The sequence below is a fragment of the Chiroxiphia lanceolata genome, chromosome 1, assembly GCF_009829145.1.
Source record: "Chiroxiphia lanceolata isolate bChiLan1 chromosome 1, bChiLan1.pri, whole genome shotgun sequence".
In the NCBI taxonomy this organism is placed as follows: Eukaryota; Metazoa; Chordata; class Aves; order Passeriformes; family Pipridae; genus Chiroxiphia; species Chiroxiphia lanceolata.
The window spans coordinates 140,155,245-140,227,333 of NC_045637.1; the positions used below are offsets into that span (position 1 = coordinate 140,155,245).

The 72,089-nt window shown below is 42.0% G+C and overlaps 1 long non-coding RNA gene across 1 annotated transcript; it reads left to right on the top strand.

The window, feature by feature from the left end:
• Positions 1–41,402: 41,402 nt before the first annotated feature.
• LOC116780743 lies at positions 41,403–49,035 on the top strand. Its single transcript, XR_004354606.1, has 3 exons — positions 41,403–41,511; positions 46,237–46,281; positions 48,940–49,035. It is a non-coding gene; the product is annotated as an uncharacterized LOC116780743 (long non-coding RNA).
• Positions 49,036–72,089: the final 23,054 nt, after the last annotated feature.

A 72,089-nucleotide genomic window follows, 5' to 3' on the forward strand; every position in this document is an offset into this window, starting at 1 on the left:
ATGTCCTATGAATTGAAATGTAGTTCAGTTTGAAAGGAAATTATATCTCCCTGGAGACTAGTAAATGGTTTGGGAAAAAGTGTTCCACTGTTCTCCTCTTTGTTGCAACAATCCATGCTGGAAAATATCTTTTTATTACATTTGGTTGACTTTAAAGACATACTGGTTCAAATAAATTGATGGGAGAATAAACAAAGAAGGAGTTCTTGTGAATGTTGCTAAATTAAAATCAATGAACTGAAGGCACTCAAGGCAAAAAAGTCTTCATCTACTCAACTTTTCCTTGGGCATTTTGCTGGCTAGTTTTACAGCCATAGGCAAGTGAACAGCTTTCTTTTCCTACAGGCTAGTTGTTGTTGCTTTGTATTGTTGCCACCCATAATATTTTACTAGCTTCTGTTTTATTTCTTTCTAATCCACTGTCATATTTGTTCTCATCACTCTAAGAAATCTTCCCAAGAGCAGGCAGACCATCAATAATATCTGGTTTATCTCTGTATTTTCCCTAGGTTTCGTGTCTTCAGCATGATAGTTTATGAGTGTTTTTCCACCTTCATTAGCCAGACCACTTTATGAAGATCGCTGAACAACATTATCCCCACTTACCAGCTGGAAACAATGATGCATAGAGAGAAGAGTGGCTTCCTGAGGCAACTCAGGAACAATGAGTTCAAGAATGAGTCACTGTTGAGGTATCCAGATGGTCTGGTCTCCTAATGCCCAGCCCATGTCTGACCTGCTATGGCGCGGCTCCTGCGTCTGTGGGATAAGCGAGACAAGAAACTCATGGAGGCACTGGTTTGTTTCTTTGGGTCTCCTGGACAGTGGTTTTACAGAAAAATACTTGCTCTCAGACTTACAAAAATAAAAAAAATGTTTATTAAAGTGTTTCCTAAAAACACTTATTGAATATTATCAACAAAACTTTTGATGTGAGAACTAAAGGCAGTTCAGCTGCAGTTCAGCAGAGATTGCCCAGCTGGTTTTGGCTGAGAGAGCCTGGTTCTAGCAGCCGTCTGGATATAACAGTGCCTTGCCAAGACATGGGGCATTGGACCAGCTCAGCTATTTCTAAATTATATTGATGCCATTTCTGAAGATGAGCAAGTCTGACATCCAAACTCACAGGGTATGACAAGGCATTTCTTGCCGAACAGTATTCACAATGGGTTAGTTGTTGTGTGTTCTGGGAGATACAGACTGTGTAGAGACTTCACACTTTATTCCTAATTACAGGGGAATCCCCAAAGAGCTGAGATGTGGATGGGTTTTATACTTTCCCAAAAGCTAAAGGAATCTACATTTTCCTCTCCCTCAACTTAGATGAATGAGCTTGTCAATAGCCTTTAATTAAGGTTAATCTCAGGCCTAAGAAGTTTCTTGTGGTTTCTCTCCAGCAGAAGAACCAGTCTATACTTGCCCTGTTGTAATCTTCTAGAAGCATCTGCAGCTTGCCATGGTCAGAAGCCTGAAATTGGGGTAAGATGGATGTCTGACCTGTTCTGGTAATACAGTTGAATTTTTTGTAAATTCTGTGCTCATGCACATAGAAGGACAGAACCAGAGAATAAGTACAGTTCTCTGGTACACCTTTGGTAGACTATGTCATGTAGTAATGCCCCAAACGTGTTAAAATCAGTAAATCCCATTTGAAATACAGAGTAGTGAATAGCCTGGATTTATCTCATTTGTTTAGGCTATGATGAAGAAATGGAAGCGCAGCATCTTTTGATGTGAATTTCGTTCCTAAAATTAAAATTTCCTGGTTTTCTCTGTTGTTGGTGCCTTTGATCTCTTGAATTGTTAAAAGCTGTCTCATTTTAGGGTGATACAGTCTACCTGAAATACTTAATTGTTATTCTTGAAAATATTAATATCAGGAATTATCTAAACCATTGTGGGTGCCCTGTCAAGACTCCCTCTGCACAGTCTGCAGAGGGAGTAAAATGAGGGCAGGAATTCTTCTTACAAAGAGTTTGGACAGAGAAATTTCCAGTTTCTTATGAACGTGAAAAGCATGTTCAGTATTTGTTGATAAAACACCTAAGAAGCAAGCTTGTTTTTGGAGGGTATTGCTGCTGCTTGTGTAAGAAAATGCCACAGTTCTCTGTTAGGGAAAATATGGCAGTGTGTTGGACTGCAAGCCTGAGTGTCCAATGTGCCTACCACTGGGTTGCTAATGACAGTCCTCTTTCACAACCTCTGTAGCAGCACTGTTCTGCATGTATGAATAAATAATAAAAGTTATGACTCCAGGATGGAGATTTTATATGACAGCGTACAACTGGTTTAAAGTTCATTCCAGCTACTGTCACACACAGTCAGCTCCTGGCTCCCTTTTCTCAGGCTGATGGTTTTGGTTTGCAGTAGGCATCCATTTTATCAGCGGTGATTTGTGAGCCCTTGTAAGCACCCCTGACATACAGCAGAACCTTAAGAGAAAAAGCTTTTTGTTTTCTTCTCCTTATCTTCACTGAGCATCTATTTGGTTGCTGCTTGATAAGATGAAATTGAATTAATGAATTTCATTGCCTTGTATGCAGGAACAAAATACACAATTGTGAAGTAACTTGTAAAAATTACATAATGTTATATGCAATTCCAATCCATGTGAAATGATTTCTGCAAGAGTCAAACGCTGTCTTTCAAGATTGTATTTTAATGCAATCCAAGGTCTTTGCCCTGAGAAGGTCTAACTGGTAAAATCCCAGAAGGGCTCCACTCTGTCTGTTGCTTATTCTCACAAGACTATCATGAGGGCCATTCAGAGAGATGCCTTTTCTCTTTCAAATTACTGTATCGTGAATAAGCAGTGGAATCCTACTATCACATCCCTGAAATCCAGCTAGTATCATCTTTCTTTTTCTTTTTCATCTGTAATCTGAAAAGATACCAGTTATAAAAGAAGATCTCTGGGGGACACAGACATGCTGATTTTGCGTTCCGTTCCTTGTTTACCCTAAGTATAAAGAAAGTCAGTTGTTTTATTTGTTTGTTTGGTTGGTTTTTTGTTTGGGTTTTTTTGTTTGTTTGTTTGGGGGTTTTGTGTTTGTTTTTTTTTCTTTTTTTCTAATACTTTGTCAAAACTGCCTGCATGGTTTTATTGGAGGATTTTTTGATGTGACAGAGGAGAAGCTTTTACTGACATCCTTCTGACTTTCCTTTTCAGGACATTAGATAAATATCATCTAGAGCAGAATTAGACTGTGCTTGTGGGCCTGGTAGAGTTAAGGTTCTCCCAGGAAACTTGAGTCTGAGAACAAAAATATCACAAAAGCCAAAGCGTGAATTCTGTTTCCTTTTTACTTGAACATGATGAGTGGCAAATATAAAACCATAAATCCTTGTTATCACAAAACCTCCTGAAATAACAGGTGGAAGACAGGTAGCTCGTGTCATCTGAGCATGCCCTCCCCAGCCCACAGCGGGGGAAATGGCAAGAGAGGAGGATGGATGAGCAGAAGGACTGCATCAGAGCAGGGCAAAGCCTGCAGTGCTTGGGGATCTCACATTGCAGTTACACATGAGATTTCTCTGCGAACAAAACTGTTTAATATAAGCCTACCTTTCTTCCTACCTGCATTGTTTCATCCACTGTGCCATTATTCTGCTTGTAGGGCTTTCTCATCTCAACCAGATGACAGAGGCAAAAATGAACCCTGTAAGCCCACAACTTTTACTTGAAAAGTTTCTTAAATTCACATTATGACATGGTTTAACAAACAGATGCACTGGTGTAGGCAAAAAGATGCTGAAATATAGCACATGGACAGAAACAACAGGCTGGGGGCAATAGCTTCTTAAGCTCAACCAAATTCTTCCTGTTAGGGAGAATGCTCCCCTAACTGCAGCCTGGGGCCATGCTCTGCCAACCAGACAGTGTGGGAAATGCTTTTGCAACCAATGCCTCTTTTATTCTTTAAAGTGTTGTTGTTCCCAGCCCCTTCTGTAATAACAACAAAAACTGAAGTGCAGACACAGTCAGTAAAACACTCACAAAGAGTGTTTCAAAAAGTTCTGAAAAACTATTATTTTCATGAGTCCTATAAGCAGCTCTTTGCTTCCAGGGACTTGGTAGGAGAGCTCTGAAATGGAGGAAGGGCCTCTGGTGGGAGTACAGTGCGCTCCACCTCACACTGAAATATTTTCAGTTTCTATGTTAGCTACTTGAAGTGATATCAGATGTAAGAGATTCCCTTCCCATTCACCATGATGCAAGCTCATGGGGTAAGGAAGAGCTCTTCCCATGCTGTGATCGCACCAGAGTCTTGGCCGAGGCTTTCCAAAGCTCTGCTGCAGCCTCGTGCAACTCCTTCTCCCATAGAAAATGTGAAGAGTGGTAGAGCCACTGTCTTGCTTACCTTTCCTTATATCTGTGACATGGAAGGAAGAGGAGCAGGGAATGAGGTCAGTCAGGCAACGTTCCTGCTAGAATCCCTGCTCTTTCGGGTAGGGCATACTTTGACAGGCAATTAAGTGCCTGCACATCTCCACTGAAAGGGACACATTTCAGGTTTCCCATTTTAACCTGACCTTTGCTGACTTTGGGACATGAAAAAATCCAAACTGCCCTTGACACTATTGAATCCAACAGCTCACTAGTTTCAAAAGTTTGCTTTTCTAAAGTAATCTTTTCTCAAGCTACAAGACCTTGGGCACATGGACCTTGTCTGCTTTTGCATTTGTAAATTTCTTAATATATGAGGAGCTGATGCTCTGCCACAAACATAACAGATACAATAGTGAAAAATAAAGCCCAAAGCTTGTCATCCTGATACGGATAAATTGCAGCCCTGGGCACTGCCTCAATGCAAGCTGCAAAATGTTATCCAGCCACTTGAGTATGAAGTACTTCCCCTCCAGCCTGCTAATATATCTCAGCAGCTTCCTGAGAATAAGATTATAAACTGTATATATTGAGTAATCACACGTGTGTGCTGTTCCAGGATAACCCTAATCCTTCCTGAAGATACTTGGAGTATTTTTCCTCCTCATTTCTCTCCTTTTATTATGCTTACTGACAAGCTTGCAGCAGTTCTTGAGTGACATGATTAAGTAAAAATCAGATGCCTCAAAAATTTAGAGACTGCAAAAAAAGAGCTAATCAGAACTGTTCAGTCCTCACATAGTATTACTCTAAGAAGGATTATTTAGGTGCTTTATTGTGCTTTTGCATATCTTTCTTATTTTAGTCTGTTTTGTAAATTTTAATAACAATTTCCTAGATTTGAATACCCTATCTGGGACTAACAATGGTATTTCTGTAGTATTTTGCCCTTAAGCTATGATACAATCTCAGACTTAAGATGAGGTTAGTATAGCTTTTAAGATTGGAGAGCCTTCCAGACTATCCACACTGGATGCAGGAGGGGCTCCAAACTGTGGTGTTGACAGTTCCAATATATGGAAATCACTTATGGGAAAAGCCCATGCGGGCAGTATCTGCTGGGCAGTTAGAACAATTATTCTGCCATAGACCATAAAGTTGCATCATAGATATATTGTAGCATGTAATAAAAAAAAATACAAATGCAGTAGAGAGAAAACTGGTAGCTGTGATTCAGTTTTTGTATTACTGCTGACATGGGAGAAATTAGGTTGTGATTCTGGGTGTTTAGAATGGTTAAAGCAGTCTAAGAAGATAAATCAAAGAGGACTTGAGGGACTGTGAGTGCAATGGATCAAAACAAAGCAATTCCCTTCTTTCCCCAACTCCGTCTCTACCCTCTTTGAGCCTGTTGTAAGTTGCCCCTAGCAATTATTTTTAAAAAGGATAGTCATGCTTAGTAGGACAGTCTTTTTCTAAACTAATGCCAGTGCATTGGTAATAGCAGCAAGGAAACAGACAAAACACTGAAAAATCTGTTCTTTGTTTTCTGTGGGAAGAAATTAAGATCTGATGGCAGGGATTTTTTTTAAGCAGCAGCAACTAAATTTTTTCAGAGCCATGTATATTCCAGCTCTGTGTGTAGTTGTATTCTGTGACAGACTAAATCATCTGCATTGGAAGCAAGGGGAATTGGATTATATTCTTTAAGGATTTTGTCATGTATGGTTTGAAATGGATGAATAAAAGCCACTTCTTCATTGTAATAAAGGCACCAGAAGTGTAACTGTGGGATGATGACTAGGTGTGACTCAGTTCTGAACTGTCACAGTGCTGCAAATCACTTACACGCATGCTGAACTTAAAGCAACTATTGCTCTTCACGCAAGGCCTGCAAACTCTGTTCACCTACAGACACTGCTGTAAAGAACTATGATGACCTGCAGCCTAGAAGGAGGCAAAGATCTGCCTTGGCTTGCAGGAAGATGGATGAGCTCGTGGTTGAGTGCATACTGGGGTTCCCAGCAGATGTGGCTGAATGGGCTCTAAAGCTGCTGCCACTTTCCCAGCGGGAGAAACTATTGCTGGTTTCAAGAGTTTTGAAGCAGATTTTTATAGGAATTTGAGCTTTACCCTTTCCTCTAGAGGAAGCAAGCATCTTTAACATTCTCTAAGAAAAAAAGAGGGAATGAGCAATGAGATATCTGGGATTTCCCTACAGCTCCCTTCTGCAGTGCCATGCTGTGCTGAGGTGATATGGGAGGGAAGGGCACTCAGAGCCAATTTGCAGTGTTCAAGATGCACTGTTGTGATTCACCCCTATAGGGTTCATTCTTTAACAAGATATGTTGTAGTAGATATATTATATACCTGCTCTGACATGTTCCTGCAGAAAATATTCTAGTCACCAGCAACTGACCCCATTTGAATTAAAAGACTTATTTACTAGGAAATCAGATGAAAGGTAGCTTTATGCAAGCCAGCTAGAGTTGTGAAAGGAAGCCACATTCTAGATGAAAGGGAACACTTAGTCCAAAGTGAAATATGTACTATGTTTGGTCACATCCCTGGCATGATGGAGGATGGCTTCCTACCCACAAATGATGATATTGTCTTCAGATAATTGCTCACTTATCATATAAATCACTGAATTTCTCATTAGAAAATGGGTATATTCTTCTTGAGGACGCTGTGGTGCCAGTCCACGATGTGTGGGTGGGGACAGAGCCCTGTCATGATGCCAGCAAACCCAGTCAGCTCTGCTGGGACACCGGGCTTAGTTCTTCCCAACAGTTTTCTTTTGTTTGCTTTCACAGTCATTTCAGGCAGCACTGAAAATGTCCAGTAATCCCAGTATCTCTTGCATGTTCCTGCTGCGACACTGGGAGCTGTGGGTTTTGGTGCTACCAGCTCTCCCTCTGCAGCACACGAGGAGAAACCAACGGTCTTGTTGGAAACTCCTCAAGTTTGTTTGGATAAATGTTTGTACCTCCATGTCTCGCATTCATGTGTGTGCACAGGTCAAAATGGGAGGTCTGATGCTCTTACAGAGTCCTGCAGCTGTGTCTGAAAAGTACAAACGCACACTTCTGGACATTTGGGAAAGCTCTGCTGTTGAACCTCGTAGACGTGCAAGCACAATGGACACCTCTAACACACTGCAGTCCCAAGTGGTGTCACTCAATCTGCATGATCAGAACTTCAGGAAGTTCCCCACAAGGATGAGAACTGGGACCTCAGGGTCATTTTTATTATCTGCCAGCAAACAAAACACTTCTACATCCAGAGAGAAGGCTGCAAGTGTATTTCTGTTGTGTATGGCTAATTTCCAAAACAAAATTAAAGATCAACAAGAACTCCATACCTTGAAACTTCCCCTGAAGTGGATGCAGGAATATGTAACAGAGAGTGGCTGAGGAGATGGCCTATAAGGGAAGCAGTCTGCTGAGCACAGCCAGGCACTCGATACTAATGTTTCACCCACATGCCCAAAGAAGTATTCCAGTGAAAAGGTACAGAAATATATATATAAGGATCAGAAACACCCAGCACTTAATGGGAAAATGATTTTATAAAGACCTGGTAGGTCAGGCTGGTACTGCATTTGTGTCTCTAAAATACCCTCACTCAGAAGGTCTCTATGGCTAGGGTTGGCTTTTATCTCTTTAGAAAGGAGTAATACTTTCACAGAAGAATGTTCTTGCAAGAAATAGTGAGTAGTCCTAATGAATGAATAAATTCCTGGATTTTGCTTTGGTTTTAGATAATTCAAAAGCACACATGTAAAATTAATCCACTCACTGACTAACTGTCAATACATCCAGTTGCATTTGGGGTGACCAGTAGTTTTATTTTTAAATAAATAACTAAATAAATGTAGATTGCTGGTTTCTTATTTTGCCATGACTCCTCAAGAAAGAATTGGAGAACTACTGTTGATGGTTGGCTACTTCTCCAGAGAGATTTCAACACATCTTAACACATTTTTCATGCCAAGTGCCAAGTATATATGAGACTTGCCGTAGTAAGCATCTTACCAGATTCATTGTCATGGGAGGCTTTACAGTTATTGTTATGACCTTTTACTCTAAGCACTGATTGGGAATCTAGAACAAATTATTACATGGTGAAGCTCACGTGCAGTAATTTGATCACAGAGAAAACATAATGAAGAATTTACTTGTATTAGACTAGTGTCACTGATTAAAATGGAGTTAGTCCTGATTTACACCAGCCTGAACTGAATTAAGTCAATAATGTTCATCTCCATTCAAGGGAATACTGTGAAAACATGACTAATCAGTACAACTAATAGAGGGAAGGTAATTTCTGTCTTATTGGTTCAGACTTTGTCTATCATGAATGGTATGGTAATTCGTCTTTGTGCTGCAAATGAGCTGTCAGCCTTTGTAGCCCCTGCAGTAACTTTCAACTCTGATTATATTCAAGATCAGCTGTTCATTTTGACATTTAGCACTTAGCATTTGTATGAGAAGTGCCATAAACTATCTGGATCTAATGCCTTTAATGATCATGAAGGAACTGGTAATTCAAGTCTTGCTTTTTAAATAAAATTTTTATCCTACCAGAAGGTTTTAGAGATGACTGTAGCTGGAGCACATTATCTCAGTTTGAACGGCCAATTTAGAGAGGGTTTCTCATTTAAGCTACAAAAGAAGTCTTTTAATTGACAAATATTGTAAATCTTTGGATATCTGCTTTGTGGCCTTAAGGGACATCTTACTACAAGTATCCAAGTCTGTAAGTAGAAGACAGGATGTTGTCCACATAAATTTAAAAGAAGCAGCTTTGCAACCCTTAAATCAAAAGAAGAAGTTTTCATACTTTTTGGAAAAGCAGCTAAAACCTCTTCAGGCATAATTTATGCTGTTGACAGCCATTGCATATATAACACCAGGAAGTCTGGTTTTAATTCATGTAATATTCCTGGGGAGGTGGGTGGCTTAGTTAATAAACTTGATCTTTCACCTTCGGAGTCAGATTGAGTTCCCTTGTTGAAACATGCCTGTCTTTAAATTGGATGCTTGTTTACTTATGGAGGTTACCTGCTGACCTGCGAGGATCAGAAATTGATGTCTAACACATATCACCAAGTCCACAGGCAGACATGCAGTGAGAGGAGCACAGAAACGGTCGTTTGCATTGGACAGAATGCCAGAGGGGCATCCAGTGTCGGACTAGGAGAGCTACAGACATGGGTAGAGGGGAGAAAACCTTTACTAGGTTTTTGTGCATGTAGGTTATTGTGTATATAGGCTTTACTAGGTTATTGTGGTAAAGAGACATTTGCTGCTACCTGGTGATACATATCCTGTGCCATCTCCTCCATGCTTCCATGGTCTGCTCAGGCACTGCCAGCACCCACCTGCTCCAAAGGGAGCAGTGAGGTTGGGTGTCAGGGGGATGGCTGCTCCTCCACAGGTTGTTCGGAGCCATCAGAGGCACCACTGGACACTCACAGATAAAACAATTCATCATTTATGGACTATGACCCTTGTAAGACAAAGGCCATCAAAAGTAGGTATTTTTTTCAAGTGACTGACTTGGAAATATGCTTATCCAAGCTCCTGTCTCTATCCAAGTTCCAATCATAAACAGGAAACAAGGCTCTTCACTAAGAGAGAATATTCCGCATTGGTGCCCACACACACCCGGCCTCTTCCCAGCTTTCATGTCCCCGAGGCATTCAGCAGTTAAAAGGTTCCTTCATGCCTTAGATTCCTTGGCTTTCTCTTGTATATCCATCACAAAATATGCAGAAACCAGTCCCTAAAATAAAGGACAGCATCAAATTTTGACTCCTATTAACTCAGAGGACTGGAGCACCTCTCCAATGAAGACAGGCTGAGAGAGTTTGGCTTGTTCAGCCTGGAGGAGAGAAGGCTCCAGGGAGACCTTATAGCACCTTTCTGCACAAAAAGGTGGCCTATAAGAAAACTGGAGAGGGACTTATCTCAAGGGCATGTAGTGACAGGACAAGGACGAATGCCTTAAGCTGAAGGAGAGTAAATTTAGATTAGATACTGTGAAGAAATTCTTTACTGTGAGCATGGTGAGGCACTGGAACAGGTTGCCCAGAGAGGTTGTGGACTTCCAATCCCTGGAGGTGTTCAAGACCAGGATGGATGGGACTCTGAGTAAACTGGTCTAGTGGAAAGTTCCATGCCTGTGGAAGGTTCCCTGCCTATGGCATAGGCTTTGGAGCTAGATGATCTTTAAGGTCCCTTCCGATGCAAACCATTCCATGATTCTAAGAAAAGGGGACCAGTTTCTACCCCGCCCTACCAGGCCATGCTACAAGGCACTGTGTCATTTTGTCAGGGGCTGAGAAAGGCATAGAGCTCCCCAAGCAGCAAAATTATTTTAATTTATAAGCCTCAGAAAGTATTACAATAATTATGACTTGAAATGAAGAGTATTCTGGATCACTAGGGTAATATCTGAAAGTGTTAGACAGGGATCTAGCCTACCAACAAGTCAGTCTGCTCACTGACTTTCCGTGCTCTGCCCAATACAGCAAGAAGAGCCTGTCTGTCTGCTTTAGATTTTGAAACCCTAGACCTAATCCTAACCTTAATCTGGAATGTACCTGGGTAGCAGTTCAAACAGGAAGAGATCCTCTGCTCGATGTGCTACATTCCCTCTTACATCCCATCTCCCTGATGGCCACTTCAGGATGCTGCAGTAATGATGTCCCAAAATTCCTTTGGCTCTGGACTCCTAAACACCTTTAACCTCAAATGTACTTAGGGGCCCAGCCACTTCTGTAAATCATGAGTGCGAGTGCCCCACTAAAAGCAGCTCTCTCACTGCCTTTCTGGGCTCTGCAGGCTGTAACAAGAATAACCTGTCTGGCTGCTTTTGCTTCTCTGACTTAGCTGATTTCAGGAAAGGGATGGCCCCATGGGCTACATATCACTTTAGGGGTAAATTTCTCATGGCAGACGTTTACGCATTTAAAGACATTTTTACTAAGACATACTGTAAAGCCTAGGCAATAAACTGTGGGGTCTGAAGGCTTTGTGTCCTGCTATATAATTGCACTTCACAATACATTTCAGGTTAGAGGTAGAGAAAATGAGGGAGCCAAACAAGTTATGTTAGCTGTATCCTGCACAGACCAGAAAGACAGGGAGAAGATTCATACTGAAGGGAATCAGGGCTTCTAATGTAGCTCATGGTGCCCTGGGAGGTTATGATGTTGAGGGTTGGATTACGATTAGGATATGAGGATTTAAAGCATCTAGACAGTGTTTTTATGCAGGGCACAAAGAGCAAGAGAGGTTCAAGGCTGGAGCTGTCTTGGAGTATATTTACTGCTATCAGGGTGATGGGAGGGGAGGCTACCTAAAGCAGGTAGAGAGCTTCTCCTTGCTGCATCCTGTAGCTCCTAAAAAGGCAGGAAAGGACAGAAGTTAGATACACTCAGGTAAGGCAGGGCATGGTCCTGTCTATATAACTGCCTTGGATGTTGGGTGCAGATCCCATCACATTTAGAGATATTTTTCTTAAGTTGCTTTGTAGCAACAAGATTTTGGGAAAGAAGAGTTCTGCTCTGGATGGTTGAAGTCATTACGTTATTGTGCCCGACCCAGTGTCTTTTATATTCCAAGAGAAGGTTCCCTCAAGAATAAGGGAAAATGCTAAGTTAGTGTCAGGTTTAAGGTTTGAGTTGGAGAAGCAAAAAAACCTGTTCTTGATGCCTTCTGAAGAGATAGGAGGGTTTTATGGAGAGGAGTTGTATTTGAGAGTGAAGATCTTTTATCATGACTTCAGGTAGGTATGGCCTTTTGGTAATTTCTGAGCTTATGGGTGGGGATTGCCTTCTCTGTGGGGTGATGTAGTGGCTAGGCAGAGATTGAAAACATGGTGATGAACTGAATGTTGTCTCTCTGTCCCTCGTATCTCTATATACACGACGATTCCTTGTACATTCCAGTCTGGGACTTGTGGTTGGGAGTAGGGATGAAGGCCTAGAAACAGCCAAACAGGTTTTTCTTGCTGTGCGAAACCTCAGAAGGATGAGGTGAGAAGAGATATTTGGCAGCCTTGAGACCTTCTGTGATGATTTCAGGGAAGGTCCTGCTCCCAGTCCACCTGCTTTTGGGGTCCAGGTTGTGATGGGCTATCTTGCGTGCTACAGGCAGTAAGGGTGGAGAAGCTTATTTTCAGACTGAAATAACTCCTGCTAAAGTGCATTTCATGCTAGGTTTTGGTGGGGATTTGGGGTAAAGCTGAAGGGAGCTGCGTGGTTTCACAGAACCAGATGCAGCTAGAAAGTGTATGCACAACACAGAAAATTTTGTTATTTACTGTGAGGGTTAGACAGCTTTTTAGTTATCCAGATCCTCTCCCCATCTTCCTAGAATGAAGAAGGCACAGCAGTACCAGACATTATTCCTGCTGTAGTGTTTTAAAATGAAACCATAACATGCACACTATCACCACCCCCGACCTTGGTTTAAGGCATTTTATTATGGAATTCATGAGATACTGTCAAGGTGAGTTGGCTCCAGGAAGTCAAACTGTACCTGAAGTCAGAAACTAGCTCCTGGACTCACATTTACCACTCATCCCCATGATACCTCTCCACCTGCAGGTCCAATAAAAATAACCCGCCTGGCAATTTTGCTTCTGTAACCCTAACCATAGCCTGAAGTGCACCCACATAGGAGTTCAGAAACTATGAGTTAGTCTAAGCCTTTCAACTCTACTGTTAGCTGCTTCCCCTTGGTGTCTGCAGGATGCATACTAATACTTTTAGCTACATTAATACCTGGAACAGTAAAGGTTTCCTCATCCTGATAGGTCATCAGACAATCAAATGCACCTTTCCCTCTAGCCGACTAACTACTCATCACAGCTCTGTGAGAGTATGTTTTGATTCTATTAATTTCTCTAACCCTAGCTCTAACCTTAAAATAAGATTTTCTCAAAGGGCAAAGTGCTACCTTAAAATGTAACATAAGTCTTCAAATTTTAATTTCACAACTCCTTTCTTAAAATAATCCTCAACTTCCTTGACATAGACCCATATAGTGAAAATATATGACTGCTTTAGGTCAGAACTGTGACTCTAAATCATAATCTTAGCATGAAATGTAGAAGAACTGTAGTTCATAGGCTAGGACACCATGCAAGGTAATCCCTCTTCCTTTTCTGTCCCTGAAGAAAGTCACAGTAATCATAACATTAGCTCTAATCCTATCTTTGGCCCTATTTACTCAGTTAGTAATTCAGATGTTCAGAAGTAGCATAAGGCCTTCACCCCATAATTTTGCAGTATTGTAGGCCTTGGAGGACAACACAAAAATATAGTCTTCACATACACTAGGTAGTAGCACCTGGAACCCCCAGCATGTAGCCAGATCATTGCCTCTTCTAACTCCCAAGAGAAACCCTGGAAACTCCCCTAACACCCTAATTTTTCAGACTTTTCATGATGCTGCAAAATAAACTGGCTGTTTGCTGTAGGTGTTCTAATCATAACCCAGCCTTCACTGCCCCTGGAGTTACTGTAAAACTGCACTAACACCAGTCCTGTTCTGTGTAGCTGTGCCCTACGGGGTGCAGCAAGGCTAACTTGTCTGTCTGCCTTAGATTGTTTAATGCTAACCACGGCCTGAACCTTGACCTGAAATGTACTCTGACTCATGCAGTAGATCACCCAACAAGACACACCACCGGGCCTTCAGCATGTACTCTTATACTCTTTTTACTGCAATATGCCCTAATAACAATGCTGAGAAATGCATCAGGTCCTAGAAGGAAAAGTTAAACTCAGCCTATATTCAATGTCTTTATTCCGTTGTCTGTATTCAATGGCAAGGCAGATAACACTCTAATACCTGTCACAATACTTGTCACACTGGGCCCTCTGTGGTACTGTTAGAGCAGTGTGTGTACATCTCCTGGCTTTACAAATGCTAAAATTAAGTTTATCATCGACCTGTTTGGCAAAGCTTCTGGGTTAGAAACCCACATTATACAGCATTGGGCAGTACCACTCTTCTCCACAGTGATTGTGGATCTGAAAGATGCAGTAAATGTGGCTCATCTAGATGTGTTTTCTTCTAGAATAAAACCTAGTCCTATGTCTCGGTCATAAAGAAAGGAAGTGGCTCATACAACAAAATGCAATATAAGATGCCTATAGACCCTCTGCTTCAGTTTTTCTCCCAACCTTTCCATCTTCCTCAATGCTTAACAAATATAGTTTGTTCTTCAAGATGCTTTTGGTTTTTCATCCCTAATGCAAACCTGTAGAGTGCCAAGGGACTGCAACTACATAAAAATGAAACAACGTTGAGAAGTACTTGCAATACTTAGTATATTACAGAATCACACAGAATCACAGAATATGCTGTGTTGAAAGGCACCCACAAGGATCATCAAGTCCAACTCTTAGCCCTGCACAGGACCATCCCCAAGAGTCACACCATGTGCTTGAGAGTATCATCCAAATGCTTCTTGAACTCTGGCAGGCTCGGTTCTGTGACCACTCCCCTGGGGACCCTGTTCCAGTGCTCAACCATGCCCTGGGTGAAGAACCTTCTTCTAAACCTCCCCTGACACAACTTCAGACCATTCCCTTAGGTTTTGTCACTGGTCATCACATAGAAGAGACCAATGTCTGCCCCTCTTCTTCCCTTCACGAGAAAGTTGTAAACTGCAATGAAGTCTCCCCTCAGTCTCCTCTTCTCCAGGCTGAACAGACCAAGTGCCCTCAGCTGCTCCTCATACGGCTTCCCCTCAAGGCCGCTCACCATCTTCATTGTCCTCCTTTGGATGCTGTCCAATGACTTAATATCTTTCTTACATTGCAGTGCCCAAAACTGCACACAATATTCAAGATGAGGTTACCCCAGCGCAGAGCAGAGTGGGACAATCCCCTCACTTGACTGGCTGGTGATGCTTTGCCTGATGCCCCCGAGGACAGGGTTGGCCCTCCTGGCTGCCAGGGCACTGCTGACTCATGTTTGACCTGCTGTCAACCAGGATCCGCAGATCCCTTTCCGTGACAGTACTTTCCAGCATCTCATTCCCCAGTCTGTAGGAATGTTTAGGGTTTCCCTGGATTTTGCAGAATGCAGCAATAGTTAATTTATAGAGTTTTACATTCCATAATACTAATCCTAATCCCAATTTTACAATTACCTAGATGTTGCTCTATATTCTCAAAGGCAATGTAGTATCTGCATAGTATCTTCTGTACCACTAGTAGCTGTCTTGACCTGTACTTCACTACTTCAGTACACTCAGAAATATCTGGAGGCTGATTCACACCGTCCTCCTTACAAATCCCTTCTGGCTTCTGCATAAGGAAGCAAGAAATGCCTAGTCATGTGTTAAGGATATGGATTGTTTTTCTCAGTCCTAATCTCAAAACACGAGGTGCACTTATGGGGCCAGACACCACTTTAAATCTCAATATAAGGACTTGTAACACTAGAGTGAGTCCTCACTGCACTTTTTCTAGACTCTTCAGGGTGTAATAAGAATGACACATCTGTATTTTTAGGTTCTAGAAGCCTAATCCCAAGGTATTGTACCATGCTTCCTTAATTCTGGAAAAAAACCCTATCTGCTTTGACATTTCCTGGATCTCTACGACCTACCATGGAGCTGTTCCGCTTCACACAATCCAGCAGATGTTTTCTGGTATTTCATCCTGCTACTGACTTGTGCCAGAAAATTAAATTGGGAAGCTCTGTTGGGCAGAACGTGTTTGAGAGGAAAACTGGGAGAGGAGAGTTGCAGTGCCTGAATATCTCCCCTTCTTGGTGCCCCCATGTACCTCCTCCACTGTAATTCAGCACTGACAAAAAGGTAAGGACACAGACATCGCTGCTTTGGCATTCCTGGTACCTCCAGAAGTCAGAAACTCACTATTTATATTACTTTTTGATTGCCAAGTCCTGTTATGCTATACGGAAATGTCTTTGCATCTCTGTTGATTGGCCATGGATTTCATCACAGTAGGGAAGAAAATGGGCCAAGTTCAGTCTGTCTCTGCTGGGGGGTACAGCTTTCAATAGTCTCTACTGTAGCTGGGAGGATTTCTCCTTATTGGTATCATCTGGGTTCAATTAAATCGGCATTCTTCATCTGGAGAATTCAAGTGCAAGCTTCCAGCTACTAATTGGCTTGTGTTACTATGGACATGGCTGGAGAGGTAATCTATAGTCATCTGTGACTGTAGTTCCACTGCTGATGCTGAAGTAAGTATTTTCTAAGTCTTATCGGTATTTAAGAAGATGGGTAGATCGAGATTTAATTTATATTAGTCATGGGTACTGTCCAGTGTGGATATTTTGCACGCAGTGTCTGTTATACTGAGGTCAGTATTTTGTGACAAAGACAAACTTTCCACCAACAGTGACTTAAAATAATATAGAAACCAAAGTGTAAACCAGCTAAAGAGTGGAAACAGCATCTGATGATGTAGATCTACATAAGGGCTCCAACAGCACTCCAGGCCTGGATCCTCACCTGTCTGAAGGCATCCTTTCAGAAGATCATATCATGTCTCATATACCCCATATCCTATCCCACATTCTGGGATAGGGAGGGATGTAAAGGGGAGACTCCACCTCACAGATTGGAGGCACTGTGCTGCTGATGTCTAGAAGCCATTACAGAGGGGCGTGAGCCTCAGTTGTCACATTTCAAATGGGTGCCCTCCCTTCTAGACTTTAAAACTGGCAATGAACTGTCTTTAATTAAATAGGTGTTTAGAAAATTTGACTACTGTGGTTCAGCTTAAGTAGTCTCTTAGCTCTTAGGCGTTTGGGCTCCAACGTCTTCAGAAAGTTAAATGGCCAAAAAGAAGTACCCATAAAGCTAGACAGTGACTTAGCAGTGCCTCGGGGGGTGGGGTCAGGTAGCAAGGCAGATAAAAGATTGAGCATTTCTGCAGTAGTGAATCTTTACGGGCTTTGAAAAAGTTGTCCTTCTTCCTTTGTCCTTGGAAATGATCTCACAAGTACCACTCTGAGTTTACTAGAAATTCATAACAATCCCTGGTTTATAAAGCTGGTTCTTCAGCATTTCCCCTTGCCTCTACTTAGCCCAGAACTTTACTCTGGGAATTGAGGAATAGAAGGCTTTGGGGTGACCTAATTGTGGCCTTTGAGTACCTGAAGGGAGCCTACAAGAAAGGTGGAGAGAAACTTTTTACAAGAACAGGACAAGGTGGAATGGCTTCAAACTGAAAGAGTGTAGCTTTAGACTAGATATTAGGAAGAAATTCTTTATTATGAGGGTGGTGAGACACTGGACCAGTTGCCCAGAGATGTCAGGGATGCCCCATCCCCGGAAGTGTTCAAGGTCATTAGTAACCTGGTCTAGTGGAAGGAGTCTTTGCCCATGACAGGAGGGTTGGAATTAGATAATCTTTAAGGTCCCTTCCAAACCAAATAATTTTATGATTCTATGATTGAGGGCTTGCTTCATTGATTTGTATTTCTTCTTCCTTTTACCTTTTTTATTCAAAGACAATTGCACCTATAAAAAAATCTAGGACTTTTTTTTTTAAACTGGTCTAATAGAAATGTGTTGAACAGTACATGACGAATGCATAAGCCATGTCATGGCAAAACTTTCCATAACATCCAATAGAAGTTTAGTTATTGGTACCATGAAGTAAAAAGTGTCACCTTGTAAAAAGTAACAGTTCAAGTGCATGCTTTAAGTTGGAAACAGATGCATGGTGTACTGAGTTATCTTAGCCAGCACCGAAAGAAAGGACTACTGTTGTGTATGGAAGAATTCCTGAAAACTAAACTGGGGGGTGAAATGGACCCTTGGGTGGAACTTTCTCTCCCATAAGAATCAATGCTCCAAAAGCCTGTACTCAGGACTAACCAAGTCCTGAAGGGCTATGGAGACCATGTCTCTGAGATATGACTTGAAATCACTGATGGCTGCAGACTCAGCTAGACGCTGAGAAGGCTTGTAGTGCAAAATACATGACTTCCTGACAACGGTAAGTGGTATATGACATCCCTTAGTTATCTAAGGTGGCTTGTCCATTGAGGTAACTTCTAGGCAGCTGCCTAGGGATCTCAAGCACTTATGCAGAAATATAATTTGATCCAAAGTTCAGCTAAGACTGCATAAAACCTTAATTTGTCCAGCTCAGCATGAGGGCAATTTGATCTATGAAGGCAGGTCTGTGGTCACAGGTAGGACAATACCTGTGACTAGTGCTGATGCTCTGCTGGTCTTCATCTGCTCTTCTTTCAATTACCTGCTGACATAGCTGGGCTTGAGAACATAGCTGGAGACATTGGTGTTATAGCTTAAATGCGAGCCTATGTGCATGCATTAATGTCTCACTCTCTGATTTTTTGAACCGAAGCTCATGTTCAGTCTGGAGCCTTTAGAAGAGGCCAGAATGTGGTCTGGGTAGTGAAGCTGGACAGTTTGATTGACTTTGCCTGTTAGCCTGTGATGAAATACAGCCCTCTTCGCAGTGCAGATGAGACAGATCCTGTGTGGAACTGTTGTGTAGGTCTGCAGTTATGACTGTCCACATGATCCTTTAACCTGTACATTCAGTGTGTGGCAAATAGCATCCTTGTGTCTGAGAGAGCAGCTGTTTGGGGCCTTTGCTAGAAGTACTTCATGTTACCTAAGGGAAGTTCGTGGGATTTGCAGACACAGCATACAGGTGAATTCTTGGGTCTAAGATGTTAAATGAGAGATGGCAACACAGTGCTCTTTGGAGTTTTTTTGGACATAATCTGAGCCACCATCGTTGTGCTGATGTTTGAGGAGCATGCAGGAGATGGTGCTGAGTACCTTTGGTGCCCAGGATATAGGGTAGCCCCAAGGTCAGGACTGTTCTGGCCTCTGCTTTGGGATGAGAGCTACTGGTGCTCCTCAGGGAACTGTGTGAGCAGTTGCACTGAGATGCAGATTTTCCAGGGGTGAAGAAGATTTTGGTCCATGACAGTAACTCTGGTGAATGAATTGCACTGTCCTGGGATGAACGTTAAAGTTTCTTGCCAACCTCCCAAAACGGAGTGGCCATTTCCATTCCTAATTAGCTCTATAGAAATTGAATTAGCATGAGTTTCTGTGGAGAGCAGGGCTGCCTCCAGAAGCCATTCTGCTCGTGGCCCAGATGCCACCCAACATTTGTAATGTCTTGGTCCTGCCTGGGCTGAAGCCAGATACCATGTCAGTAAATACATATTTATTGCTTTATACACATATACTTACACAGAGCACAGCCCACAGATACACACATATTTGTCTCTGTACTGCACACATATGAATTTCCTATTTTCCAAGGATTAATTTTTAGCTGGAAATAATGTCTGGAAGCAGATGGGCTGAGTGGCCTTTGATGAGCAAATGGTTATTGTTAGTTTCAGCAACAAGAGCAGTCATCAGTTAGGGAGAGCGCCACTACAATTGAATGATGACGGGTTTTAGTATTTCTTTGTATAGAAGAAGGCTAAGCTTTAAAAACCAGTATTGTGCAAATGTTTTATCTGAATAGTCAAGTTTCTTTTCTTGGTCTAGCTTGGAAAAAATCAGATTCATGCAAGATTTCAAGCGTCTGTGAAGCATTTGTTAGGGCTTAATTTGATTATAGACTTAATAAATGTTTCGTAGGGCCACTTTTCTTTCTCTGGGAGTCTTTTAGTTTGCTCTCCTCAGATTTAGAGATTAGCGTTACTTTCTGAATGGGAAACAGCCTTGTAACAGGTGGAAAACTAAGTTTTTTGGGACACAATAGGCAGCAGAATTCACACTTGGTATATAAGAAATCATTTAGCTGAGAAACAAAGTCAAAATCATTGGGTTAATCACTGCGTATGTGGAAGGGAGATTCCACTGCAGTGGATGAAAAGGCACCAGGCCCATGTTTGAGCCCAATCACTTCATAAGGACCAGCTCCTCAGCCCTACTCAACAGCAGGGAAACTGTGAAAGAGATGTCAAATGCACTTTGCATGTTGTGAAGTCCAGATTTTCTTTTCATGAAAGCATGATCTTTTTTTTTCTGAAATCTGACTTCAACATGTGATTTCATTCCTGTTTCATTCATTTAGGGAAGTGGGTCCCTAATGTGACATGTGACATTTATACATTTATAGAAATATATCTACAATTATGCCTCCTGACTCTCTGTATTAACTCTAAAAAAATTAGATAATTGGTCTAGTGATTTGCCATTTACAGATCCATACTGGCCCACAGAATTTCTGTAATAGGTCACAACGGGTACCCTCAGAGGATTCCTAAATGTAATTTTTAATACATAACTTTAATCCTACAATATAAATCTCTCTGAAAATTATTTCCTGATTTTGTTTGGTAGTAACTGTGAAATAGAAAGGAAAACTCATGCTTTAGGATCTTTTTATACTTTACCCATTTTATAACTGTAAGAGGATGAAAAAAACTCACTAGATATGAGGAGCTTTTTTATTTTGCTGCAGTAGTCAGTGTATTATCTTCATAAAAAATGCAGGTTCATTTTGGTTGTAGTAACATTTTGGACACTTGTACAGTCCAAGTCCACAAGTCCATGCACTCTTTGACACTGGACTGACATTATGGGAGGTGCTATGAGGTGCTATTTTTGATGCGAAACTGTCCAAGAATGAAACGAGTTTCCGAGTCCCATGACCGTATCTCCCCTCTTTCTGTGTGTTCACACTTTGGGACTGGAAGGCAAGCAGGGATGAGCAACCAAATGTTCCAGCTTTGTGAGGAACATTTTACTCACTGAGCTTTCTCATAGTCTTTTTTCTTCGAAGAGTTCCCTGATAGTCACATAAGCCTGTGAACTCCTAAAGTAGCTACGTACAGGAGACAGGGGAGAAAAGAGCAAAAGAGATAACCGTATATGCATGCTGCTTGCCATCTCTTGCTTCACCTTCTCTTCAAGTTAGACTTATTTGCTGCCTCTTGATCCCCATCCATCAGCCCTGGGAGGCTGCGGCCACATAGCCCAGCATGGTTTTCACCGTCAGGCCATTCCTAGGATGTCAGGATGCAGTTGGGTACAGGATTTTGTTGTCTGTCCTTGGCACCCTGTCATGAATCCAGGCAATCAGACAGATTTTTGGCCTCTACCTCCAGTATTTGTGGTATCTTGCAGGTACAAACTATCCTGCAGGTAGGATCAGTGGAGATTTTTTCCATTCTGAACAGAGAAGGGAGCTCACTCGCAATCCACACGAGCTGCAGTCAGCTCTGACTGTCAGACATACCTGGCAGGATGGACTCAGCTCTGTGGTAGGGTAATGGCTTCAGAAAGTTAAACCACCTTTGTTCCCACTCTCTGGACATACTTTTGCTATTGCTGGGGATGTAGCTGCCTAAGATAAAAAGATCACAAGCTTGCATTGTTCTTAACTAGCAGCGTTTCTCTGTAATTCTCTAATTCAAAGCAGGCTTTGCTCACTTTTGTGCTCTCTTTACAAGCCACGATGATGATAGGATTTCTGAAATCAAAGCTGAGTGCTGAACTGAATTAAGAGAGAAAAAGCCGCACTGCCTGGTTCGGGAGAGCAGAGAATAATTGCGGAGGATCCTCCCAGCCGGTTTGGCAGTGGTGGTGGGGGAATGGTTTTCTTCTATCAAACTTGTTGTATTTTTATTGTAAAATAAACATGTTCTGGGCATTGGATGGCAATTACTCACTCTGTCCCTCCAGGGATGAGGTCGCACCAACCGCACATCATAGAAGAAAGGCAAAACTTTCCCATTTAGATTAAAACTTACATCAAACAAAGCGAACATCAATGGAGCAACTTGGTGTTTGTTCCTCCCAAGACTGGCTCACACTATTTCTCTAAACACTATGTATTAACACATTGGGCTTTGAACTTTAATTTGACAGATAAACTGCTCTTCAGCTTTTTGCTCCAGTGTGGCAATAGGGCTTATTCCATATTCCTTTATCTACTTTGCAGGAAAACTTGTTTGCTGGGGCATGTTCAATAACTCCAAGTACAGTGTTACAAAAAGTTAATTAAATGGGGTAGTAAATGAGTTAAAAAATAACTGATTATTAGCTAAGGTCACTCACCATGGCAGAACATAACAAAAAGAGTAATTAAATAAGCTGTTTGAAAACTAATGTGAAACTGAGCCCAGAGGAACAGTTATCTTTCAGGATGATCTAAATTTAAACTGCACAGCTCTGCATCACAGACTGTAAAGTCAGAAATATGTGATATCCCAGCTCCTTAAGGTTAACCTTCCAGAATATCTTTCAAACTAATACTGAAAACAACCAAGTGATACCAAAAGATACAGTAAAAAAATTAAGTTTTCCATGAAGTTACAGCTGCCCTGTTAACAATTGTTTCTTGCTTCACAGTGAGAAAGCAAAGCAGTCTAAATGCCACTTCAGGGTGACTAGTTTGCTAATGCTGCCTAAATAATGGTTACCATTTCACTTTTATTGTGCTTTTGTTAATTAAGTCCCACAATTAAAGAAAATAGAAATTCAATAAGAGGAAATGGAGTCCTTAAGTTATTAAATGCCATATATCTGTGAAATCTGGCTGAGAAATAAGTTTTCAATACTCGATTTAGCATTTAATAGTTTTTTATTAAGCTCCGGGAAATAAAACAAATCTTCTTTGACCTACGTAGCCAGGATAAACCTATTTTAAATGTTACTGAAGATAAATAAAGAAGGGGAAATATTATCTGCATGTTAGACTTAAAATCACGTGTGCAAAATCATGGCCTGTTAAAGTTAGTGGAAATTTAGACTCATGCTGGCTTATGATCAAGATCTGTGACCTCTGATGGTACAGTGGGCAGCAGCAGACCAGAAGTTGGACTCACTGTCTCCTGCCAGGGCAGCTGTCTCTCTTTTGTACAGAGTGAGGGATTGAGACCTGTCTCTGAACAGACATTGCTCACGTGTGGACCAGATGGACAGATGGATGGAGGGGGAGATGCTGCGAGGCAGCCCAACCTGGAGCAGCATCCATTAAGGAGAATGTCCTGCCATGGACCATCCTCAGCCCTCAGCTACTGCTCCATTCATCATTGGTAGTGTCGTTGGTCATCCATGCAGAGTCACTACTGAATCTTGGTTACAGCTTCATTTCAAATTTTCTGGTCTACTGCAAGTGTCTGTGAAATCTAAAACAAGAAAGTAGAAATCTATCAAATGCTTAAACAGAAAATCATAGAGGATCTGAACTGTCTAATTAAGCAACTTTTTTTTTTTCTTTTACTTTGTTGATCAGGCAGGTGTATTGGTCTACTTATTATCCAGGCTGCCAAATCTATAGCTCTGCAGATTCCCAGGAATGGGGTTTGACAGTAGTGTGATGCTATTTGAGCACATGGTAGTGATCTCAAGTACATGCACTGTGGCTGTTTAGTTCTAGCACTGCTTGAGGTTGTATAGATAAATATTTTGCTCCAGAAATATTTGAACAGTAGTGTGATGGAACTGGCTTCTTTTACCAATATGAAAAAGTATATTAAAGATTGTGCTTGGATAGTGTGTACTGAACAGCCATGAAATTATCTTTCAGAAAGTTTTCCACCTTTCTCCATGGCAAAAGGCACCCTTTTGCTCCCACAGTCTTCAAATTCTCAAATTTACTTCCTTTGTATATTATTGATTTTTTTAACTAAAAACATTTCTGATTTAGACTGTAAGATTATGTGCTAGCTGTACTCTGCATGTATTACCTGGCTGCATCTCTCTGAAAAAAGCTGAAATCTGCATCAGCTTACCTTTTTTGCACTCCACCTGTTTTTGACCATTAGAAGTGACTGATGAGCAGAAAAGTAGTGAGCTTTTTATTTGCTCCTCTGTGGTATATAAAAATGTTCTCCTTGCATTAGAAGTTCAGACTTAATCTGTCCTTGAATATGCTATAGGTTGCTGTAAGAATTAAAAAATTGAACACAATAATACGAGGAAATAGGAAATTATTCTTATCCCACTGGGTTTGCAAATGCAAAGCCTGCTGTGTGGGCCAACTGCTCCTTAAAATGCAGAATCATGGAAATTATACCACGTAATGTATTCTGTTTCATGTGTTGATATTTGATTCAGTTATGTTCACATGCCTTTTCTTTCTCATTTTTTTATAGGAACAGTAATTGAACTATGAAAATGTGTGTATGATGTTTCCGTGACTAGTTCAAATTTAACTGTAAGGTTTTAGTATCTATAAATATACATTGTAACTATTTGATGTAAACAGGTAGAAATGGATGCAAAAATGCAGTCTTAAGTGCATCAGGCTAACCTGTGATAATAATATACCATTTTAAATAAGAAAGGGACAAAGATTTCAGCATTCCTGTATATGTACAAACATGTCTTGTAAAGTTAATTGTTTACATATCTTTCTTAGGTCTCTGGTAATTCACAAGATTAGGATATTACATTCACAATATTAAAATAAGTAAAAATGCCAATTTAAAAAAAAAAAGTGATTTTTTTTTTTTTAGGCTGTATGGAATATATATGTTATGTTGACTTTGAGTTAGAATTTTCAAATCCAACACGAAATCACAGAATCACAGAATGGTTTGAGTTGAAAGGGACCTTAAGGATCCTCCAGTTCCAACTCTCCTGCCATGGACAGGAACACTTTCCACTAGACCAGCTTTCTCAAAGCTCCATCTAGTCTGATCCAGTCTAGCCTTATTCTTTATTGGCAGTCACTGCTTCTTACATAGTGACAAGAGCAAAGAAGTCTTGGCTTTCCTATGATGTCTGTGAAGAGCATTAAATTGTCTCCCCACTGTTAGGTATTTTTGCCTTGCAAAGCTTCTTCATTCCTTAAGTGTGCACACCGACCTGCTGTAGGTCTCCTTTGTCACTGCCTTGTCAATGCCTGCAACACTTCGGTCCTGCTCCTCACACCTTTGCATTGCTAAAAATACTGACATAGCGGAGATGGTAAGGGAGCCAGATTTTTAATCTTGGGCGTGTCTGTTTATTTCTGTATAAATATTTGAGTTAAAATTTAGTGTAGTACCAAACCAAACACTTTGGAGAAGTTCAAATAAACTGCATCAGTCAACAGGTTGCCTTTATCAAGAAGAAATGTCATCTTCTCCAAAACAGAAATGGTTTGTTTGACAAGATCTGTGCTCCTTGAAACCCTACACGCCTGTGCTGGTTCTGTATTACTCTCATAATCTTTTTTTTTGTTGTTGTTTGTTTGGAGAGAATATGTTCCATTATTTTGCTTGGATAGAGAAGCAGCGTAGCAGTTCCTGGGTAGATCCTCTCCTCCTTTTTCAGCCTTGGAAAAATAGGAATGTATTGAAACCAGGGGAAATGCGAATGTGTTTGTTGCTAAAGTATTAATTTCAGCAATTCCCCAGCCTTCAGGACCCTCTGGGGTAAGATATTTGGTCCTTTTGATTTAAGAAGATTTAATTTTAGTAGATTCTGGCTTGAATCCTCCTTCATGAAAGATGATTAGCTTTGCAGTGTATGTATGTCCTACAAGTTGAATCAGTTCTTCCACTTTGTTCTGAAGGCAAAAGCTTCTATTAAATATCTACAGAGACTTTGTTTGAGTTCCTTTTCTTCCTCACACATTTTATATGCTGCATTATTAATGCCACTGCAGACCAAATTTTCATTAATTTCTTTACCTTTTTTCTGTTTTATCAGTTGGTTCCAATTTCAATTTGTACCTCATCTCTTGTTATCAACTTTCCTCATATTCAAACACAAATGTTTCACTTCTGTTGTTCTGTTCAGATATCCTTCTAACCAGGAGGTTTTTGTGGCCAGAATAACTGTTTTTTCCCCTTCTCTCTCTGGATTTTCAGTCTGGGTGCATCCAGTAGTATGTCCTTGAGCAATTTCCAGCTTTTGCTAATATTTCCCACTTCAAATGATGTACATTGCAATGGTAATGAATCAGGAACTGACAGACAGAATTAAAACCAGTGTTCAGCCCTCCTCAAATTTGTAGAAGTAGTAATGGAATAAACAATGTCAGAATAATTTAATACTGAGAGAAGTAATTGAATTAAAGCCCTTTTGTGTACATAATGTCAAAATGCATAAAAGAAAGTAAGAAACCCATATGTGGAAAGGAAATACAGATTTTCAACAAAATCAGTTTCAGAACATGCAATTTTCCTACAAATTTCCCTGTTTTGTAAATGCAGACAATTACTCACTTTCTTGCATAAGACACAGCTGATGGCTAGATGCTCACCCTCGGACTGAGCTAAAACACAATACTCAGTCTTTACTATTGCATCTGGATTTTAGCACCCAAAGATCCTGGAAGAACCCTCTTTTGGGACGTAATGAGTTAGCCCAGGAACTGTCTTCCCAGTGTTCTTCACTGTATTTGATGTTATTTTATTCTTCTCTCAATAGCTAGCTTGTGTGCCTGCAGCTGGATGAGAGGAGTGCCATCTGCAGGGAATGCCTCAATGGACGGTCCACTGGGGCTGGGGAGTGCCAAGCCACACGGTGCTCGAACACAGCAACAAGCTCATAACCGGACTGGGAGGCAACACGGGGCTACAGCTCGGGCAACTTGCTCTGAGTCCTCCAGATTCTCAAGGAAACACTCCCTAAATCTGGAGGTGCTGACATGCCTTGGGATACATAAAAGTGAAGCTAAAGCCTGGTGGGAGGTTTTGTCACAGCTGAACTAAGGCTTAAAAATGTCACTGATGCCACTGATATCAGACCATGGACGCAGAGAGAGATATAGAGTCCATGCCGTTGCCACCTCGGTTCTTGAGGCAGCACCTCAGCGTTGGGCTGTGGTATGGCTGGCAACATGAAAAATATGGGATGCTGAATAATTTCATGATTATTTGTACATAGCAGGTGCTCTCACCTCAGTATTCAGGATCCAAATTCCAGCCTGAGAAGGGACCTGAGGGGTGTTCTCTAGTTCCTCAAGGATGTCCCTCCACATCTTGCAACATGTTGGTCACCTGAGGTGCACATTACAGCCATGCATAGGAAGTTTACTTGGGAATGCCACCTTTTCCTTGTGGTCAACCCCAATACAGCAGTAGCTTTGTAGGCTGGGGTGTGGGATACTGCCTCAAAACCACACCCACCCTCTTCCCACCAATTTACACATCCTTTTTATCGAGATATTTTTCCTCATCTCTGCTCCCTTTGGTTAGAAGTGAGTGAATATCTTCATAAAGGCAAAGGTCACATATTGCTGAAAAGAGATCAAATAGGAGGATTGGAGATAAGAATGACTAGAAATGAGAGTTTACCTAGATTACTAAAGAGCAGGGGTCATCCTGTGGTTGAATGGGTCTGGATGCTGTGAAGCAGGTGGGTGGAAAAGATACTAGTCTGGGGTAACACAGAGCAGAAATTATGGGTTATATCTGACAACACTGGGCTCAAAATGGGATGGAAATACCACAGGTTCTCGGAAGCAAACTGGAATATTACCTTCACAAAACTTTTGGGAATATCAGCATTTGTGATAACTGTTCATGGTTAAAGTCCTATTAAGAATAATATGCTTTCATCTCTTCTTGGAACTTCTAATTTAGAGGATATCTCAGACCTTTCTTTCCTACTGCTTCATTCTATTACTACTGAGATTAAACTGGACTCATTTCTTTTAATGTAAACTATTATCTGTTTTATGCCAACCTCTCTATAAATACTTATTGATGTTTGATAGCTTTCAAAGTAACGTTTTTCTTTCGAAAATATTATGCATGAGATGATGTAAAAAAATTAATTCTTAAAAAAGAGTATATTGAACAGATTTAAAGATTTTATTATCTTTCCTCACTATTTTTTTTTCTGTGTATAAGCATTAAGTTATGGTGAATTTAGCTCCTTAATTTAAATATTTTACTACGAACAAAAGAAACGTCACAATCAGTAGGGCAATGTACATGATCCATATCTTATTTTCTGGTAAAGCGTGAGACAAAAAAAAACATAACAAAGTGGGTTATATAATCAACATACAAAATGTAGGGATGGAAAATTTGAACACATGATTCCAGGATTCTGACTGAGGATTTTCTCTGTCTTGAGAAGAAGTTCCAGGCAACCCCCCCCCCCTCTGCTTTTAGGTAAGTTTTGAGGCATACCAAACCTGAAATGCATGCTGTAGAATGTAAAAAAATCCCACCAATTTCGCTATTGGCAGGCACTTTGTTTTCAGGTTTTTCTAATACTTTAAGAACTAGAGACTACATTAAATACTGTGCGTAGCTTGTGGCTGCAAGCCAAAAGGAAGCCCACATGACATTTAGTGCCCTTGTCTGCAAGCTGATAAAAGAGTCTGGGTTCTCTAAACTCTTTAAGTGCTCAGTGTCAAGCTGGAATTCAGTAACTGCAGCCTGAACAACTTATGTTATTTAAAAATGCACACTTAGCTCTAAGAGGTTTCCAAGCACTCTAATGCTGGGGTGTTTGAACAAAGTAATAGGGTGTTTTTCAAAAAGCTTTTTATTTTGCAACTTTATGTTCTTCATCTTGTTCAAATATTATTTACTTTAGAATTCAACTGATAGACTGATAAAATTAAACATGTTACTCAATATAATGGGACAGGGCTCTGACAAGCCTCAGGAAACTAAAAATGTTTGAAGTGTTTAGACTTTACTATATCACAAAGTAAATTTTGCACAGTATGAGTATGTGCTATGAGATCATATAAAAATGCTGGACAGAATTACCCCCACCCAGTCATTTGACCTACCCAAACCTGCTGGTTTGTAATGTTGTGCAGACGAACCTATGTGTTTACTCCTGCCAGGAGCTCCAGAGCTGTGATAACTCTGTATAAAATTGTGCTGAAATCTGTGTGCAGGATAATCCCAAATATCACTTAGCAGACTCTTTGTCCATTCCAGACAGGAACTAAATTGCCTGGTCTATTGTTTTACCTATACATGAACAACTCCTAACTCACTGCAGGCACTAATACAGCTTGCTTGCAAAGATATCATGTTCATTTAGATCCTTTCCTCTCCAACTGCCACTGCAGATCCATGGCAAGGTGGGGGAATCACAACCTCTTGGTAAAACTTTGTAGAGTAGTACTGCACTGCATCCTTAATTCCTTTAGTTAACGTAATTATTCACATTTAAGTGAAACATGCTGTGCCTGTGGTGTAACTGAGCATATTCCACAATCTTCCAATGAATTAATGGAAAATTGAATTTCTGAGAAAACAAACTTTTTTTTGGTGTCTGATCTCTGCAGGAAGAAGAGAATTTACAGCTAAAAAACAAGGCGACATCTGAGACTGAAAATAAATTAATTCTCAATGGAATTCCTAAATTTCTAAATCCTACAGCTCTAGAGAGCTGTAACGGATGTGTTTTGTACCTCTGCAGAGGTTTGTCTGTCAGCAAATTTGTCTCCTTTCCCCATCCCACACCAGTGAGACCTAGGGCACAAGGGCTTAACATTAGCATCTTTTGGAATCATGCAAAATGGAAGATCATTATAAATTACTTTGCCTCCACCATAGTAGCATCTAATTCAGTGACAGAAAGACAAACTCCACACATTAAAATGTGTCAAATGGTGCTAAAGAGGGAACAGGAAAGGTTCATCCATCAGCAGTGAAGCTTTTCACCTCCCTGAGATGCAGGGTCTGGCAGCTGGGGCTAGTGGTTAACCAGATGGATCCAACTGGGAGTTATCCTATACTTCAACCAGCTGGTGCTTTCCAGCTGACAAACATTACCAGTGAAAATCCTGTGAAGAAGAGCGTGGATAGAAAAAATGTGAGCAGATCCTGAGAATTCTTAAAAGGAGCTGCTTAGATGGACAAAATAGATATAGATAGAGAAGTCAAGCAAGAAATAAGACAAGTTTGTGTTAAAGCTCATTCTGGTGCAGTAGTGAATGAAGAACAAGTTAAAAACAAAATAAATAGTAAATGTTCACTTCCTCCCACCCAAACGCCAATGAACAGAGATTGCAGGTTCTGTAGTAGAAAACACTGAAGAGGGACGATGAAAACATCGGTGGTGTGACAAGCTGGCACCACTGTGGAGCAAAGGACATTGAAAAGAGAAGCTTTTTATCTGTATCATGAACAAGAGAAATGGAAACAATGATACAGGACCAGTATTTAAAAGAGACATAGTAATTATACAAAATAAAATATTCAATAAAACCACTATTTTCCATTTAGGAAATAGCAAGATAATGGGCTGCTGCCACAAAAGGATGATAAATGACTGTAGTCTGTTAAAGACTAAGTAGGCTGTTGGACAATAGCTGTTAGAAATAAATATTTTGAATAGCTACAGATTAAATCTTTCATTTGCTGATGCTTATTTGTTATAAATCTTGAAATACCATGTTAATCTCAAAAGTACCAAGGAAAGTTATACTGAAGCTATTTTAAACGATATTTGGGTGGCTTGGACAGCTGTTAATCAGAATTCCATATCATGGAAAACCTGATGCTGAACTCAATTACAAAAATTATCCAGAGCTGTTAGCCTGTTTTAATAGGACAAAATTTGAATTTTCCAGTTAGGAACAAAAATATGCAACAAAAGGAAAGGCCATGTCCTAAAAGCAGTATCTATGAAAATTATTTAGGGTTTCTCTGGCTGAAAACTGCTCAGTATGGAGCAAGAACACCTAACATGACCTAAGAAGAGCAGTGAAAAGATCAGAAATGGAATTACAAACCTAAGTATAGATCATGTCACTCCTTCAAAGTCTTTCCCAGGTCTAATGACTTCACAGGGTGCATAAAAGAGGAAGAAATAGATTTTGGAGATTGAAACAATGCCTAATAGTGAGGTACTTGAAACTGCTCATTCTGGCTGGTTACTCAAAAGAAAGACAGAGATGGCATTGTCATTTTGTTGAATTCATTCACACCATATTCAAGGGCTCTTCCTAAGTAAAGAAAGGCATTGAAAGAGGAGAGAGAGAGGCAAATTTGTATCTATGAAGGTGATCAGGTTTTTTCCCACTTTTGTAAATTCTGTAGTTTGGGATTTGGTTTTTATGGTTGTTTGTGGTGTTTATTTTTATTTGTTTGGGTTTTATTTTTTTTTTATTACCACAAACAAAGAAGTAACTTAATTTTTGAAGAACTTTGTCCGGATTTCCTGAAAAAATGTGCAAACCTGAAACAAACATCTGGATTGAGTTGAGAGCTTGGAATGAAACTGCAAACCACAATAATTTCTTGCGGTTTCTAGTAGCACTGGTATTAATATCACCTTGAAAGTATATACCATACCTCTGAGTTGCAGAGGCAGGTCTGCAGCATACTTGAGACTATAAGGAGACCACGAGCTGTTCAGTAACCTTTGCTTTAAGGACAGTTTGAAGTGACGTGTCCTAGAAGTAGCCACCACTGATTCAGCTCAGAGTGTGGAGTAAATACTTCTTTATCAAAATTGAACACTGTGTAGTAAGTAGACACTTCCAAAAGTAAGAGAGAAAATCTAGAATGTGGGAATCCCAGCATCCTTAGCTAGCTGCTCTACAAATTTCTTGTCAGTGTAGTTTTGTTTTTTTTGGTGCTGTAACTTCAGAAATCTTGGTTCCTGTACAGTTTATTTTCCTGGTCCCAGGCTTACAATGTCGGCCTTATATGGAAAACATTTATTTTATTTCTGCCTGTGCTAGAATGACACAGTCTAATCCAGTGACTCTTATATTCCTCCATCATTACATAGGAAAAAATAAAAAAGAGGATAAGATTTTTATTGAACAACAACAAAAAATTAAATAGCAATTAAAAATCCAGGAAAAAATATGCATAAATAAATTAAAACAATAAAAGAGAGAGGAATTAGTTGTGTAGTGTCTTGTGTTCATATGCTATGGCAAGTTCAAGTTCTCTCCAGAGGGATAATTCAAATTCCAAGTTTGTGACATGCATTGGGGAGCTCAATGAAAGTCAAACTGACCTCTGAAAAATGGGATTCCTAAAATTCCATATTCTGGAAATGAGGAAGAACACTACTGTGAGTATTCCGAGACATGAATCTGTGTCATGCTTGCAAAAAAGATACAAGTGCCAATGGGTACATTTTTAAAATGCAGACATTTCAGAGCAAAGAGGTGCAATAACTGAGTTTCTGATGGAGAATTTGCATTTTCAGAATTACACCAGTACTAGATAGTGGCTCATCAAAGAAGAAAAGTATTTCTTATTTTCTTCGAACTTCTGTAGCAAATTTGAAAATTAAACAATTCTGACTTCTATTTCCTGGTCATAAGAGGGCTGTTTTTTTAACAATGCAGAACAGAGATATAGAAATCTTCTGAGCTTACCAATATCCCTTATTTCTTTAAAAAATTGAAGTGTCCAAAGGAAAAGTTCTCTCACTTTCCCCAAATATGACAATTGTTTCCTCTATTAATTTCTAATATCCTCCCTGATTTACCAGTACAGCTTCATAAAATTAATCATAGGAGAAAAACCCCATATGGAGTCTCTATGTACAAAGGCAGCATTTTTGATCTCCCCTCACCCTTCCCAGAAGCTCTGTGTTTTCTTGGTTTGGTTTTGTTGTTGTTGTTTTTGTTGTGTGGTTTTTTATTTATTTTTAGTTCTAAGGTTCCATTTCAAAATTGCTTCCATGAACCTTCAGTTATAAAGATGAGAAGCACACTGAGAAAACATTTTGAAGAGTAGCAAAAACATGTATAAATTGCACCCTGGTACCTGCTGGCTAGACCAGGCAGGTACTGCTGTGCTATAGACATTGTGGCTTTCTCGACCCTGATGCCATGGAATGGCCTGTGCTCTGCTCTGGGAAAACCCCAAGAGCCAATCAATAGTAACACAGCTCTGGCTCTCCTTCTTTCTCACTTAACATCAGCTTTTTGGTCTAAAAGGCTAACAAAGCATAGTCTTAGCTGAGGGAGTCAGAACAGCTGACAATTTCTGGCATTGATCCGCTATGATCCAGAAGAGATGATGGATTCTTGCTTTGCTATTCCTTCACCTGAAAAACTGAGGCAGCATCACAGAGGCATGAGAGTTTAGAAATGTTTAAGTTATAATGTTGCAAAGATGCTGTTATTATTTAAGAAGTACATGCTCTTCTTCCACATGTGGATGAAATTCAAGACTCTTCAGACATGCTTGTCCAGTGCTGCAAATGGAGGAGAGACTCTTGTCCCTGACGGAAACTTGGGAAGATGCCTTTGGCTGGTGGCTCCTGGGAGGGTTTTAACATCTGCCTGTGAAGCATTGGCAGCATGTGACCTCTCACAAGACATTCATCTGGTCAGGAACCCTGTTTTCTCGCTGCTGAGACTGATTCTCTGGTGTCTTACATCAGGTACAGGTTTTTACTCACCATGCAAGTACACGTCTTACGAACCAAGCGGTATGGGGTGGCAGGCAAGGCAAATAAGACAGCAGAGAATGCAAAATATCGAGATTTTGGGTTGGTTTTGTGGCTGTACCCCTGTAGTGGAATTGCATTTCTACAGCCACTTTATAGTCAGAAGCACTCGGGAATGTTCCAAGTACGTAGCAGCTGGAAACAAAGGAGCAAAACCTGTCCAGAAGCCAGAAACCATCGACTTCGTTCAAAGGATTTCTTCCTAAAATGTACAGCCTGCTAGAGAAGATTTCCAGTAGTCATTAAAGGTGCCCTAGAGGTTACCAGAAGTGAAGTGTGAATTAAGACTAACATGGGGTATTGCATCAGGTGAGATAAAACACAGATTCCCTCTGGCTGAAGCCATGATAAGCCTGTCTCCTAGGAAAATAATTCTGTGTATATCTTGCAGGTGCTTGTTTCAACCAAATAAAAGCTTGGAGAGAGATTTCTTTAGTGTTCTGAAGACACTTAAAAGCAATAACATCTAGGTGATGTGAAATGCTTGATGAAAATCTCCAGTTCATTCTCAAGAAAAGTCTTTGAAGTAAGAATAGCAGCATTTTATGATTCTGGAGGTGTATAAATTAGTGTAAATCTCATAGAAGTACAGGCACAAAAGGAGGACATATATTTGGAAAGTACATTTAATAGAATATAATAATATATTATACTACACAAACAAATGATGTCGTTAACATGTGCTATAAAAAATTGTTCTTTGATGCTTTCTGAAGCAAGAGATACTAATTTAACTTGCTGTCTTTCTTGTTTTGCTAAACAGAGAGACATTTAACTGCCTCGCAGAAAAGTCATTGCCTCTGCCATTAATGAAACAAGATTTGTGATCAAGTCTGGTTATGATGATCTGTTTTCTTTACTTACATAATAAGTAATTTGGTTTAAAAAAAATTAAAGATCTCTTGTTCTTGTTTTACTTTGGATTTTGTCTTTTGGAGAAAGATAGCTACTGTGAGTGCAGAACATCTCCAGCTGTTGCATTGCTGAAGCTGGGGAGCTTTTTAAATTTTATTTATTTACACATCCTTCTTTCCGCCCTGTGCTCCTGCACAGATGAAGAAGGGAAGCACTGCATCTGGGGGAGCGGATACCCCCGATCCTCACCTCAGAAATCAGGTTGCAGATGCTCAGCATGTCAAAGTGCTGGTGTCGTGAGGAGTAGGAAACAAGGGGAGAGTTTCCCTTCCAGCTTCCTCATGCTGTGTGCCTCCTCCTCATGCCCCATCCTCTCTCTGTGCATGGCCTCAGGCCCTGGACACTGGATGGTTTGTCCAAAGGAAACTGAGAGAGAACAAGGCACTAAAAATGGGGATTTGTCTCCTCTTTTCATCAAGACTACCTGAAATTGTCTGCTGCTTGACTAGTGGTCCTGCAGGAAATTTCCTCTGTGGCAGCTGCTGGTTTTAATGAAGCAAGTCAGTACATTGCTTTAGTGGCATATGCTTCTCTTTTGCTCCCTTTGCAAAAGCTGGTAGGCTCAGCCCTGAGCACACATCTTCTGGATATAGGCAAGCACAAATTAAGGTCTCTGTCTAATCACAGACTATGAACCCCAGCGATTCTTTGGTATTTTTTCAGTTTATAATTGATAGTACAATTGCGGTGTGCTCCTTCTGGGAAAAACACATTTCTTCATATTCCTTGCCTTTCCACCAATTGTACCTTTAGAGAGGCTCTCTGTGAGGCTCCTGGGGCTGTGGGACCTTGTCAGGTCTGAGGGTGAACACAGTGGCCGAGTCCACCAGGATTTCTGAACTGGGATCTGCAACCCTCCTTGGGAACGGAGATGCCTCAAAGCTTGTGGGATTCTGTTTGTGCCCTTGTATCCAAGGGGAATCAGTTGGGGCAGGGACTTATGCGGCACTCTCCATGGAGGACTTATGCTACAAGGGTTGTGAAAAAATGAAAATCACAGTGCTGTAATTTGCCAGAAGCTTTCACACAAGATGAGTCTCATGTGCAGACAAAGGAGTGAGGTAATATACAGCTGGGTACGAGGCATAGCAGATGTGTCCACAACTTGTCACCAAAATCAAACACAGTCCTCACCTGTGCATCTCTTGCTTTTGCCTCCATGCCAGTGCTTTACTTCATGGACTGAAACCAACGTTTTAGTATCCTAGTACCTGTTACTTTATTTGCTTTCTTATTTATTTTTATGCTGGCCCTGTCTTCTCTATGGACTTTTTTTATGTTCTGGTAGTTTTTCTGAGCCATTCAGTCCTAAACACTCTTTCATTCTCTTTCCATCTTCACTCTCTCTCTCTGCCTCCCCCTCAGTTTATCTCATCTTATATTACTTATATAAGTAAATATAATGATTTTATATTTATATACATATTATTTTATGCTTCAAAGCCGACTGCTTCAAAATCTCTTCCGTCAAAGACCTCCCTGTCCCTATCATTGTGATAGACCCACCCTGTGAGACAGATGCCCTATGAGCGTCCTTGTTCATTGCAGTGCAGAGCTAGCTTTTGGCCCTTGTAATCCTGTTCAGGTAAGAATGCATTCTGATCACTTGCTCCAGTTAACTTACTTTCCAATAGGGGAGCCTCTGCTTGTTTCCTACCTAAAAACCATTTCAACCCTTTTGCTGGTTCTCAGTGCAGACCTTCAGTTTCACTGGGAATGTGCATGTCCTATCTCTCTCAATTACTGGATATATCTAGTCTTTGTTCTACTGCCCTCACATGTGACTTTGTGAGCAGTAATTATCTCATACTATTGTTTTAAAATCCCTAGACAGTTTGGGAGGTACAGCTCCAGACATACCACGTCTCAGACATCAGCTTTGCCACAAGTACGTTGTGTAAGACAGAGGCAGCAACCCAGCTGCCCTTTATCAGTCATGTAGACTCATTCCTCCATGCAGTTAACATTGCCTCATTTCCACCTTGTCCCAGTCCCCCTTTGGCCTTCTCAGAGCCCCATAGGCTCTCGGGTGTTAATACCCTTTGTGGTTTCACTTCTCCCCATAAGCACCCAAGGACCCCAGAGGTAAGGAGTTCAAAGGCAGCCTGGTCTGGGGGCAGGAGAGGAATGAGACAGAAGCACTGGGCTTTTTGTGAACCCATGGCAATCTGTCAAGTGGCTTGCAATGGATTTTCTTCCCAGTGCTTGTCCAGTCTACCCTTGAACTGATTAAAACTGCTTCTGTCCTTTGCATACTTTTTCAAGTAGTTCCACAACCCTGCAGCACTGCAGCAGTACTTTTATGGAGTCACCTGTCCTAATCCTAATGATTTGCTCCTCAAGAGAAAATTATCAAAATCCAATGTGTGAAACTAAGACTGGTTTTCGTGGCATTTTTTTTCTTTATCCTTAGCTACACAAAACTTCACCTGACATTTCTCACAGTCTCACAAGATGCTTCTGCAATTTGTCATAACCTGCCCTTATTACTTTAAACAACTTTGTATCATGTGTAACCTTTGTCTCTCACTGCTCATGCCCTTTTCCATGTTATTTATGGGTGTTTTGAACAGAACAGATCTCAGTGCAGATCCTTGAAATTTCCACTGGTAACTTCCACCTATTGAGCTAAAAGACCATTTTGCCTGTGCTCTATTTCCTGGCTTTCAGCTATTTCTCTATGCCAGAACTTCTCTCTTCCCCTAGTTTCTTAGTTTCCTTAAGAGTCTGTGGAGAGACTTTCCTAGATAACCTTTATCAATACATGCATCCCTTCTTTCAAGAACTTTGAGAAACTGGAGAGGCAGTATTTCCAGAAGCCCTGCTGGCTCTTACCAAGTGTATCATTATCTATGTTTTAAGGTGTTCCCTAATCTGATCTATTATTGTAACTTTTATTATTTTGGCTGGTACAAACCTCAGGCTTACATGCCTCTTGTGTCCCAGATCCTTCTAACACCTTTCTTAACCTTGGTGGCTCTTTTGCTTCGTGACATACCAATGAATTGTTCAGCAAGGTGGGCTCTTGAATCCAAACATCCTTAGATTATCTTGAATCTCTTGTTATTTCCTCCTGGCAGTCTGGTGGGCCCCATCCCATCTACTTTTGTCATGTTTTCTGCAATGAAATCCCCCTAAATTTTGGAGACATTCTGGCCAAGTCCTCTCCCAAGAAGATTCCAGTGTGGGGATCTCCCAGTTTCTGCTACAAGAGCCCATGGGCACGAAGAATTCACCTTGCTTCTCTGCAGTGGCCTTGTCCTACCTGACCATTGTTTTTAGGCCCCAGGCTTCAGCTGTCCACACGGACCTCTGCCAAACCTTTTGATTCTGATGTGTTGAAGCAGTGCTTAGAGCAGCTTTAATTTCTTTTATGCTGTTGTTCCTTAAACTATTTTATAACCTAATTATATTTTTAAATTTAGACCACTGAATTTACCATTACCATTTGGATAAAGTTCCTTGAATGATGGTTTTGGAAACCAATCAACCTCTTTAATGTGGTGATTCGGTCAAGCAAACATCTACGCTTTCTCAAGCCTCTCCTGCTGGGAGCTGTTTGTATCACTCTGCTCCCAGTGCAGTGTCTGCCATCCAGCGCTCTTCATATTGCAGGAAAGATTTAGCTGCCTCAGCTTCTGTTCTCAGTCTCCTCATTTATACAGTTTACATCTTTGTATTCTATCACGTCTGTGAAAGAGTTATGGGGCTCTTTTGCTCAAGAACGGATGCTAGATCTAAGTGTATGATGGTTAAAACCTGAAGGGATGTTTCCTTTATGAGATCTTGAACCAACCCAGTACATCACTCTTTCCTGAGGACGGGGCTGGATTTCCTCTGTGGAGTCACTAACTTGCTAAAGCCTGGATGCTGCTAGTGGTAGCATCCCAAAACCTAACCTGGACTTCATGTCCCCACGTGGCAAATAGCCAGGGCACATGAGAGTGACTGAATTAATCTGGTGCAAGCACTTCTCTACTCATCCTACCCCTGTGATTTTTCTCAGTGTTCTGCAGTCATTGCTGCTGTCCCTGTAAGACAGGCAGAAATATAAACTAAATGCCACATTATTATTTTTTAGGCCTGAAAAATATAGTTTTAACTGTCCTTAAATATATAAATAGTCCTCAAAAAGGTTTCTGAGAAAATGAAGTCAGCACTGGGGGCTAAGATATTAATCTCTATATCTATTTCAATTAAATTTATAGTCCAGTTTTTTGTTCCTTTCTGTGAATACTCTTGCTGGAAGAGCAATCAAGATACATGTTTGCCATCATTTTTCTCTTAGGTCAGTAGTGTTCGTCAACACAGAAATATTTCAGTTCTGTTTCCTGGTCAGACACGCCTTGAAAATTATATACTTTCAATAGAAAGCATAATTGTGTATGTGAAACTAGTGTTCATTTTGCTTTATAACATACTTCTCATAGCCTGTGGTCTACTGTCATCTTTACCCTCTCCCTTACTCCCTTACAACTGTTTTGAGAAAGAAATAACCTCGGAAGTTTGGAACTGTAACATTTAACTGCCTGTGCCATTTCTAATGCAATCTCTGCCCATATTTCAACCAAGATGATGTAGCATCGACCACTTCAGCACCAAATGGACAAATTTTCATAGACTTCTTGGGCAGAAGAGCACCCTGGTCAGCCTGCCTGCCCCACAGCACACAGGGTTCATCTGATAGAGTGAGTCCTGCTGAGATGAGGTGGGGGGGATGGGACCACACTGCCCTTTGGAAATTAAAAGCAAAAGGAATATTAGAAAGAAACTGAAGGAGTGAGTATCAAACAAGTGCCTCCTCTTCCATCATCTCCTTCTGTTGTCACTGTAATCCCTAATACAAGCTGGCTCAAAATGCAGAGAGCCTTTCACAAGATTATCTGTATCAATGCAGGCTTTGAAGTAAAAGCTGCCGGCATCTCATTACAGACAGAGATCAAACCCTGAAGATTAACGTGGTCCTGGGCCTGCTGGACTTCATTCACACATCACAGAAGTGCTAAGCTATCAAAGTGCAGGGCACTGCCTGTGTGTTACCTTGTCAGCCATAAATCCAGCAGCACACACCCACTGCCATTTATTTTTTTTAAACAGTTGAGTCTTTTTGGTCTATAAAGTGCCATTTTCTTCGTAAGACTGAAAGCAGATTGGGAAATTGATATAGTCTAAGATGAAAGATAAATTGAAGTAATATCCTTGGGATACTTGGACCAGAGGCTGACTGCACCTTTTTTGGGGGTAAAGCAAACAGGAAGTCATTTTAACCATTGACTTGCTCACTAACAAGAAGTCCCAGAGTGTAAAGGGCCATCCTGGTGCCAGCAATTTTCTGCTCTCTTCTGGCACTCATGGCTGCTCAGGAAGCACATCAGCCAGCAGGGTCAGGGCCTGCTCATAATGCTTTGAATTAAGCTTACAGACAGCATGTCCTCTCCAGCCCATCCCACCCCAGGCCACTAGGTCCCTTGGGCAGAGGATGTCAAAGGTGGTTTTGCTTCCACCTCAAAATGAGCTGAAGGTGGAGCTGACTCCGAAGCCTTTCTAGCTGTTGTCCCATAACTGCATTTAGGACAGGGTTGTTCTAACAATTTGCACCAAAGCTCAAAGGCTCTGGTATGCCAGCTCTCCCCATCACTGCAGCAGCACCTAGGAGCTGTTGACCCTGTTTCTGGGCTGGGATTTGCAGCCCATGCTTAGACTTCTGTTGTCATTGTTATGCAGTGAACTCAAAATGGCTGTGAAATGCAACACCAGGATTTGGAGACAATTTTATTCATGAAATCTACTTACATGCTCCCAAGCACTGGTAGAGATGGTTGCCTGTCTGGATGGAATTTTTCCAGATGGATTGACATGTGCACCTTGCTGAAGGACCACTGACAGGGCTCTAAGAAGATTATGCTTGGAAGGTTGTTTGTTTAAGTTAGGGTATCCCACATGCCTAGCAAGCACACCAATATCATGTGCAAGATGTTCCCACCCAAAAGGGAGTGCAAATGATCAGGTTTTCTGAAGCTAGCCAACAAAAACAGGAGAATCAGCTCCACCTGCTATGCCAACATGGGCCTACACACAGTCTTGAAGATAACCAGGACCTGGTGGAGATACCAGTATCTCATCAGGATGAGTTAACTCTGCCTTGCAATTCAGTAGCATCTAGGCTGGCCACCAGCCTCCAGTTTGCAGCTGCGTTGTACCTGGATGGCCTGTGTGTGTGAACAAGGTCTGCAAAGCACCCTGCAGACATGCCTGGTTGTCTGCATTTTTCCCCAGGCGCCTTTGACATGGCATCCCTGTCCTTTTATCATCTGAAATAGAGGATGTTCTTTTAAAACACTCATACCTGCAACTTACAACAGAATTTTGACCAAAGAACCACAGCTACACCAAAAACAAACAAACAAAAAAACCCAAACAAATATATTCTTGAGGTGCTCCTGTTTCCTTCTCTCCTTAATACATGAAAAAAAGTAGTCATCAGTCATCTCCCTGATTCCTGGTGGATGTGGGTAAAAAACTCCAAGGCTTCTCTTTCTGAAGAAGTCATCACGGTGTCCTCTCTAGCTTGTAGATATTTCAAAAGTGTTAAAAAGGGGGCTGTAGTACACTTGCTTGTGCAAGATAATATAATTTTCCTGGATTACTTAGCAGCCTCCTGATACCATATTTAGAAGGACTGTGCAGTGGAGGGTACAGGGATAACTAATGTTGTTCTGCAGAATTTTCTCATATTTTAGTTCCAGTTACATCATAATTGTTGGCATCACAACATTAGTTTCTGCTGTTGGGGACAGCCCATGGAATGGAAAACAGAAATACTGGAGACAGATTACTGTGGGAAAAGACCTAAGAATGTAGGAAAGAGAAAAGGAGAGGAGGGAAGAAGAAAACTGTGGAGACAAACATTGTTTGTAGGTATTTAAGTAACATCACTAACTTAACAGCAAATTCTTTGCAGCACTCTGGAAGATTCCTAAAAATACATTTTTATCTCTTTCACTGTTTGAATTTGGCAACTATGAAGTGCGACCCCTCTTTTGACTAGAGGAACCTGCACTTCCAGGGTGCATCTCACCATGGTAGCTGAGCTCCTCAGAGGAGCTCCCATGACCTTCCTGGAAGGGATAAAAGTATTATTTGCAGTTTCTCACTGGGAGACTGAGACACAGCGGGGGCTAGAGGCTTATCTTCATGGGCAGCTGCATGATATATAACCACAGGACTAGAGCTCCCCATGTGAGCCCTTTTGCTGCAGGGTAAGAGCGCAGACATGAAGAGGGTTAGAAATATGACTACAGCATTAGCAGTACCCTAATGACTTAAGGAGCCTGTGAGGCGCAGGTACTCAAAGCAGAGTTTTCAACAGCCCATCCACTGGAGACTACTTCTATGCAAAACCTGAATATGTTCCATGCTATGTAGAGATACCTGAGCTAGTTTTCAATTCAAGGGCTCGTTTCATGCACCATATCCACAGCCTCAGGCTTGGGACACACTTTCCTAAGGTGGGACATGAGGTTTTTAGTTCCCTCCCATCTCTGCTCCATTGAAGGGAAGATCTGCTCAGATCTGAGCCTGACATTAGTCAAGTTCAGAACAGATATGCTTGCTTGGATGGCAACCAAGAGCTGGAAAACTTTGAAGACATCAATACCCTATGCCATACTACTCTAGGACAGAGCATAAAGTGGATGAGGGCAGACCCTTTGAGTTCGCAGCTCTCCCAACTCCAATGTTCCTCCCAGCAATGACAAATATCTTCTTAAAGTCCCAACAAGGAAAAACAAAGCCAAGCCAAGTGTACTTTCAGCATGCAATTAACATAAATATACTTTGAGCTAAACTGACCAGAATTAGAAACAAAGAGCTTGTGAAGGTCCTAATTGTTTCAGAGGGAATACATGTCACGTAGAGAAAGACAAAGGAGAGCTATGTCCAAGAAGACAGTAGAGAGAGGCCAAACCAGCAATTGCCTGAATCCAAAACAGCCCCAGAGACTGCCTCTGAAGAACTTCCAGTGGAGTCAGCATTGGAATTTGCCAGGGACTTAGCCTAAATCTAGCCACAAACCTTGCAACTCATTGCAAACGATATATCTCAGTTGGCACTACGAACCTGCTGCACTTACTGTGAGAATGGCCACAATTACTGACTTTATTGCTGGAGTCCAGTAGATGAAAGAAAGAACATCAAGCATATCACCAGAAGCACCACATTTAAAGCGAATCTTTGTAATTGCAAGATTTCTGAAGAACAAAAATGTTTGTTTGAAGCTTTTTTTTCTCTTAGCTCGTGGTCAGCAGAGCAAGTAGCAGTATGTGATAATATAGCAAGGGCATAGGGGAGACCTTCAAACTGAATTGATGAAGAATGGCAGCTAACTCTAGACCTGATAATTTCTGAGCCTGCCCTCCCATGGGACCGATAGTGTTTACACAGACCATCTCTCAGTGGCTCCATATGAGACTTAAACCACAAACTCCTCCATCTGCAAGCCCCATCCCACCCTGCATTGAGAATGTCCATGCATTCTTGCTGCTGTCAGGCAACACCATGGTAACTTTGACCTTGTGGCCAGCTCAAAGCCTGTCCAGGCAGTATTGTGCAGGCAGGGCAGCAGATGGGAAAAGCTCACACTGCCTTTGTGTCCCTTCTGCTTGTGTCTGCTGGGATTTGATGCTGTGCATGCTGCAGGTTTGCCCTCTGGCTCCACAGTGCTGGGTTAGGTCTGTCATCCTTAGGCTTTCAACATGCCCTGAGTGTTTGCAGCCAGGATCCTGAGAGCTTTCTCTATGATGCTGCAGATGGGTCCTTTGTCCCCAGCTCAGACTTTCAGACTCCTCTGGATCTAAAGTTTCAAAATTGTCTCTCGGACCAGCTCACCACACTTACGTCCCTCCCCCTTTCCCCATCCCCCAGATAAACAAGGTTTATTTGACTTGGAAAAGAGACAATAGTTTTATTCTTAATTATGAAAGCTGTGCTGTACAGAATACCTCTCCTAAGACTGTGCAAAATTGCATTTAGTAATGCTAACAATGAAGTTACAGTGCTGTGATCTGAACCCCAGGAGCCATTTGTTTTACCTTCAAACTGGTTCACGGTTTTCATCACTTCGCTTTGTCACTGAGACTTCCTTTATTTGTTTGTACCTCTTTCTTTTATATGAGATGTAATCTTTACTATGTAGACATGAACACAAATATTTAGACACAACCAGAGAAGCTTTCAGATATTTGCTCAGAAATAAATCTTTCTATGAGTCCTTGGTTCAAGATGGAAGCAGGAAGTAATTGCCCATGAAATTCCCTGTGGGTTGGCAAGAGGAAGGGATACTTCATATCTGTCGAAGGATGGCTTTGGGTAAATGAACCGCTGGAAGTAAAACTGATGCTGAAGAGCAACACTTCAGTGAAAGGTTTTGTGAGATTTGGTTTGTTTCCAAACAACTTGAGGAGCCTAAAAAGGAGAAAAATCAAAAAGATTCTGTTCATGTGTTGAGACTTTCTTCCAGTAACACAATAAGTGCAAAGGGGAATGTGTATCTCCATGTCAGAAGTACTGTCTAGGTGTAACAGATCAGTAACTGTAGTGGCTCTTCTTTCATTTGATTGGATTTTGGCCCAAGCCAAAGGTGAAGTTACCAATGAGCTCCTTACAGGCTTTAGACCGAACAAACAGCCACCGTGTCTCCACCTCAGTCCTTACTGCAGCTGCCCAACTTACATGTCAGCTGAGGCAGAGACTGTCCATGGATATGTGCAGGTTAGGATGCAGAAGCTGCAAAGGGTCACAGAATCACATAATATGCTGAGCTGGAAGGGGCCCATAAGGATCATCAAGTCCAACCCTTACACAGGACCATGCCCAAGAGTCACACCATGTGCCTATCATCCAAATGCTCCAAATGTAATCAAACCTTCTTTCACTTAGGCTATGTGCAGTTGCATTACTTGGCATTTTGAGAGTACACACAGCTCAGTTGATGCTCAGTAACTGAAGTCTCAGGAACTTGACCTTGTTGTTGGGCTTTTAAATTTTCAAATTCATCCTGTTCTCAAGAGGGACTTAGTTTCCTGTTTCAATGGCGTAACGTGCTTGCTCAGCTTTCCTACATTTCAATGGGTTTCCTCTAGAGATATTTTTCATTTTTGGGTTTTGCGTCTTGTGAGGAGTAAGCAACTTCAAATTCTTGGAGAACCTCTGCTTTGATGCTTATTGTCAGTCCAATTTCCAGGCATCAGATGTTCATGTTTCCAGTTAGCTGCAAATCCAGAAAGTTTTCTTATAAAATGTCAGTGAATAATTTATAATTTAATTTAAAAAATTTACATAAAAGAAAAATTGCACATATATGTCTTTTTGTTGATACTTCCCACCTTTAAACACTAATGGTTCTATTTAGGAAACAGAACAGTATTTCACAAAATATTACAATTCCAGTTTCACTTTGCAGAGGTATATTTTTCTCCAGTAAAATAGGATGAATAGCTTCCATCCATGGCTGCAAGTCATTCATTTAGCAGCTGAAACTGCAATACTTCACCCAAGTCTCTTTGTTTACCAGTTTTCTGGAAGGATTCCTCCTACCTACCCTTCTGAGTGAGACTCATCTCTCTGCTTTGCAATGGCCAAGAGGCTCAGGAGCCTTCTGAGACCAGCAGGGTTGTCTCTGAAGTGCCCCTACTCAGAGATCAGACCAGCTCATGGCTCCAGCTTAGGAGGCTGGGGAAGGGCTTTCTTTGGGTCTTTTAAACCCTTTTGTGTTACTTGGCCATAGAGGCACCATGAGGTCACCTCCTTCTGAATTCCTTGTCTGCATACCAGTACCTGGTAGCTAAGGACACCAAAGGTATGGCAACTCAGCTTCAGGAAAAACAAAATTAGAAACAGCAGAAGCAGATGCCAAACAGTAGCTGCATCTGGATTTTGGGTGATCGACTCCACATGTATTTTCCCGTTACTACACAACATCCTAAGCAAACATTTTAGTCTTCCTCTGCAGCCCAGGATCTCTTTATGTCTGAAACCTGTCTTGAGCATGTTGAGTGAAACATCTGCTGGACCAGAACTGGTAAGAAATTGGTGATGCAGTGGTTACATTGCTTATTGGAACCACCTCCCATGTGATAGCTGCACAAACACATTTCACAAAACACATGCTCCACAAGCTGGGGAATGTAAGACAAAAATGTGTAACTTGAGGCACATTGTCCCAGATCCCAAAGCTCTGGCCCTTGCTATATTTAGGTTATTAGAATCAGGTCTTGGTCACTCCTGGTTTCAGCAGCTACTAGACAACAAATTGGATGTGAGGAGTTGGGAATGTTCTCAACTTTTCATTCCTTTCCTTTTTTAATGTTATTTTTTCCTTTCTGCAGATGTTTTTAATATAGCATTCTGAAATGCTTACAGCTGTCAGTGTCTCATGAGCCTCCAACAGGCCATTTCATACTATTGCTTTATGTCATTAAAACATGTCATATACAGAAAAAAAAATTTATTTGTATGGTTTGCAGTATTTCTGGAATAATATAATTCTTGTCTGTCAGCATTTATTGTCAATCCTTTTTTACATAAAGGTCTGCATGTGTGGGGAGAGATATACACAGGCATACATATTTTTATTTTTACAGCTCAGTAGGAGAGATGATCCAACAAGAAGCTCTTCTGAACTTCGGGTAATTATTGCAGTGAAAACATATCAATGACTTGATAAACTCATTATGCAAGTTCTTGCACAGAAATCCTTGGTCCTTGGATCAAAAAAGTGAGGAAAAGGCAATTTGATTTCTAACAAGAGTAAATCTGCTCATAAATATAAAGGTTAGATGAAACGTGTATGTTCATTTACCACAATTATTATAAAAAAATTAGCATGAAAGTATTTTAGTAAAAAAAGTGTGGCTTTAATTTCTTTTAATGATAATTCTGAATATATAAATAAAAACAGTTATAAGAAATTATAAAAAAAAAAGGAAAAGTCAGATTTTCCAAAAAGCTGCATCTCTCATTTTAGCACAGCACCAAAGTAGTTCTCTGTGCAAAGCACTTTGCCCTCAGTGGAAGCTACTACTCTGTACTTTGAAAGCACTGCCATCACAATGAATGTCCTCAAAGGGGTGCACTAAAAGCCTGGGACCAGAGCAGATCTTGAACAAGTTTGAGAAATATGACACTAAATGCTTAGTGGTCCCTCTTCTGCTGCTAAGTAGTTGGCTTTACTGTGCAACTCTTGGCTGACAAAGAGTTGTTCATGTTCCCAAATGCTCCTTTATAATCCTTCAACTGGTCTGCCCCACAGCCCATTGGGGTTCTGATGTGGCAGCCTGGAGCTTGATAGAGATGGCTACTTTTTTTTTTTAAATCTTTGAAGTGCCTTTTTGTTGTCTTCTCAACGACAAGGTGCCATCACACCACACAGAGCAATTACAGATGCTTAGTGTCCAACCCTTCTTGGAGGAAATCTCATTGTTGCTGCCCCTTCCTCAACCTCCTCTTTTCCCATTTTGAAGATACTTGCCGTGGCCTCCTGTGTCTCCCCAAGGCTGTCCCATCCTCCTTGCCCTTTCTAAACCCCAGACTCCCAAAAGACAATGGGCCAGTGGTCTAAGGATGCACTGTGGCTGGTGTAGGACTGCTTTCAGCCAGCACAAATTATCTGGAGCTCATCATTGCTTCTGGCCTGGCCCGGCCTTGAAATACTGCTTAAGGTTCCGAAAAGTAGCAGATGAGCTCCTCCACATCACTGTGAATCAGAGGAATTAGAATATTAAACAGCATTTCAGCTGCATGGGAGGATCTCTGGCACTGGTTCCTGAGCAGAAGCAAACCTCCAGGAGCCTTAGGCAGTTACCTGTGACATCACCTGGCTGGGAAATGGCAACTGTGCCTAGAGAGAAGGCACCCAGGTAAGTCCTTATCACTCTGATGATATGGCTTTGGGGAAGTGAGCCTGAGTCCTGACCCTGGTAGAGAGGGCAGAACTGCTCACCGTGTCCCTGTCCATCCCAAGGGCTGTCCTATACCCAGGTAGCATCGTAGGTCTCATGAGCACCAAAAACTTTGTTAGCTGTTAGTTCTGGCAACACTGTGAGCTGTCTGACCCAAGCACAGAGGCTGACATGGTAGGAAGAAGGGCTATTCCTATGTTTCACAGTGTCTAGCGGGGTGCTGTGCCGGCCCCCAGCAGGAGTGATAAGTGTCCCTGGCAAAGTACATTGCAAGCAAGAGCAGGCAACACAGCATGGGAGAAGAGCCAGGTAGACATGCAAGACTCAGCTAGAATAATGTATGCTGCTTGACACAGCAGTGTATCACATCCCACATGGGAATTTCATGGTGATTTCTTTTCTGGAGCAACAGTAAGTTGAGTTTGAGTAGGGATGTTAAAGGCTTTGTGGAAAGGAGTTCCTGCTGAGATAACAGTAGAAAAATCTTGAATGATGGAGGGCTCTAGGCACAATGTCTAAGCCTCAGTTCATCTGGGTTCAACCGTATTGGTAGAAGAGGGAACAGAGTACCATAGAAGTACAGACACACTTACAGCCACAGTTGCACACACTCACACACACTCACAGTATAATCACAGAGGCCTCATCATGCTGGAAAAACAGGGCAAACCCCAGCCACAATGGGTGTCTCGGAGCAGAGCTGTCTCTTTGGGACGTACACAGGAGCTCAAGCAGTGGGGAGACCGCAGATTGCTTCCCTCTTCCCCTGCTCAGGATGGGGAAAGAGCCGAAGGCATGGGGCATTTTGAGTGCCCTGGGTTTTCCAGTGACACTGCAGTGAGTCTGCTCAAGGCCATTTCAGGGAAGCATGTCTATGTGTGGAAGGGGTCACGTATTTTATGAGACTGGTGAACAGAGTTGAGCAATGCATTTGACCACACAACCTCTTTTTGATGATGAGGAGGTGCCCTCACCCTATACTGAGCACAAAGTTTCTGTTTCTGTATGAGGCTTGGAAAAGGGCATGTATGCCCAAAGGGCTTGTCCATTTTTTCCAGCTCTATTCCCTTTCTCTACAAACCTTGTTTTGCCACCGCAGCTCCCACAGTGCTCATGTCATTCATGGATGGTCACCAGGGATTTACAAGTGACATGATGTTCTCCAATGGTCATTGGAGTGTCTTGGAGCTAGGATTTACTCTGTCAAAGAACAGCCCCTATTTCAAGGTCTGGCTTCCTGTGGCTGAGAGAACACTGGTAGTTCATGGACACAGCTAAATCGTGGGTGTGTTTGTTGGAATTACAAATAGATTTATACAGACGGGTTAGCCTGGTCACTGGGAATTTGTATGGGTAATTATGGGCTCATTATTATGTTCCCTGCAGGGAAAACACATGACCCAGTAGTCTGAGGAAAAAGTTGGGCGCCAGGAACTCCTGGACTCTAATCCCAGCTCTGACACTCCCTTCTCCGGCCCCAGGCAAGTGACTTAACTTTGTGCCTTGGTTTCTCCGTCTGTAAAATAGGGATAATATCTCTAAGGAGTGTTGTGAGGATTAATTAGATAATGTTCACTTAATGCTTTGAAGATATGAAATATAAAATCTTATTATGCAGCTTGGAATGCTTTCCAGGCTCTTTTGATTTCTGACCGCACGCTTTCATTAGATCACCTCCTTCCCCGCGGAGGTGGATTCGCTTGGGAGCCACCCCAGCTAATTTGGGAGTTGTTTTTTTCCAATAGCTTGGAGCGGTTCCCAAACACTCTGACTCACACCAGCATGCTGGAGAAGCTGCCTCTGACACCTGACCTGGCTGGGGAACGCCTCTCCTCGGTGTGTGCTGGCTTTCGGGAGACAAGTCAGGGAGTGGCTGGAGACAGGATGAATCAGGTTTAACTGTCTCTAATGAAGCCAGGGATGGATTTTGCCTCTGGACTTCTCCAAAAGCATATGCACTTCTGGAATTCCTGGCTGACCAGGGATGCAAGGAGCAGCTCCTCTCTCACTGTCCTGCCAAAGGTGCAGACGCTTTCTAAGCATCTGAGTAGACTGTATTACTGTCTTGATAATGTGAGGAGTGGATGTGTGACATTAAGGGTTTTTTTAAAAGGAATGAAATTATCTGCTCAGTCGCTTTCTTTGCACACAATCAGATTCATTGGAAGAGTGATTCCTTGGGAAAATGGAGACTTCTGTGGTGCTAAGTCATTGTTCAATACACAGTAATTATTGCTCATTAAGCAATAGCCAAAGCAAGTCTTGTTCCTCAAGTCTACTTTTCTGAATTGTTCAGTGGTCCTGTGAGCTGTGTCAACTGGCTCCTCGGTGGGAACCTGCCCCTTCCCACATGGTCCGTGCTGCACACCCTCATCCAGCATCGTTTCGGCTGCAGCAGCTGTGGTGACAAGGACAGGTGGGAATGCAACGGGTGCCATGACCAATTCAGCTGCTGGGACGGGTGGCCAGAGCCCTGTACATCCTGGGCTGAAACTCAAAAGGCTTGGGAATGCTTTACCTCACCCAGGAACTCTGCAGGCTCATATACAAGCACCTCCTCAGCTTTCCAGATGAAAGGAGTACCTGTGCGTAGCCCCCACCGTCACAGACTATTTGTCACCCTCAGGATTTTGCCTGGAGGTGCTGCGAGGGTTTGATTTCGGCTACACAGAAGCAGGAGCTCCCTCGAGTGGAGTGAACATCCCACTGCAGCGCAGTGGGGTTCGGCGGGGTCCCCTGTCCCCGGACCGCGGCTCCGCGGCGTTCGGGCGGCAGCGGCTCGGGCGGCTCGGGCGGCTCGGACTCACAGAACGGTGCTGGAAGGAACAAGCAGCATGGAGATAATTGATGAAAACCAGTAACTTTCAGAGCCAGCTCTTGCTTCCTCTGGAATCAGGATCTTCCTCAGGGCAGACAAACTGCTCAGGAAATTAATCCCCACTTCTGGAAACTGCAGTACAGTCAGATAAACACAGATATTTTTTTTTAGATTTTGAAATAGTCCCAGTTTATTTGCTCCCTACCTTGAGAGTGAAATTCTTGTTCAGAGAGAGAGCTTTTCTGTTTGCTATTGTCCCCCCCAACATTCTGAGAAAAAGTTTTGCGAGGACATAGGTCTACAAACAGTACTTGTACTGTAAAATTTGTTTGCGTATATCCTCATCTCTAATGACTGCAAAAAGATCAGTTCTTTGCCATACATCTCAACTTTTCGTATTACACCAGGCAAGCAAAAGAAATCTGAACAGAAGGGTGGAAAACACCTAGGTGATAGGTGTTCACGCTTCACTCTGTAGCTCATCAGTGTGGGAGTATTGTCCTGGGGTATTGGTAGTTGTGAGACAGGTTCTCCACTTTGGGAATGTAGATCATTTAATACCATATCAGTCACAAATAACATAGGTTGCACCTAGGAGCTATCAAACAACTAGAAGAGATTGTGATATGGTGCCAGGAATTGCTGGTGTGGCACCCTGCTTGAGTGCTTTGTCACATCAAAGAGATGTAAGTCGTATTCCTGAAGAATGCAAGGGAAAGGAGAAGGAGAATGAGCCAAGTACCACCTGGAATCATAGAATCATAGAATACCAGGTTGCAAGGGACCTCAAGGTCATCTGGAATAAACTTTCTGGCCAGCTGCTGATAAAAAAAGTTTGTACTAGACATTACTGCAAGACGATAAATGAATTGCAAAAGAAGAATCCAGGAGCATTTCCAGACTGCAAAAGCACATGTCAAGGTGGACATGGACCCCCATCACAGTGGCTGTAATTCGATCCTGGGACTATGGCCAAAGCTTATGGGCTTTCCAGTTCCTGTCCTTTGACTCACCGGTATTCCAGATGCGGATAATATTTTAGGCAGAGCAACGCAAACTCATGCACAGGGTGCTGTAGGCAGCACCCAGTTAAAGGAACAATATGTCTGTAGAGAGCAAACCTGTTTCTTTAGCTAAGCTTTGATTATATATGCTATCTGCTAAGTCATTGAAATGTCTTGGAATGAATATATGGAAGAATTATTGTAATTGAATCTAAGTAGTGCTCAAATTAATGTAAATATGACGCATCAGCCTAATAATTAAAGTTGTCAGGTATGGGTTTTATTCAGAGCTTGAATTAGGTTCCTGCTTGAACTTGTTGATTTGCCTTGGAGCTTGCAAGGCTGAGCTCAAAAGGCAAAGTATTGTGGGAATACTGAAAACAACACAGCGAGCTCTTCTGCTCTGCTCTGGGGACCTTTTCTCACACCATCTGCAACACTCCTCACTGGGGCCTTTGCATTATATGCAGCAGCCCCTTTGTTTCTTTCAGGGAGGCATTTCATAAAGTGTATGTGGCAGCTACAGCCCCAAAAGGTCATCTTTCTCCCAGCCTTCTTCACCAGAGGGCCCTGGCAGAACTCCATGTCTCAGCCTGTCCAGCTCCAGGGCCAGGAGACACGGCTGGAGCAGGCTGGCTCTGCCCAGGGCCAACTGGGCACCTCCCCAGTGCTCCCAGCTCCAGCAAACAGTGTTACTCGAGTTAATTCCCTTGGGAACTGCTGTCTCACCAGTTAGGAGCCACTAGGCTGGGCTCATGTAACCACAAATTTCAGCTGGAATGACCCCTGGAAACAGCCTGGTCGAACTTGCTCTGCTATGCCTGGCCTCAATCAAGGGTGTCTGAAAAAGCACCCTTTAGGAAAGAAAATGATGTGTTCCTATGGATAAAGCAGTTCAGTGTGTGGCTCCAAGCATTTTAATTTTCAAGGCATGATTAGGAAAAAGAGGCTTAGGTTCAGGTTTCAAAGTTGAGAAAACACACTAAGAATAGTAAAATGGTTCCTTTGGAGAAAAAAATTACTAAATCAACTGGACTACACCTTCAAGACATAAAAGCCCAATTAAAAAAAAAAAAGAAAATAAAAGAAAGGCCCTTCAGCCCCCTTCCCTAGCAAAATTATTCTCATTTTTTCTGGGCCACTTGTACTTGCTGTGTGTAAGTCAGGCAATTGGCTACGAACATAGATGATGCATGCAGTTATGCACAGATGCACCTCAAACGTGCACAAATGCATGCATGAATGAGGTCCAACCAAGCCCTTGTTCCTAATATCCCATGCAAAAGTTGATGTGGGATGTAAAAAAATCAGAGGGAAGTTATAGCCTCCTTCTGTGTAACATGAAGTCTTGAGCAAGTTCATCACTTGATCATTCTACATGACACGTGATTCTGGTGGTTCCTGGTAACATTCACCAAGAGGTGGAAACTATCAATGACAAAGTTGCCAAAAATCTCATTTTCCTGTGGAAAATTTTCCATTGGCAGCAGAGAAAGTACAGAGAAACATAGATGTCACCTAATTCCCTGGAATTGGTGTGGGTAAGTGTCTCTACCAGTGTCTCACCAGTGTATTCCAGGAATCCTGTTTTAAACATAACTTCTAGCCAGAAGACCTCCAAGCAGTCTGAGCACTGCTAGGGAGGCAGTACTGTATTTAGGACAAAATCCTGCTGTCAGCACAGCACAGCCAGGTGCACCCACAGACAAGGTGGAAAGTTTGGCCTCTTGGTGTGATGAAGAAGAATCATGTATGTGTGTTGTCACTTCAAGGAAAGCTGGTTTGGACAAAGGATCTTTGCTGTCTTGCTCTTTAACCCTGCCTCCTGCCAGCTGGGAGTGAATCCTGAACAAATGATTAAATAAGACCCGATGAAATGGGAGAAGATCCAAGTCCTTCGCTACATGAAAACCTTGCCCATGCTGCTACTGATGTTGCTGCAGGAGGGGGGATGTGGTTCCCATCCAGCCTGCTAGCAGAGCTGGGGCGTGGGTGAACAGAGTCAAATTGTCCAGGACAGAAAGAGCAGGAATGGCAAGGATGGACCTTGCCATGAGGGCAGTGAGACTGTCCTGGTGACTTTGGGCTCCTCTGTTTCCTGAGATGACATTACAAGACTAGTATTTGCTGAGATGTTTGGCAGCATTTCCCCTGTAGTTCATGAAAAGGCTTTATATGAGGGGGCAGCGTAGGCTGCATTGCAGAGAGGCTGCCTTCCCACAATACCAATTAAGTATAATCTCAGTGACTGAACTGTCTTTTTCTGAGTCTGGAGCTGTTAACCCACTCAGAAGCATTTCATGCTCTTGCAGTTGAGCCCAGTGGAGCTGAACATAGTTATTGTTTTTTCTATTTCACACAGAGCTGAGATCACGAAAGTCCCATTTAGCCACTCTTATATTTAGCATTTCCTCCTGCAGCATCAACATTCCCTGCTCCTCCAGGATCTCAGCACACTTACAAATGGAAGGGGAGAACTCCAAAGTAAGAAAATAGACTAAGCAACGTTCCCTCTCTCTTGATGCAGCTATACATGCAGCTATACAGCATTACTGTACACACATTTTTTCTTCTGACAAAAGTAAATAAAACAAAAACACCTTGGAAAAATGTCCTTGGGGATCTGCCCACTCAGGCTGAGCATAATGGAGGCTGGCTTTCACCTCCTGGAGAGAGAGTTGTGCTCAGGCTCCCTCCCTTCCTTATGTGGTTTTAGTTTGTTTGGGTTTTTTTGTTTGTTTGTTTGTTTTTTTTCTCGTAAGGCTCTCTTTATAGTGCTAGCTGTGAGGGACGAGGTTGGAAACTGGTCCAGAAATTTGTTGTTATAATGACTTGGTATATATTGGCTGCTAACAACATCCATGGTACATTACAGGTTTTCTATTGTTGAAGAAAGGGCAGACCCAGCCCATAGGACTAACCCCAAGCTCAAGGAAAAGTGGACCAAAGACAGAAAAACATGAAGAGTAACAATTAAAAACCAAAAGTCAGTTCTATGTGCTGTTCTCAGCAGGTGGGAGTAGAGCAGGGCACACTGATGCATGGGTGACCTCTAGGCTGTCCCACCCCTAACACCAGCTGGTCACCTGTAGGGATACTCTGCATCCCTGGGTGAAACAGGAGCTACCCATTCTCTGACCTCAAAGTCTGCATTCTTCCTGGCCGTGGCTCTTTGCCTAGCCAAGAGTGGGGTGACTGACACACACAGAGCAGCAGGCACAGCCCTGGATCATGTGAGGATGTGGCTTGTCTGAGGCCTTAGTCACAAGAGGCAGCATTTAATAGAAGTAAGCATTAATAGAGGCATGGGCTATAAGCATATATGTCAGAACATGAAATAATCCCACTGGTGAGGAACACGGTACAAAATCCTTGCAGTGGGAATTGTCAAAAACATGCTAGGTTGGAGCCAGCCCCTCCTGGTTAGGGCTTGGGTTTGCTTTTCAGATGGTGGTCTTTTGTTGTGGAGAGATATTTCTCTCCTGGAGTCAAAGTGCAAAAATGCAATCATACTTCTGTTATGCCCATAACTTGCCTGTGTGATTTTCTACTTTCTTTTTCTAGTTGATAGATTGCTCTAATGGTTGTGTTGACATTTATTTAATGATATTCACTTGCAATTTCATATAATAAAAGTCTTTTCTCGCTTTGAACTGCAGCATTTTCTCAAATGTGGCCTATGGTGGTTTGCATTTGCTTTATTATTAATTAAAAGTAAAGCCTTTCTTGAGAACATTTCATTGCCATGCAGATGAAGCCAGCACCTTCAAATGGATTTTTTCCATGTTTTATTTCTTTAAATGTATTACCTCCTAAAGCCTGATGAAGTAAGAATTTGAATAACTATTTTTGAAAAGTAGAATTCACTGATAAAGTTCAGATTCTTATCATCTCAATTTAACTACTTTGGCTTATTTAAATAGGGGGAAAAAAGCAACTTGCAATTCTACAAGAACAACTTCTCCAGAGGTTTTCACTTATGTTAGTCTTGGACTGCGTTCAAACGCTGTGAGGATGCCTTTATCCTGTCAGCACTTCCATGGTCTGAGTTCTCATATTGACTTTTCAGCCTATATGAGCCTGCTGAAGCAGTCCTTGTTGCTGCAGTTGTGTCCAAATACACAGAGCCAGTTTTACAGAGTAAGTTGCCTGGGGATCCTCAGGACTACCTGCAAGCCTCAACTGTCTGCATGCTTGCATTTTGATGCCAGGCACCTCAGGAAAAATTCTGATGCCATGCTGTTTCCTAAAAAAATTACATCAGTTGGATGTTTAGTCTTTAAAAGTCTCTGAAATTCTCTTTTCCAGATGAAAATTCCATGCCCTTATGTCTGTGTGTGGGATTCAACTACTTTTCTCTTCTTGTTCTCATCTTCCAGATGGAGGCCTCTGCTCTTGTTGCCATTTTCCCTTCCCTTCCCTTCCAGAACCTTCCCTTCCCTTCCCTTCCCTTCCCTTCCCTTCCCTTCCCTTCCCTTTCCTTCCCTTCCCTTCCAGAACCTTCCCTTCCAGAACCTTCCCTTCCCTTTCCTTCCCTTCCCTTCCAGAACCTTCCCTTCCAGAACCTTCCCTTCCAGAACCTTCCCTTCCCTTCCAGAACCTTCCCTTCCCTTCCCTTCCAGAACCTTCCCTTCCAGAACCCTCCCTTCCAGAACCTTCCCTTCCCTTCCAGAATCTTCCCTTCCAGAACCTTCCCTTCCCTTCCAGAACCTTCCCTTCCCTTCCCCTCCCCTTTCTCTTTATTACCTATATTTACAGACTACTACTGCCATCCTGATCCACAAAACTGACAACCTGTTCACATTCATGGGGCCCTGTAAGACCCAGTTTTCCTACAATGTCCACAAAAGGACCTGCTAAAATATCACTCATCTAAATTAAAGCTTTAGGTGCTTCCTTCATTTGGATTTTCCATATGACTGTGTGCTCCAGTTTTATCTTTGAACTATTTAGTCTCTAGAGGTATGTCCTACTTTTTATGCCTTGGGAAAAGTTGAAAGGATTAAGTGATTAATAATAAACCTTTTAAAGCCATACTCTAATGTACAGCTCCAGTGACAAAAAACCTCTCTCATTTGAATCAGAAGTTTCTGATCAGGAAAGGTGAGAGATACTAGTGAAAGGATATCTGCAGCTGAGATGTCGTGGTGACTCACCAGAACCTTCACTGCCAACAGCCAGAAGCCACTCCAGCGGGAGATGGGAATGTACTGAAACAGAGCCCTCCTGCTTGTGATTTCCAGTGATGTTTTTGTTCTGTGTCTGGGGAGACACTTCCAAAACCCTGGGATCCCTCTGTCCTTTCTGTACAGTTTCCACTAATGAGCAACAGAACATGGAGTCTGATGGAGCATGGACATGGCTCTCCCATTTGACACCAGTCTGCTCCAGGGTAAGAAGGAGCAAGGAGCAGACTGGACTCTCACCACTGTGCCTTCGATGGCATGCTTCTCTCACTTTATGTGCAAGCCACAGGAGCTAAATGCATGAGAACAAAGGAAAGAAAATTTAAAAAGGAAAAGAGAGAACTTCCAGCTTGTCTCAAGGAGGCACCTTATCTTGACATGAGCAGGTAGAGCCACACCACTCTCCTGGGTGGGCATGAAGAAGCACCCGTGCACAGCAGAGCCCAGCTGCAAAGGTCACCAAGAGAGGGTTTGCAGGGAAGTTACAGAGGCAGCACCACTGCCCAGCATCACAGGAATCATTTTAGTGTGAAACTATACACACCTTGGCCAAAGCTAGCAACAGCAGTGCTCCTGTCTGGCCCAATAATAATAACTTTAATAAAAGAAAATTCAAAGGTGAAATCTCAACACCTAAAATTCGTCTATCTGTAGCCATTTTTAGAGATGTCTCAGTTGATTAGCTGACACCTGGCCCTCCGAGCGCTCACAAACCTCAAAGCTTTAGTACTCAATAACATGGAAAATGTCTGAGCTTAATTGAAAAATGGGGCTGAAACACTAGGAACAGTAGGCATGGTGGCTTGTAGTTTGTCGTTCCTTTCTGAACACAAGGGCTTTGTGTGCAGAGGCATGCAATGGTCACAGACAGGGAAAACAGACAATGACTGCTCATCTGCCCACAAAGGACTGCTTTTCCAAGCATTCTTATCTGCTGTCCACACAGCCTTTGTTGTCTCATTCCCAGGCAGCTTCTAGAGCTGACAGGCTTGAGAGCAGCTTGGAGAGAGTGAGGTAAAGCAGCAAGGTGGTTCTGCGTGGGAGAAGGGAGAGAGGACAGCCTCTCTGCTTGCTGCCTGGGTGTTTACAAACAGAAGGGTGGTTTAGAAATCCAAAATAGCTATGGAAACTTTTATTTCAGCTTACACTTAGAAACCCCCCCAACTCTCTGAAGCTCAGGCTTTATTCTCAGTGAAGTTTCTTGCACAATCATTAAAAATGTGAGCTGTTTGCACTCTTAAGCAATAAACCTGCTGTAGTTACTTGTGCAAACAGTATAAGTGAAGATTTGCTTCACTTGGGGAGTCTGTGTCTCATGCAGAGGAGGAGACAAACAGGGAGGAGATGAGCACGCCAGCCCTGCAGCCATCTGCATGTCATGGGACCACCTCACCAGGACAGCAGGGATGTGGGAGAAACAACATTGAATGCTGGAGGAGAGTCGGCAGCGTTGAATATTTTTCACTGGCAAGTTCAATATAATTAAACCAGCTTCAGCAGCATTGCAGAAAAACCTTGTGGAACAGATCCCACCCTGCTGTTGTGCTTCTGCAGCTTAGCTCAGCATCTGATCCCTCACTCAGGTTTTATACCCAGAAAAATGGGGAACTAACTTGCCATATAGCACCAACTGCTAATTTTAATAATGAACAACTAACTGAGCATGGCATGAACAAAATTAATTATTTCATTTTCCAAGACGTACTGATTAGAAATACATCTTGAGGGAAATCTTACATGGATATCCTATAGATACTCACACTCCCAGGACTCTAAAAGCTTCCACCCATTTTCCAAGGAAAATGTCATGTGTACTCTTTCTCCCACTTATGCCTGGATCCACAAGAAACATGAATACGATGTTGTCACGTTTATCTTTGCACACTCTATCTGCAAAACCTTATCCCATCAGTCCAACCCTTGCTCTCTTTCTCTGGCCACCACACGCTGACTCACCCCCACTGCCCTGTTCTGAGGGACACACAAACACTGTGTTTTTGTCTTTCCTTATGGGAGTTGTCCCTGTTCTCTATTTATAGACTCTCTTCCTCAGAATTTTTTATTCTTCACTTCTTGCTCAGGTCTCCATCCCTTCAGAGTTCATCCTTCCCTGTTCTCAGACCACAGGCTGGAAGCAGAAATGGGCTGGCCGGTGCTCACCTTAAAAGTCATTTTCTCTGGATGGGCCAGGGCTTTCTGAACAAACAAGTTTTGTTGTGGCATCACCGTGCTGGGGCACCTATGATTGTACTTGGTAGCAAGAATCATTTTCATCTCCTTACAGACTCTGAGCTGATAGCCAACACAGTTTAAGACGCATTTAAGCAGAACACCCACTCCATCTCAATTCCCACCACAGTTCCTGGGACAAGATATGACATTGCTGGAAGGTGACAGAGACATCTTGACACTTAGAGAGTGTTTCTGTTCCTTCCCTTTTCATTACTGCTGCCAGACACATCCTCTAACTTTGGAAGAAAAATGACCTTCCTGATTTCTGCTCCCTGGGTTTCATTGTAGGAAGTCTGGAGGTGTTGGAGCTCCAGAGGTGGCTGCACAGCATTGGAAACCCATTGAAGAGACCAAGAAACATCCAGATGTACATCCACATTAAAGAAGGCATCCTAAAATCTGTTTCAGAAAACAACTGCAGAGCAAATAGTGCAATGCACATTGTTTTCTTTCAAAGTTAGGGTAGTAAAGAGTGAGAAAATAAAAAAAAAAAAAAACACCAACCCCCAACAAACTGGCTACACAGCAGCTTTTATAAAGTGGATTAGTTCAGTCCAGCCCCTAAGCCAATGATACTTCTTTCCTGTAGGATCTTAGATCTGGGACTCTTCACAAGCTCTCTGTAATATGTTGTTAATGACTCCTGTAAAGCTCTTTGTAAAACAAGTTAAAAAAGGATACTGGTGCCTCATTGTTCCCATTTTCATGATTCTACAGGCACAGCCTCCCTCAGCAGTGAGGTCGTTTCTGGCTTTTATCATCCAAGATTGCCCTAGTGCTGATGACTTAACAAGATCTGACAAGATCACAACACAGGGCAGTATACCTGCAGGTAAAACAAAGGTCGCTTTGGAGTAATTTTCTCACAGTCTAGAGCACATAAATGTTCAACTCTTAGAGCTTTTTCAGTGGCAAGGGGAGACTGGTAGCCCAATAAATGCAGTTGCACCTGTTTGATGGAGGTGCACCTGGATTTCCTTCATGGGCTGTTGGTGATTTATAGAACACCATCAGCACAAACCCTATGTGATTATATTGGCAAATGAGTTAGTGGCTAAGATAATAGGTCAGGTCTTCTCATGGTCATCTTTAGGTCAGATGTCTCTGCTTATATTGCAGGGGGGTTGGACTAGATGACTTTTGAAGGTCCCTTCCACCCAAGTCATTCTATGATTCTATGATAAGGTACACTCTCATTTAATTTTCTCTACTAACTATTGTATCTGTGTTTGCAAGATGAAAGGAAGCATTTAAATAACCATGAAAAAGGGCAAAAATCACCCAGTTACACTCAGTCTAGGTAATATAAGCCCCTTTTCCTTCCCTTGCTGGGAGCACTAGGAAGGCAGAGATGTGACACTCATACTACCAAGTTCTTTACAGAGTACCTGGACACTGCCCTTTCTACCCCCAGCATGCCTCACCTCCTTTTAGAGAACTAACTCTTTTGAGCCCAAATATCAGCTGTCCTGGGCCAGTGTGCCACAGCCAAGCAAACAGTACAAACAATAGCAAGCTTAACATTTTTCTTTCTGGAGTTTTTTCTATGACTTCCTGTAAATCTTGGTTATGATTTTCTGAACTCTTCCTGCCAACTGAAGGCTTTGTTCCATGCACAGAAGCAGGCTGTGAATTTTCAAGACCTATTTTCTTGAGGCAAAAGCTGAATGCAGATAAGCCACGTTCACAAGAGCCCAGTCACAGTGCAGACAACAACACCATAAAGACTGGGACCCATCTGAGCCTAGGGTGAATGTTTGGGCAGGGCTCCGGGGAGGAATGCTTGCATCACAGGCAGGGATGATGGCCCTTAGCAGAAACTCTGGACCCAGCAGTGCTGGAGGGGGAGGCACACCTTCCTTAAATGGGAGTCAGCCACTGGGAGCATGAGAACGGCCTAACAGGGCCCGTAAGTGTAGGAAGGATTTTTTTACCTCTTTACTGGGCTCTGCAGAGGCATCAATCCTGCTTGAGTGGGGCAGAGTGTGTGCTTTTACACAGCACAGCTGCATGCAGTCTGGCAAAAATTTTGTGGTAGGGTCTTGGAAGAGAGACAAAATAAAGCCAAACTGCACGTTAGGATGGTTGCTGCAGCACGCTTTATCTACGTCATCTTTCCTACCATGTTCTCTAATGTAGGGAATTGAGACTTCCTCGTGTGACTGATTGTATTATTAATTATTAAAATGTCTAGGGCACTGGCAGTTTGGAGTATCCCATCCCAGGGCTTTAGGAGGTGTGCAAGCACTGTGAAGGTTGTGCCTACCCCAAGGAGCCCATGCTATTAAACATAGTAATGGGTAGATAAAACAAGGAGATTGGGAGGAAGCAAGAGAAACCAGTGGGACAGGTTTGGGAGGCACGTCAGCCAGTAATGGCAGCTCACCAGTGTAATTCTGGGGGAGTTGGGCTGGTAGAGGCGTGATTTGAAAGAGGTTAGCTTTGGGCTGTTTCTATTGGGGGTTCCTCCTGTAGTGAGAGACAGTCCAGGAGGGAAGAAGCAAGCTGCTGCCAGAAAATGTGCTTGGGCTTTGCTGCATGGTGGGGGAGTTGGCAGTACAGTGGCACCTGAGAGATGAGATGCTCAGAAGTCCTTGGAAGCCAAGACAAGTAGATACAAGCAAATTCCCATGCAGTGCCCTGCCTAATAGATCTTTTTTCACTCTGAGGATCCAGAGTGTCTGACTCCAGCAATCTGCAGGACCATAATGTTGACCGCAGTTTCCCCCTCCCTCTCTCCTTTAATTTTCCTTCCTTCCTTTGTGCAAATAAAGAAAATGCACTGGGAATTCTTTTGAAGACAGTATGGTTGGGGTTTGCACTGGAATTTCATAAGGAAGCTTATGAGACATTATAAGATGTCTTTAGAAAAAGACTCTTTGAACCTTTTATCTTAATGTATTTACCTCTAGAATACACAGACTTTGCATTCAAGAAAAGCACTTTACAGGGAGAAAATTAAATACATAATGACTTGCAGGAGACCAGCAGACTATATCCTGAGAAATTTTACTGTGGGTTAACACCAGGGAGATTAAACTACTGACATAATCTTGACCTTGATTTTGGCATTTCTGTTCCATGGCATAAAACAATCAAATTAGTAAGAATATTTTATTATTGTCCCCTATAAATAAACTAGGAGCAGGATGCTGTAGATAAGTATCATTCATAATGGTGTAGATGGTAGAAAATTCTATTTCAATGTTTCACTTCAATTATAAGAGCTCATATTGCCTTGGGTGAGTGTGGTAAAAAAAAATCACATAATAACAGGTTATTGTGTAATGGACTTTAAAACCATCAGGCAAGGGTGTAAGCTTTTTATTTTTTAGGTGAAAACCAAGTGAATAAAGTGCCTGAAGTAATTTCTGTAATTTTTCTGGTGTTCCTCTTGTTTCTTTCTGATGCATGCTGAAGACCTGCTGTAACTTCAGTTATCAAACTACTGTTGAATTTAATGAAATAAAATTATTATGTACAATTGGATGAATCACCTTAGTTAGGAAGGCAGAAAACTTAAAATGCAATGTGTTCTTCTGACAGCAGCATCCATCAAAAGGAAATAGTGAGCACCATTTCATGGTGAAGGTGGCTACCGGGAGGGCTGGCAGTGTTTTCCTTATGCTCGTGTAGCAGTGTGACAGCACTATCATGGTCTTGGTTAAACATCTATTAAACTAATGAAGCTGTGCCTAGAAAAGAGGAGACTGCATTAGATTGGTCTAAGGCATCTTTACACCTATGGATCCAAAGCCACAGAAGTACAGTGCATTTGCCTAAACCTGTTTCGTCAAAGCACAACCAAACTGCAGAGTAGATGTAGGCATTATGCATCCTTGAAACCTTCTCTGAAGCTCAGAACAGATGAGGATGTTTAATACTTCTTACAATGGTGTTTCGGAGAGCAAATGGACAAGCATGTACTCTGACAGCCAGATAATTATATACAAAAGATTCTATAAAATCTGTGTCTTCGGGGAGCTTCTTGATAGATATGGGGCTACACATAAAATTAGATGACTTAAAAAGCATACTGCTGTAGAATGCAGCATGAATTCAATGCAGGCATTGCACTGCCCACCTTTGATCACCTATGGATATTTCACCTGTAACTACCAGGACCAGAGTACTGCTATAGGATTTCTTTGTCTTTTTTATTGTCATGCTGTCCCTTTAGCCCAGAGCAAAGCATGATGGCTGAAATTATGGGAAACACTTAGCAAGGCAGGTCATGGATCAGGTAATTTCCCTTACTTTGTATTTATAAGGAGAAATGTGTCCAAAACTGCTGGGAAATAAAGGGAGCCCATGACGAACTCAGATCTTAAAGGCGATCCCTCCAGGATACCTACCAAAAGAGCACCTGCAGTCATGCAACAATGCCTGGAGCAAATGGGTTTCATAGAAATACACAGGAAAGTACAATAATAATATGAATTTTCCATGGAATTAATTATGGGTTAGAGTTCTGTGCTAATTCATGCCTCATAAAATTATGAGAAGAGTACTGAGGCAACAGCTCTGTCTTTTCTGAGTCACTTCTTCAACTATTACATTTCTGAATTTGTGAATCAGAAATTACATTGGGATCTAGGGCTTTAGCAAAACTGGTGTTCCTGTCTCTAACTGCTATCATACCAGACTCACCCTTCTCTGTTGGAACATGTTTCATGAGGTCTTGCTTTAACATCTGTACAACCAGTTCCTATGCAAAATCTTGAGTTATAAATAAAACATGTAATATATACACTCGTGTGTTTGTGCGCGTGCAGACCTATATGCATCCATATAGTTTTTGCTATCTTGTGAATCCCTAAATGCTTTTAGAGGCAGACTACTTTGCTTTGGTGGCATATGCTGCAGGCAGACAACTCTGGGATGAAAGAGAGGAGTGATTCCTGCAGCTCTGTGTCACAATCTGTCCAGGTACAATTCCTGCCTTCTGAAGGGGTTGATTGCACAGTCTGCTGCTCTCTGAGTGGAATTAAGGAGACAGACAGCACCACCTCTTTCCTATTGATTGATGGCTGCCACCATCTAATCCTTTTTCCTCCCCACTGCTTATGATGTGTTCTATTTTGTTGTTAATGTTTCTCACCTGATATTCAGGTTCACTCCTGTGGTAGCATCACAGCACCCAGCCTCTGATCCTTGCCACATATCTGTCAGCAGCCAAACCAGCCATGCTGGATGGCTTAGAGCTAATGGAGAGATTAGTTCCATTATGACTAGCCCCCGTGGTAGGAAACTGGAGTCAATATCAGACAGTGTTAGCTAAGATGAAAAATTCTGTATTTAGCTGGATGTATCTCCAACTGGGTACTTAGTTCTCTGCTCTGAATTGTATTGATTTTCCCTGATACATTCTTTCTTGTCTGAACTTTTAAAAATGCTTTCCCAGTGCCAGTGGATATGTTTGTACCTTTCAATAGCAGAATCCTCTTTGGGCAGCCTGTGACTATGAAAGTCCCCAGTCTCACCATTAAAGGAGACAGTGAGAGCAAACTTGCTTGTACAGCAAAGTGCTCCCGTAAATAGAAGGCTTATTTGGTAAAGGGTGGTTTTGTTAGGCAGGGAACGGAGAGACATTTCATGGCAATTTTGTATCACTAGATATTTAGGTTCAGAAATATCTTTATCCGCTTTGGGAATGGACTTCCTGTTTTGACTTGCACTCTAAATATATATAATTTTTAAATTACAGGTTTACGTCAAGAGAACAATTTAGCCAAGTATTACTTTCTTTGGAGAATACATCCTTGTTGTTACTCATAAATTAGGGCATGCATTCAGGCATAAAGTATGTATGGCTACATAAATGGAAAACCATGATCCACATTATGGGTTTTCTACTGGAAACAGCTCCTCTGGACATGGGGGCAGTTGATACAAAGCTGTCAAAATGAATGGCAAAGGGGGTCTGATTGGACATGAAGGGAATTCTTGGTCAGGAAGGACATTGCAGGACAAGAGGGTAGGGTAAAGATTTTGGAGGATCCAGTTCATGCCTTGACATTAGTCTGTGTGCAAGTCTAGCTGAGGTGGCCTTGCCCACAGTCAGAGAGAGCTTTGCCTTCTGAGCAGGGGTCTTCTTACTCTGACAGCCTGGGGAAACAAAGCAGTAACCTCACAGGGTGCAGCAAAATCCACCAAGGTTCAGCATCATTCAGCCACGCCAGCAGCTGACAACTAGAAATTTGTCCTTCACTTCTCTGTGCTGTGTCTTACTCTAAGCCCTGGATAGCAAAGAACCAAGTGGAAAGATGCCCCACATCGTGGATGTCCTTGTTAAGGAAACTTCCCTGTCCAGGGGCACCAAGATCGAGCTGTTACTTTGTTCTTTAGTTATTGCATCAAGATTAAATCATTTTAAGAATCGGGGAGTCTGAAACTCTACTACGAGAAACCAGGGGTTGAGCCAGTAAGAAATCTGGTCTCACTATGTGAGTGTGGTGTGCGTAGCTGCGAAGAGGCTTCAGTCCCAGCTCAGGTGGCATGAGTGTGACTGCCAGAGTGGCACATGAATGGTTGGACAGGAAAGTTTCCTTAACATCCTGGCATTCCAACTAGATTTGCTGCAGATAAGACTGTTAAGACAGGTTTACTCACCAGGTATGGTGCCTTGGGCATGTTCCCCATCTGCACTTCTTTTAAAGAGTAGGAGTTTGCTGTCTGATCCCTAGGCAAGGACGGGGCAGTTGAGGGGTTAGGTGATGCTGGGATTTTGTTCAAGGAGCAGCCTGCTGCAGTAAGAACAGGAAATGTACAACTAGAGTAAACTATACTCCAATTCATATCTCTGAGAATTGCAGGAAGGATGTAGGTGGCCCAGACAGTTCTGATGGTGATTTTTTTTTAGAAGCCCAGCAGGCAGGAAGAGATCTATAACTTTGTTCCAAGGTTCTTCTCCAATCCAAAGATTGGGCATATTTGTTTCATGGGGAGTTTACCCCAACAGCTCTAATGTGTGATCATGAGAAGAATGTCCCTCTAAAACCAGTTTTGCATATATGTTTTCTGGTGGTTGTTGTACTTCCTGAGGTTTATAGTGATTCATGAGCAGTGTGATACACTGTCATAAATTCAAGCACAGTGTTTGATTGCATTAAAAGAATTATTATGTGTAAAATAGCATAATTACACACTCTTCTGAATATTGAATAGGGGTTATCTGTATGCAATTCAAAATATCATTCTTGACAAAAATGTGTGTTTGTCTCCCATGTGAATTATCTTACAAAAGCTGAACCTGTCCCAAGGAACATTGGCTTGTGTTAGTAACATGTCTACCAGCAAAAGGCCAATGCTAAGACCTTGAACACAATTTCTGCCTGCCTTTGGGGTTGGGAATGGGACTCCAGTTATACTCTTTTGGAAGGCTAATTCTGCTAAGCTTTGAACTTCTTGGTGCACCTCTCTCCATGGAAGTCAGCTTATAACTTATACAAATGACCTTGTATCGTTCTGCTGCAGCAGCCTTGTGGAAGGAAGATGGTTAATTTATATATACTGCTTTCACTTAGAGCATTTAATGAGATAAAAGTCTGAGAAACAACCATCACTATGCCCTACCCCTCACACACACAGAGTTGCATTTGATGTAGCCTAGACAGTGATGTGTTTTGGTGTCATATTGGCTGATGTCACACATGGAAGTTTTTGATGGAATCTGTGTGTTCCGTGTGACAAACCCAAATGTTCACCTCCACTGTGTATATCCTTAACTCTCAGCCCTTCCCTAATTTTAGAGCAATCTGCACACCCTTCATAAACCTGCCCTAAGGAATATTTGGTTCCCTGTATAGAGAGTAACAGCATCTCTTTATGACCACTGTGGTAAAGCGAAATTGCAATGAGAGTTTGGCAATGAGTTTTGAGTTTTCCCTGTTAAGCCGATTCAGCAAAGCTGAAATGAAATGGCCTGTCAGAGCATGCCAAGGGGAACCATTTACTGCTCAGAGAACTTGCAAAGTGTATCTTTGTTTGTTTTCCCCAATATCTCAACCCCAAAGCTTTCAGGAAAACAATAAACAACGCCTCATTATGTTTATGTGAAAGAAATTGAAATTACTGTGCACAGCTATCAGCCACTGGCCAGGCCTCAGCCCAAAATTATTTTGGCTAAAGAAACCTTTGTAGTGAACACAGCCACCCTCTTGCTCCATAGTGCTGTGAAATCTCTGAACCAGGGTCACTGTATCACTGGTAAGACAGGATGTGCTGAAACCCTAGCTGAGCCCACCCACATTGCAGCAGTCTTGCATCTAGAAGATCCCCCAGCTTCCTTCACTTACTTAATCTTTCTCATATCATTATACATTCCCTTTGGAATCAAGTTCCAAAAACAGTGCCCATCCTTTTCCTTTTCACATTGGTAATGTTCTTTTGTCCGGCACATTCACACATGCTCGTACACACACACAGAATGGTCCAGCTGTTATAAATTATAGCACAGAAACTGGTCTTTCCTTAAAACAAGAAAAAGAAGAATGGAAGATCAGCACACAATCCAGATAGTGCAGGAGTAAATGTTTCTCATTAGTGACTAGATCTTTCACACGTTTTCCCGCATACTTGTATTCTTTGGTTTGATCCTCACTCTCAGTTGATTTGGGTTTGACTGGAACACTTGCTGGTCATTTTTTAAGAGTCTTAATCTTCTGTGAGGAGATCTTGATTCCTCTTTTTTCTTGAAAATTGAACTTAATGAACTCTCATCTTGCCTGGAAAGAACGTTTAGGTCCATATCTTTGGCGTGAATCTTGGGTTAGCTCACTAACATTTATAGGAGCAACAATGCCCTATTAAAGGCCAGCACCGAAGCCTCTCACTAAGTCTCAAAAGGAAGGCATAAGTGATGCTAAAATATTGTCTAAGACTTTTGCTGTCCTAAATAGTATCAATCCCAACTATTTTTCCTTGGGACATGTCCAGGTTTGTATTAAGATATTTCATGTGTAGAACAAATAGTATTTCTTTTCTATAAGTGTGTAAATTACTTGAGAGGTCAAAGAAATGTTGTTCTTTGAGTATCCAAAAGGATTACAGCAGCCAGAGAAAATAAATTCATTCTTATCTTGTTGGACTGTTCTACTCCTGCATGATGGCAAGTTTTTTGATACCATTGATCTGTTTGAAATGTGTTATGGGTTTCTCTAACTAATAATAAGCAGCCTAAGTGTTGAATACCAGATGGGTTAGCACCAGACCTGGTACAGACCTACCAGAAACGAAAATATGTCATTCACAAAATATGAAATTTATGCCTAATGACAATTGTTTCCATTTCTCCCATTATTGGTCCCCAGCCTTCAAACCTGTATTTAATCCATTGAAATATCTCATTTGTGAGAGGCTGATTTGTGCTGCTACTCAGGCACTATAACAAACAGTAAAATAAAGCCAAGTGCTAGGAATATATTAGAACTGTTGCCAAAATGTGCTGAGGAAAAACTGCTAAAATTAACAAGTGCATTGTTTTCCTTGAAAACACTATCTGTCCTGAAAATAATGTTCAAAACAGTCATGTTTAAACCTATAGGCTTGGGCCAATTTCTAATCTTGTTTACACTGATGTAATTGGCATCAGAAGTTGGCTTGTGCTTACACTAAACCTCGGTGCCATTAGCAGTAACAACAACAAAACTGAGGGCGTTTTTTTAATATGTTCTACTTTACATCATATATCCATGACAATGTCTCTTAGCAAGGTATAGATCAAATTAACCCCCAGCCAGAAAGGAGCTAACAGACTTCACAGCTGAATTTGAAAGTATTCCATTGGCCAAAGTTTTACTTTGCAAGAAACATTGCACTGTCTGTAAGTAATTTTTATTTCAACCACAGAAAATACATTGGTGCACAGAAAATTTCTTTCAGGAATGGCTTGTTAACCTAATAATTTAAAACTGCTCTGAGTGCAGAGTGTGGGAACAGTAAATAACCTTGGTTTCTGCTTTTCTAAGTCTGTTACAGAAAAGCTCCATGATCTGTTAACTCCTTATTCTGTATATAACAGTGGGGGTTCTGTGGAGACAAGACTGAGGGCTTCTAGTGTCTTCTGCCAATGCCATGCACCAAGCCTGGTTACTAAGGCCAGACAAACACACGATGGACTCAGGCAACACATTGCCAGAGGGTCCCCGTCTGCTTGTGTGCAAACTGGTAGGAGTTTTTAAATGATATTACAAATTAAAATTTGGGAACTTAGGAAAACAAGATAATGGCTGACACTGAAGACCATGTAACCTGAGAAACCAGACCTTTTTCAAACATCACTCAACTTTCTGTACATTTATTGTTCCAGCCAGCTCAGTGTTAGGCATCCGGCAGCATCTCCAGCAGTACTGAAAGGCAGAAGACACAGGGTTCTGTGGATTCAAAAAAATAATTTGGGTCTTTCCTAGCTTTAACGATTCTATGATTCTATGCTCTCCACCTTTGCATACATTTCAGTGTTCATGCACATTTATGTGTGCCAGCGAGGTTTAGATTGGACATTAGCAAAAAATTGTTCACTGGAAGAACTATCAAGCATTGGAGTAGGTTGTTCAGGGAAATGGTGGAATCACCATTCCTGGAGCTATATAAAAGACATGCAAATATGGTACTTAGGGACATGGTTTAGTGGTGGACTTGGCAGTGCTGAGTTAATGGTTGGACTCAATGATCTCAAGAGTCTTTTCCAAACAAAACTATTCTGTGATGCTATGTGTGCTCACTCACCATCGGGCCCAGCACAAAGCACCATTGCTGATTCACTGGCAGAACTTCACCCCATTCTTGCTTACCGGTTTTCATGGATTCTCCAAGCCAAATGCCAAACATATTTGGCTCTGTTCTGCTGTGAGATCTGATGAGCTCACAGAAAGGAAAATACCCTCAAGACATTGCAATAGAAATCAACCATAAGACTTCCTCTTGGGGAAATGCCTTAGCAGGCATGAATCAAATGTCAGCAACATGTAGATTGAAGAAAGTCCTTCCAATCCAGTGCCAGATATGGATCATAATCAGCAGGATGATCCCAATCTGGGTCAAAATCAGCATAGGCAAGGAAAAGGGCTTTCTAGAACTGAATGTGAATGTACAGGTTGCAGATAAGAGTCTTCAGTCTTCACTTTGAGTCCACATATTGTGTACTGTCTGTGGGTTCATTTAATTTCATTTAAGGTTCTTTAGTTCATTTCACACACAAAGCTTTCATGTGGAAATATCCATGACTAGTGCTTGTCTCTTTTCAGCTATGAGATGGTCACCCTGTTATCTGCCAGGAGTCATCAACCCGATAAATCATAACCTAGTGGTGATTGAACCTGTTAAGTCTCCTGTTTGCACTGTGGCAACACAGCATATCTGGACCTGAAGTCTTGAGCTGCATGGAAATTTCAGCTAGCAACAAGTAGCATGAGCTATTGTAAACTCAAGCATAAACATTATTTTCCCTCTGTGCTGGCTATCAAGTCATATGAATAGTCCTGGGTGCAGGGATCCCAAGCCCTGACTGAGGACTTTGGTAAATACCAGCTTTTCTTTGGCACAGTTAACTTTACGTCTCTGTGAGAAGCAGAACTTCTTGGGGATCCAGCTTTAGCAGAACACTCCTGCGTTTTGTGAAGGTACACTTCTTTGACCTAACATGCATATTGAGCCACAGGTACTAAAAAGAAGCACAAACACAGACACAACTGCTTTTTCTCCTGAGGGAAAGGGTGAAAGATGCTGATCCTCATGTGGTAGAGTGTGGTCGTATCACACAGCACTGGCAAACCCGGCATGTCAGTACTCTGGTGCTGAGGGCAGTACAGCAGTCATGAAGAACAAAACCCAGTCAAATAGAGCAGCCCTTCTCACACTTTGTGGGTTTTAATAGTGACTTGAGGAATGACCTGTTTGTGAGAAGGAGTAAAAGCGACATGCTGGTCTGTACATGCAGCCAAGTGTAAGATCTTGCCTTGTGCAAGGCATGCATGTTACCATTAGAGACCTCACTGTCTCCCATGAGAGTGGCCCAAACCATGGCCCCCATGTAGGCTAAACTGGAGGATCTGAGATGCAGCACCAGGTTCAACAGCTGAGCAGCATGGACAAGGTGCTGGGAAAGGCAAACACTAAAGTTAGGTCAGAGCATGTCACAGAAAATGGCTGGTGGCACCAATGGGGCATCAGGGGAATAGATTTTGTGGGCGAATTTTTATGGGGAAATACAGCAAGTTTGAGAGACTGTATGTGAAGAGAGAAAACAGAAGCAAGACAAAACTTGTGAGTGCAGATAACCTGCTCATATGCTTGTGTTCTGAGGTAAAGAGAAGGAATGACTGTGTGCACTGGCTGTCTGAGACAGTAGGAAGTGTGGTATACAGGCATCATGCAAGCACCGACACCATCATAGATACGTCACAGCTTTAAAAAATTATCTCTTAACTACAGGGGGTAACTTGGGTACTGTGTTTAAAAGCCCAATCTCCCGATGCCCCAACAACAACTATGAGTATGGAAGAGAACCTAGGTGGAGGTCAGATCTCCATGCCCTGTGCAGAAACATCCTGGATTGAATGTCTGTGGTTTGGCAAGGTAAACATCCTCCTTTCTTCATCAGGGACAAATGACACTCCCTTACCCTGCAGAAGTGAGGACCTCCAGTGCCTACTCTACAAGGTCCCCACTCCAGCACACTGCTATGCACACATGCCTGCCATTGGCTAGAGCCATAAACCTCATCTAGCATTTCTCCTCCAGTGCTAGTTATGTGGGATGCGCATCCCATCCCACAACTGGGGAGCACATATCTACATATAACCTATTTCCCCAAGCAGAGCTTTCTAAAAGACCAAGTAATCAGAAAAACTGAAAGCCGGTCTGTTATTAAATATTTAGCAGCAATATCCAGCTCCTATGGCCATCACACCACCCGAAAAACCCTCTAAATCTTCAACAGTGCAAAAATGTTCAGCTGTTCCCCTCCTCTGGCATATTGTCTCTCAGCGAAACCTGCAAAAAGACTGTAAGCTTGCAGTGGAAACAAGGTTGTGATTGTCAAAACGACAGAAGTTTGAAGTTAAGGTGTTACTTCTATTTGTATGTCACAGTGATGATCCCGAATTTAAAGCAGCAATGTGCATTATGAAGTTAACATTAAAAAATCACAGAACCTTTCTAGTATTTTGGGAATCCGTTCATTTTCTTGGACATCCATCCTCTAGACCCCAATTTTTTTTGAGACCCAGTCCTTAGATTTAGAATGAAATGGTGCTTTTAATTGATTATTGAATGATGGGAATTGCGTTCTCACAG